This window comes from Neopelma chrysocephalum, unplaced genomic scaffold, assembly GCF_003984885.1.
Source record: "Neopelma chrysocephalum unplaced genomic scaffold, ASM398488v2 Primary Assembly neopelma1_67, whole genome shotgun sequence".
NCBI lineage: Eukaryota > Metazoa > Chordata > Aves > Passeriformes > Pipridae > Neopelma > Neopelma chrysocephalum.
Window position 1 is genome coordinate 10,165,290 of NW_020897726.1, and position 72,089 is coordinate 10,237,378.

Sequence of the window (72,089 nt, forward strand, 5' to 3'; positions counted from 1 at the left end):
AGATTCAGGTGCAACTAGAGTAAGCAACAAGATGTAACTGCACATTTAAGTACACAAAATAGCCATTAGAGGTTATTCCAAAACCCAAAGTTTCCGACCTTTAGGAACCATCAGAGGAAGTGTTCATCTATACCAGAATTAGCAGCTTGCTCTGCAAGACAAAATCTACTGAAAGTAGACAAACAAATTTCAGGAGCAGGTTGATAATACAGCTAACTTTACATGAAAACCCCTTGGAGGAGGCTTGTGAATTAGGAAAAAAGTAAATGGGAAAAATAGTCATTCAATCTATTTGGCACATATAAAAAATGCAGGAGAGGTAAGAGTTTTGGGAAACAAAGACAGCAAAGTTATATGAATTGGTTGAACATGTATGTGAGTCCAAACACCTGGAAAATTGCAAGATCAGTTAGAACTTGGATTTGAAGCCCTTGAAGTCATAGGAAAGATTATAATATTTATCATTGACTTTTAATTGCTTTTTAAAACCTTTGCTCAACTGAAAAGTACTGCAGCATTAAGTAGGAACTTCAGGATCCAACAGGTTGGGTACCTTTTAGCTGGACCATTGCAAGTACCTGTCATACACTGTGATATTTTTAAAACTGTTGAGATGCAGGATTTTTCACACTTTTTCAGGCATAAATGAGGTCTGGTCATGTGTAGGGGAAGATTTTTTTGTTATGGTTCTCTAGGAGAAAAAGATGAGCATTTTCTCAGTCAGCAATATTCAAACTGCAGTTCTGTTTCTGATAGCCACTGCATGCTAGATGTGCATGTGCAAAGGGCTATAGGAAGGTCTACTGATTATACCTTGATCGTAAGCGACCTTAAATGCAGTAAACAGACACTCAAGAAGCTGCAAAACCAAAAAATCTCTGTTATTCTGTGTAGGTGAGAAAAAAATCTTGGTTCAGTAAACATATAGATAGTCTAGACCAATACGTTATTATATTAATTTTTTTATGGCAAAATAGTAGCTTAAAAGAAACACTGGATATGTTAACCTGTCATCTTTAGTTGTAGGAACTAAGTAGAGTATATAATTGGTGGTTGATATGTATTGAAAATTAAGTAATAATAACCGTAATTATTCTTTGTACTTTGTACTACAGATCTTAGCAAGCCAAAGTCTTTGCTGTTTTAGCTAATTTCTTGAGAGGAATCATTCATGCCATATCAGGTTTTGGTCCTTCATCCCCGAAATTCATCTCAGTTTGGAGCAGACTTATGATAGGCAAGCCTTGACAATTGTCTGATTGTTTGAGAAGTAACAGCTTTCTGTGTTACTTTCTCTGTGATTTCAAACATAGCTTTGTTTACTATGGGTTGAGATAGTTACATCCTGAATTACATATAGAAAGCAAAGATTACAGAATTTAATTGCTAGAGTTAGTAAAAATTTCAATTCTCATTTAAATATCTAATTTAAATAGCATAATAATCCCAGATTTCTGAAAAATATAGAAGGAAGACAACTTTTCAGTCTTCAGAAGTGAAACTCAAAAGTTGAATAATCGAGCTATTTTCCAAGTTCTTTGTAGCGAATCAACAGGCAGAGGTGAAGAATTTAGAATGAAAAAGACCTGTTGAACAATTATTTCTTCTCCTGAAAGTAGACCTCTCCAGAAATGCAGCAAAGTGGTTTTTCCAGCTGAGATCCACATTGAGATGATGTGCAAAAATTACAGGTAAAGCTGGTACAGTTAAGAGCTCCAAGGATGTGTTGTATTTTCTGGGAACCATAGGTAGCTGTAGCATGACCCCTAGCATGAGTATGCAGCTGAACTATTTGGAGATGGTTGTGGAAGACCCATATGTTCTGCAATACGAACCTATTTTTTGCTAAAAATAACGTGTGCAATTTTTTACGCTCCATACTTGCTAATGCATTTCTGACTGGAAATACAGTAGGTCCTCCACATACTTCACTGCAGCAGAATACCAGTCCAGCAGAAATCACTCAGTCAGAATGATTCCAGAGTAAGTCACTGCAGATATTTGTCACAGTCAGCATTTGGTCAGAACATTGGGACCATTAGAACAATTCATGGATGTTTCCATGGTCAATGCCATGGTGTGAAAGAAGAGTCTCCTTTCAGATGCCTGGTGACACAAAACTTGAAGTCACATTGCACATTAATTATCTACTGAAGGTAAAAATGCTGTCCACTGAAGCAGCAGTATTTTTTTTAACTCATTCAAAGAAAACCAGAATAAGTTTAAAAATTATCTGATGTCATCTCTGACTGCCATATTGCACCGGTACTGATTTAAAATTACAGTCTCTCTCGGAAGAAATGAAGCATTGAGAGAGTATTTATCACAGCCCTGTTTTAATTAGTGCATCATTACATACATTGACCGGTACATCATTACATATAAACTTCTTTTGAAAGTTGTGTTTTTGTAGTTCAGTTTCTAATCAATTGGATATTAGGAGATAGGTAGTCCAGAGTCCTTTAAGATTTATGTGTGAAAAATCCTTGGAAATGAAGTTTGATTGATCAGATACCAGATACAAATTCAAATTCCTGAAAAAAACTTCTACTTGCATACATTTAGATGCCACAAAGCTATTATACATTTGGTTAAACAAGAGTAATAAAAAACCCTAAAAGGCTCTTGCAATAATTTCCATGTTTGCTGCACTGTTTAATACTGTCATAAACCTGTTACAGCTTTAATAGAAATACAATCTGCTGCAGCATATTTTATTTCCAATGTTAAAATAGCAAAGGCAAAACAGGCAGAGCGGAGTAAGTCTTCAATTTTTTTCTCATTAGATATTCTGAAATATCTGATCATTAATGCATTTCACATCTCCTTTTTTTACTGCAACTGTTTTGGCAGCCGAGACACCTCACATTTATTTCTTGGACTCTGGCTGTGGGAGCTAGAGCAGCAAACTGCCGACAGGACTCGTTGCTGTGTCTCTGAGCCAGTCTTTCCCACATCCTGATGTTCGGCTTTTTCCAAATGAGAATTTGTTTTTTAATTAACAGGCAAACAAACAAAGAAGGAGGCTATTTGTTCTAGAACAAGGAGTGCCTGTTGGTCAGCATCCTAGCACAGCTGGTGCAGGGTGGAGAAGAAAGAATTTAATACGGGATTGAGTTTGTTTTCAGATACTGATCTCAGTGAGTCCCTGGGCAGAATAGCCAGCCACGGCAGAGCCTGTGGTCTGGCCTGGGGGAGCCGCTTGTCTTTGTGTTACAGGCTTTGGGCAGCATTTCCCACAGTGACATGGAAACTGTGAGCTCTCCAGTGATCTGCTGCTCCGCAGGGTAGCATTCCTTCTGCTCTGCTACCGGGTGGCATCTTCCCATGATAAAGTGTCCACAGCAGGTGCTGTGTTAGCATGCTCTACAGCAGCCATTTGCGATCCAACTTGCTAGCAGCCGAACTTCTTGGAAGACTGTCAAGAGACACAACCCTGCAGGTGGTTACTGACCTCCACGAGACCCTTGCTTACCCTGCAGCATTGCGGCAATGTGGAGCCCCCCCCCAGGAACTGCAATAGCCAAATGATGCACAAAACAGCATAAACTACCTCTCCCATCAGCTGACTACAAAAATCCTCCAGGGGTGTGCCAATGGCAGGAATCTTCCCAGGAAGCAGAAAATTGTGGTTTACATCCAATTTAGAATTTCAGTATTCTGTACTCTATCAGTGGAAAGTTCACTCTAGGACCTTCACCTTCACTTCAGGATTTTTTCTCTGAAATATTTAAGTGTAGCTCAAGCTCTCCTCTGGAATGGGTTGTCTATGTGGAGTAAAACATCAGTTTACCTGAACAAATACCCCATGTTTAAATTACATTTGAACATGACTCACTACGCACAAATTTGAAACAGTTAAACTGACTAACAATTATCCTCAGTATTTATTCTTCAGTGCAATCTTGTGCTTCTGTTGTGTCTCTGAGAACATTATACTGCCCAGAGAACTGGGGCGTGATTTTCACCAATCTGTTTAATAACTACTATAGTTACCACACAGGTGATATAAGGGCCATGTGTCCTCCAGGAGCCCATTAGCTATGAAGCAGTACCTTACCAGTCCGCTGCAGTGACAAAACACGCACTGAGAATACAGTAGTTTGGTCTGGGAAGGACTATGTAGGGTTTTTCTCAGCGCTGACCACCTGTCTTACCTCTTCATGTTGCACTTGGTCACAACTGTGTCAGCAGAGGCGGACTGTTGTAAATATGACCTCAAGGTTTATAATGTTAAACACGGTATCACAGTCCTGCAGTGCTGAAGCACTTACATTGCCATAAAGACTGCTAGTCTAGAATAAATATTATCACAAGTCAAATAAGCTAAACCAATATAAAATGTCTTGACTCTAGCATAACTGCATCTGTACTCCTAGTCTTGATATAACACTTCCAAACAAATTATTTATGTTGGTATGAGGTCTGTATGCTCCCGTGCCTTATTTTTCTTGAATACATGACTTTGAGGGCAGGATTCTTCTTTGAAGAACTGCAATGCACTGAAAAAAAAGCAAACTCAAAAGAGGAGGTGGGAGACAAATAAACATAAAATGCATGTGTGGCTTCCATAAGTGGTAGAAGTCTGAAAAAACAATCTTTAGCAGACTTGTTATTAGCTGGTACACTATTGAATAGCATGCCCTTACACAAGCCATGTCAATGGCACTTTAAGAGAAAAACAAAAAAAAAACCCCAAACAAACAGTGAAGAAACCCTCATTTTACAAGACTTCGGAGGGTAGATGTTCACTTTACTAGTCATAATCATAAGTAACTGTAAAGGCAAGAAAATTTGTACAGGTAATCTTCCTTTGTGAAGATAGTGGTGGTGTGAGTAACAGCAATTTGAAAATGTTTTCCCTCACTTTGCTTCTATCCTGCATTCTATCCTGTTATAGGCAATACAGCATAAAATCTTGTCTAGTAGCATCATTTATTTTAAAATAATTCAGATCAAATAGAGTCTCTTTAATTTGAGAGACAAGTGACTGAATCCATTTTTATTTATTTGATGCATCCTGCTTTCGGTCCTACCTGCTGTTTTTCCTAGTTGTAAAAATTCATGCACAGCAGGGAATGCAGTGGCCTTACCTGTCTTTAATTTATGCAGCATTTCAAATTGTACCATCATTGCAGGTGTGGTCAGGCTTTTGTTGAGGCTTCTTAAAAAAAAACCAAAAAAACAAAAAACCAAAAAATTCTGATCTACCTGCTTGAATCTGTCAAGAGCCCATTTGTATGCATGCAGCTAATGTGCTAGAAATAAAAGCCACAACCTGTCAAATAAACTCCTGCACCTGTATGAAGCTGTTAAATTGTTCCATCTACCATTATTCTCAGAGATCAAAGGGCCCTCACTGTGAGGGGCTCTGAAGAAATAAAGAAAATGATAGACCTTCTTGTCCTTGAGCTAAAAAAGAAGGGGTGGGGGAAAGAAAGAAAAGTGGACCAGTTCAACTACCTGAAGGAGCTTTTGTTTGTCATGGGCACAACATGAACGCATTCTTTCACATTAAGACCCAAGAGGAAGAAATTCATTCACCCTTATTATAGTGACGTAGCTCTGGCATTGATGTGTTTTTAACCTTGAATAATTGTTGTCTCTAAAGCTCCAAACAAGTTTTATCCTGTCCACAGGTCAGTTTTGTTACAAAGGCCAATTAGTGGTGCTACCTTAGCCTGCAGCAAAAAGCCAAGTAATGGTGAGGCATGCCCCATCCAGAGGTGATGAATAGCCTGTAGAGCTATAATTTGAGAATGGGGGAGGGGGCCTTTGAAGCATTTACCTTACATGGAACTCCATTGTCACTGCAGGCTGTTTGATCTTTAAATAATTTACTTAATGATCTCACCATGGGAGCAATTGGCAGAGCAAGATTAGGTTGTAAGGGCCTAATGGACATGGGAAAACTTAAAATTATTAGAAGAGAGGTATGTACAGAACTGATTTTTTTTTTCTGTGTGGATTTATGATTTGTAAGGGGGGGGAAGCTATAAATTATAATATTTGCTTGACATGTTCTGGTGGAGGAAACAAGAAGAAATCCCATGTTTGGGGAATGTTTTGGAAAATTTTAATCCTTATTCTTTTAATCTTTGTGCGTTTGTTTTGCTTTTCTTTTAAAAAAAGCAACTCAGGGAAATTATTATTTTATAATAGATTAATAGGTCAGCAATAAAAACCTTTGGTCCCTGTGAATAGGCTGTTGTTAAAAGGTTAGCATAATATTTCATTTTTGATAAATAAAGGGTTGGAAAGTCTGGGTCTGGAGCTTGGGAATGCAAAAAGTGTAGCATGACCCCTTTTACCCAGTAAATATTGTAAAATATGAATTATTAACTCACTTTTTAGTCGCACATGAAAACTATGCACCATTTTGTGTGTACAGGATTTGGGATATTCTATAGTATCCTGAAAATATAACACTAGACACTAAGGCTGCCTTTAATTACATGCAGAAAACAATTGTTGCTTTCCTGTGGTATTACACTCATTTACACATGGAATACTACAAATATAAAAGAAAAGTTAATTAGACCTATGGAAGAACTATAGAAGTTTTAATAGAGATCACTGTCTAATCATTTAATATCTGCCTTTCTGGATGGATACCTTTATGTGAAACCAAAAGCCTTATGAAGCATTTGAGACATACCTGCCTATGATATGCAGTTTCTCTGTTATAGAAAATTAAGGATAAGCATTTAAAATGTCTATATAAATACAAGTAAAATGTCTATACAAATGCAAATTAAAGGAGCAATATTCTTATCTGCTTTGTAGGTATTAACAGTTTTTCAAAAAGTTCTTACAAGATGAGCAGTTTCTGACCCAGAATTAGTAAGCAAATGACACAGTATCTCTTACTGGCTTGGATTCATATGTGACTTTAGAACACTACCTTTATTACTAAAACTGATTCAACCTATTTTAAGAAATTTTGAAACCTTAATTTCTTCAAGGTTTCTGGAATTTCAGATGTTCTTTCCCTTTTTTTAAATCCTGTCTTTCCTCTTTCAGGCCATACACTGAAAACAGAAAGAGAGTTAGGGCTCAGTAAATTGCAGTAGACTACACAGAATAAAGGTAACCTGTGAGGAGGGTTGAAAATAGAAAAAAAAACACCACCCCTTCAGTTTTACAAAAATATTTCAAAGAAACCACACTGCTGCAATGAGTTCTGCAATAAAAAGTTTCTATTGGGACAGAGTAGGAGTGTTTTTAACAAAAAAAGCTGTTGCCTGATGCAACTCATTGGCATGTGCCTTCACTGCAGATCTAGTCCCTGCTCTTATCAGTGTTTGTGGTAGTAACTGTGGAAGCTTGCTATTGAAAAAATGTTAAAACTTCGAGGTGTAAGATGCCAATGATAACTCTGAAAATCCCCGTCCAAGACTTTATGGACTTCTTGGTTGATTTGTTGGTTGATCCTTCCTTTTTGTTGAATTATGGATAAACAGTCTGACAAAGAGTTTGGCATTGTTGAGAACACCTCGACAACAGTGAAAATATGGGAGCTGGAAGAGGTCCAGAAACATGTCTGTCAGCATAGTCCTGCCCCTGAACTTGACATATTTCCAGTGGGTTTGAAGGAAAAAAAAAAAATTGGAATTCGTGCTAGAGTTGGGTAAGTGAAAAAAGTACTGTTGATTACTTTTTTTTTAAAAAGTCACAGCATTGGTGGCAATGTATTCTAGACTGTTGACTTCAGTCACTGATATTGGAAAAAGTATGGTATTTAAGTTTGAAAGGTTTACCTTTTTTTCATTGTAGACTCAGTTGCTAATCTAAACTTGTCAGTTTTACAGTCTGCTCTTCTATTTAATTCATTATATATTTGTTAAAAGATATAATCCAGGTAAGGGGCAAAATCGCAGGGGAGGTTTAGTCTGGATATCAGGAAAAGGTTTTTCACCCGGAATGTGGTTGAGCACTGGAACAGGCTCCGTAGGGATGTGGTCACAGCACCAAACCTGTCTTGAGTTTAAGAAGCCTTTGGACAATGCTCTCAGGCACATGGTGTTATTGTTGGGGTGTCCTGTGCATGGCCAGAAGTTGGAATCAATGATCCTGGTGGGCCCCTATCAACTCAGGATTCTATAAAAAATAAAACTAGAATTAAAAAGTATTGTAAACTAATATTTACTGTTTAGTACTAATGAATTGTTCTAAAACTGGAATTATTAGTACAATCATGTATTTTTAGACTTTTTATATACATTTCTAAAGTGTTTAAATTATGTATGGTGTTATGTCCCCTCTCCCAAGTACACCGCCAAACGTTTTCCTGTCAAATGCAATGAATAAATGTTAAATAATTATGAAATTTTTTGAGCAGAAATGGGTAGGTGTCCTGAGTTGAAATCAGTAATTGTGAGGGAGAAAAAAAGATCTGTAACTTAAAAAAAGTTATGGTTTAAGAAACAATATTCCTGCCTCATATGAGGCCATGAGAATGGTTAGAATTTTTACTGGAAGGAAGTAGATAAAAACATTACCATTTAGTGCTTTATGCATAAACATAAAGTCATGAATACCAACCTAATATGCTTTTTCATTTTCAGAAGGAAAAGAAGAAAGAGAATAAAAGGGGGAGAGCAAGTGGGGTAAAGTGCCCAAAGCATATCCAAACACTGGGCAAGCATGAGCAAAGGGAGTAGAGGAGGATGTAGGCCAGCTGCTGTGTTTTTAAGACGGAGAAGAGTGCACAATGCAAAACAAATATGATCCCAAGGCCTTGGTGGTGGCACCATTTAGCTGCAGAATTATACCTTGGAAACAGCTGGAGGAAACAGAATTCTGCTCCATGTGGACTCTTTATTTGTTACCTGACTAATAAAAAGTAAGAGGTGCTTGGGAAGAACAGATACCTTCCAGCAGAGTGCACCACACAAGTCTTCATAGAGTATGTCAGCTTAGGGAAGACACCCAAAAGTATGATACATCTGACAACATGTGCTTCACTCTGTGCTTCACTGGGTGCATGACCGATTTCTGGTGGTGAATGTCTCCTGGAAATCTTCCTCAGTAAATACAAAAAAAGCCTGGTAGGCATGTCTTAAACAGGAGCTCAGATCTCTCCCTTCCACGTTATTTTGGTGCTTTTCTGTCTGGTCGTTTGCAGACAGTGCAAATGAAAGGTTTCAGATGACTGTCTTGTTTCAGTGCAGGTAGTCAGGAGAACAGAAGTTCTGTTTCACTGGCAGGTTTTGAACAGGGAAACACAAGACAAGATTATTCTTCAATTCATCTTCTTTCCTTCCCCATTTTGTGACATTTGATCCAGCCATGATGGAGAACTTGACTCTATATCCAACCTGAACATAAACTCAGAATACATATCCATGAAAGCTAGAAAGACCTAAGTTTCAGTTACTTTATGGTGTTAATGAAGAAAAAAAGAGATTAAAAGGATGAGAATCAAAAAGATGATTTTCAAAAATATGCTTTTTACCTGTGCATTCACTGACATACGAAGAATTTCCAATTAATGTATACAGAGACAGACTTTTGTTTTTCTCCTCCAAGAAGGAATATTGAATGTACTCATATTATATACCTACATACACACACACACACATATATATACATTCTAGAATGTACAAATAAAAGGCTGAAGTATTACAATGTAAGAGAATTCTGGGTAAACACAAACACTTGTCAATACAGAACTGGGACAGAAAATCTTCTTGAAGCAAGTAGGAGTTTTGCAAATATATGTAGACTCCAAGTTTTGCTAGAGGCAGGTGACATTTTATTCAGTTTAGCTAACTAAATGTTTGCCTATGTGGAAAAGATGTATTCATGGCAAACTGTGTCTTTAAATAGTTGTGTAGTTTTAGTAATAATGAAAGGCATCACCAGACGTCCTTCATGATTAATATCCTCTGGATTTTGAAAGAAGGCAGTCTGGTAAGCTTAAGAAACACTGACAAACCATGACAACATACCTGAGGTGGAATATTTCCTCCAGGGGCAAAAAGAGTAGATCAGACTCAATAGATCAGCCAACATTTGGCCTCTTCCCTGAATCTGCCAATTAGTGCAGAGCATTATGGCATGTTTGTGTTGTGGCAGCTAGAGAAAGCGACCTGCCAAACTCATTCTATACAGAACCCCAAACATCCATTAGATGCAAGATGCTTTTCATCCTGATGAGTTGGCTTCAGTTCAAACTAATGGCCAACTGATGAGAAAGTTCATTAACTCTGAAGCATTCAGTCCCTCAGGAGGTGTAAACTAAAAAGTGGGGTCCTACAGATATACACAACATGGCAAAAATTATGTTAAAATATTGAAATTACAAAGCCAAACACTTTAATGGTCAGGAATGGGAGAATTAAATTTACTCCTCAAATTTTCATGTTGTTTGCTTTTGCACATACACTAATGCAGTCTTTAATTACAGTCTGTCAATTCTATTTTTTTCCCATGTGTATTGGAAGGACACAAATCCTCAGAAACAACCTCTTCCATTGAATGTGAGAAGTGAATGAGATGCAGTAGCTCTTTCTTATTCAAAATCCATGTTTCTCCACTGCTGCATATCTGGTTTATGATATCATTGCAATGGACACTGTATGAAAGCTGAAGATATAGAGATATATAGACAGCAGTGTGACTTCTGTTAAAAATAAAGGCATTTACTGCAGACATGCACAAATAGAGAAAGAAAGCCTGTGAATCTGTAATGTTTTTCTCCTTCTCTTCACACATTCTGTTTATTATTAGATACTGAGGAACACTTGCTTAAGTCCACTTCCTTTTCGATTGTGTTTCTCCAGAGCTGCATGCCCATTTATTTTTTAGTATAACTGTTAGATATGTCTGAGAGAATATAGGGAAACCAGAATCCTGAAAATCATCCCTTTTAGAAATCCTCTTCTTTAACTGTTATGTGTCATAAGGCATTAGCAGCCATGAGTCTAAAAGTCAGGTATATTGCTTTCTTGCACATGGAGTCTAGTGGTGATGGAAGATCTCTGAAGTTGCTTCCACAGCCATCACATTTAAAGCAGTAAGGGTTGGAGCTTCTGGAAATTAACTCCTTGGGAGACTCAGAAGTACAGAAACAAATATTTGGCCTATCTGCAAAAAAGCTTGGGTTGTGCAAGAATTTATCATTGTTATTTAAACCTTTTCTTCACCCTACAAGTACCTTTGTGTGACCAAAGGTCTGTGCATACCAAGATGTGCAGAGTATAATGTAGAGCAAGACAGCACTATGTAAAATAACACAACTCTTGGGAATTCTTGGCAGCTGCAAGTGCAATGTGCTGTTCCTTCTTAAACCATGAGAAGTAACATGGCATACATGGAATTATCCATTCATAGCTGCTATGTATGATGTAACAGCAAGAAAAATTGTAAGTAAACCAGTCTTTACTGACAGCAGACTATGATTCTGCGCCTTGTCTCTGCTTTGACTTATTGGGGGTTCAAGGGCTTGAACAAAGCATCACAGAGGTAGGGAACTCTCTTTGGTCAGCAAATCTACCCAGCCTTAACGAACTGGTCCTTTAGTGCTAGATTCAAGACAAAATAAATCCTTTCTACTCTGATGCAGATGTAGGTGTCAAGTGCTACTCATCCATAATACAAAGAGGGTGTGCAAACTCTCAGGGCACAGGCAGCACAGCAGACAGCATCCATGCATTCAAGCCATAGGAAAAGACAGAAAAAAGGAAGATTGAGATAAAAAAAGGAGAATTAGGTCGTAAAGTTTCTTGACCACACCAGGCCACCCTATAGCTCTTGTGCCAGGTCGGATTCATCCCACCAGATCACTTCTGCCCCAAAAGATACAAACTCTGTGTAAGCATTTCTGAACTCCTAAACCTAACTAAAATACCGATTTCACTGCTCACTTCATAAGCCTTCTCTGCCATACAAATATGTTATTCCTTGGCCTTTTGTTTCTCTCCATCTCTATTTTCATAGGTATCCATTTTTTCTTATCAGTGAACCATATTTTCATGTTTGCTTGACCAAACACAAAGTACAGACCTGAAAGCCACCAGACACACAACAGCTTTGTCTATTCGCCTCAAGGGATGTTTGTAGACTTTATGAAAGAAAGCTGAAGTTTATTAAAAATCAGAGAAAAATGCCTCTTTCTGTTGTTAAGATCTAGAAAAACATAAGAATTTTTCTAAGTCTGATATACTGTAAGTTTTTAAAGTCAGGTTTATTTATGTTTGCCAGTTGTCTACCAAGGAGTTAGTAATTTCTGTGTTTAATATCTCTGAAATTATTTTTTTATATTTAAAAATAAATTCTAAATATATTTTTGTTAGATTAGATTAATAAGGCAGGTATTCTCTGATTTTTGTGTTTGTGGATGGGCACTATTAGGTACAATAAGGTCCTGATTTGCAGAAAGTATGATGATGCTGTTCTGTTTTCTTCTTTCCATCCTGATTTGATTTAAACTCATATAATTTTTTACAGCTCAGCATTTTTTACATCTTCCTGTTTTTTACTTGTCTCTAGAACTCCACACGATGATTTTTTTTCTTTTATCTCATTCAGTATAAGAGATAAAGCATCTGAAGTGTGACCAATTATGCATCACATTCATTGACTGTTTAAACTGAATTTTTATCCTGACCTAAGAAGTGCCACAGCGTGGGATGTACCCTCTTGTGGGCAAAGAGAATTTTACAGTTGTCCCTGTCTTGTGCAGACTCCAGCTTGGTTTCAGTTGGACTCTCTTCATGATAAAAAAATCACACCAATATTCATGGTTTAGGAGAGCATTTTCAAAGTTTGGTGTCTAAAATTGCTCCCACTGAGCATTGATGGAGGAATCCATACAAGATCATAAGAGCTGTGATGCACCACACTGCAATAGCTAAGACTTAATGAGGCTACTAGGCTACTGTCCAAAAGCTTTTAGAAAACCATTTTATGGGAAGGCACTTGTATAGTAAGGGACATTTGGTCATGCATTAGCCAGAGAGATGATGCTGCTAAGGGATCTTCAGCTCCTCTGTTATTCCTGTCTTCCAATTGCAGTTCCCAGTTTGGACTCTTTAGCTCCGTGTCGATCATGTCCCAGTGTCTTGCATGGAACCCCAGCCTCACTGTGTAGAGCCCCTACCCCATTTCATAGAGCTCCAATCCCATCAGGTAATACTGAGCAGAAAAGTGCTTTCTGTTTTGTGATGCAACACTGTGAGATGTTCCCCTGTCCCTCAATGGGTGAGAGTTGGCACAATTTCCATGTGGGTCCTTCTTGATCTCTCTTATCTCCTGGAGAGGGAAGAAGTAAGCAAGTCCTTCTGTATCACACTTGTTTTTTTAAGTGTCTTCCTTGAACTGCAGAATCTTCAAATGTTGTGCATTATGCTCCAACAGATACTTACTGTTTTATTGTATTAAAAAAATAGTTCACATTTTTCATTCGGTTATGTTACAAAAGAGATAATTTGAAATGATAGAAACATAGGGCATACATAGATAGTTAAGTATAATTATGTTTCCCAAATTCTAATAATCTGTTTTCCTAGATTAAATTATGCAATTAATATTATTTCCATAAATTTTCTTTAATTTGCACTGGAACTGCTTATCATTTTATTTTTCAGCTGCTAAATTCCATGATCTTAAACTAGTCATATCTCTTTCATTGAGGGTACCTTTTAACACATAAAAATATTTGGCTTCATTTCACAATCTTTGTACTAAATCTAAGAGAAATACATATGGAATATTTATCAGGTTTCATTAAACACGGCTATACATTTTTTCATTAATTTAAATTTATGCTGACACTATCTTGATTGAACTGAAGCATGAAGGATTTTAAAGAATTTGAGCTAACCACATGTAATATACAGTCTGTACTTTTCAGTTTCTTCTCTTTTATAATTTTTGCAGCTAACATAGCTGAAATCTCTCAGAAGCCCAGAATCACAGAGTGGATGAGGCTGGAAGGCACCTCTGGAGGATACCTAGTCCAATCTCCTGCTCAGAGCAGGATCAGCCAAAGAGCATTGCCAAGGACCTTGCTCAGCTGGGTTTTGGATACCACATTTAAAGGATGGAGAGCCCACAACCTCCCTGAGTAACCTGCTCCAGTGTTCAATCACACTCACAGTAAAAAAATTTTATCTTGTGCTCAAAAGTAATTCTAATTATTTTTTCCTAAATGATGCGAAAAACACCTTAACATCACTTTTAGAAAATATTGGCAATACTCAAATATTAACACGTTAGGAAATACATGCACTTAAATAACGCAGACTTGTTCAAAATTATAAATTAGGAAACTTTGTGAAAAATCAGACTATAGGGATCTCAGATCAGACTTTTAATATCACAGATTTTATTCTGCATAAATGCCTATTCCTCATTTGTAACACGGAAAAATCTCAACTTGCCTCACAGGAGCACTGTAAGACAAATTCAATGGCATTTGTGAGGTGGTCAAATATTGCAGTGAGGAGTACAATAAAAAAAGAAAAACAGGAGAATATTACAGTTTTGTATTCAGAGCAAGGAATACAATAAACATGTCATAAGGCCACGTGCTGAATAGAGATGAAATATAATGCTGAATAGTGCTTTGTTAAGTGGCCATTGTCCATCCTATGTCCTGAAAGAGGCAGAAGGCTGGTGGCAAATACAGTGTATGATCATATAATTAATGATTGGTTTTTTAGTGGAGAAATTAAAGTGGGCCAAATAAGGATTCCACAGGAATTGCCTAACTTCAAATGTTTAAGTTGACAATCTGAACATATAGACTACTATTTATTCTGTCTAGATTAACACATATAAATGTAACATCATTCTTAAAAAAACTTCCATTAATAAAAAAAAACCCAAAACACTACAGGGTCATGTTAATAAACTCTAATCTATGTGTCTGTGATTTTTTAGGAAATATTAGGTTTAGAGGTGTTTTATTTTCTGCTCTGCATTGTGAGTCTGATGTCATTTAAATACATAAGAGCCCTATTGTTCTGTCATTTATGCCCTGCGCATTTTTGCTTTTAGCATGATTAAACAAAAGAGACACATACCAAAGCTTTCTTGTTTGAATAATGCAACATCAATATTTTATATCTTGGGCTGCATTTCAATTTTTTCCTCAGCAAGGTGAACACTTGAAAAGGAAGCAACTATTGCTTGCAAAAGTGTCAATTAAGTTACATTCTCTTCTTTTCCAAAAGAGATATGTGTCTCAAAAAATACACATTATTGAGTAGTTGTCATTCTGTTGTAAACCAGTTCTCCAACTGATGTTTTTTATTCTCCAGTAGCATAAAGAAACCAATAATGTATTTACATAGCAATTCCATGCTTAACACTTTCAATATGTTTTTTTCAATGGGTGGATTGTGCTTTCACCTGCAGTTAGGAGAAGCAACACTTACAATAGATGCACCTCAGTGGACCCAGTGCTTGGAACACCATAGGGAGTGGAGGGATTCAGGTCCATCTTATGCAAATCACAGATGCTCATGTTAGGGTTGGATTCAATCTACAGGAATTAACACGCTTTGGATCTTCAATAACAGCAGCATTTGGGATTGGCTCCCCTGTATGTAGAAGTGTTGCTATTGTAAAGATACTTCCAACACCCATCTCACTAGTGACCCAAGCTCTACACTTTAGCAAGATGTATCTTCTGAGGTGCCCTTTTACTTACCTTTGGAGGAGCTGCTTCCGTGAATTTGCCTGGCTTTCCCACAGAAAGTATCTGCAACTGGGTCTGTAGCTGCAGCTCCACCATTCCGTGAGGTGTATTCTTCTGTGACGTTTCCTGTGCCTCCAGAAATAAAATTTTGAGAGTTGCATGTTGGTCTTTTGCCTTGCAATTAATGCATTCTTATATCAAACTCATGGGTTGGTAGATATTTAACAGTAAGTCAAAGGGGAGCTTCAGAAACATCAAACATGGTGAGATTAAAAAGATGATCTTCCCAAATACTGGGCCAATCTCAAGCATGCAATGAGACACACTCTGGTTTCCTTTTGAGAAATTCCATTAATTCCCATCAGGTGCATAATATTATGTACACATAATAGTACCTGACAGGACAAGCCATATAATATAACAACATTCGGCCACTGTTTTGCCTCAAAAGCCTGTAAATCCACAGATGAGATGCTTAGTGCCATCACATTAGGTGACACTTCTCATATTTTTGCAGTTTGACTTCAAAACAAGTATTCATATTGTTAAGCCTCCCCTCAATCAGCACAAAATTTTTACGCCTCTATTTTATAGTTCTTTTCCAGGATAATGCAATAATGTTATTTCTGTATGTTGGATCATTTCTTCAAATGACTCTAGTACTTTTTGTAGAAAGTTCATTGTGTTATTTAATACTCCCTGGAAAGTACAGACTATGACAAGCTACCAAAGTGATAAGTTGGTGCTTGTTTGTCAAAGCTTAAAAATAAGAAAGAAAAGCCACAAAATGCCAGTATAGTTTATAGGGACAAAAAGTTGATAGGATCTAACTTTGTAATAAGCAATTTAGTCCATTTCGTTAATAACATGGTATTTGCAATGACTCATTCTTACCTCTGTCATAAAGCAGATAAAATGTTGGAACTGAGCAGTTTTTAATATTAATCATTACGCAGTATTTAATATTTCATATTTAGCATTCAATCTTTAATATTTGATTTGGGGTTTATTATTCAGACTCATTTGTTCTTTGTGCTGGAGATAATAAGACTAATTTCTGGTATGTATGTGTGTATATATATATATAAACACATATACAAAACCATTCCAATTTACTTCAGCAGAATTCACTTTTACAAGAATCTGTGGGCATAATTTAGTACAAGTTATAAAACTTTTGAAAGTAAAATAAATTAAACTTCAGACTTCTAACACATTTAAAGTATGCATTTCACTTTAGCTCAGGACCATAATGCTGATGCTGTAGAATTATAGGACACATATGATGGCTTCTTAGAAAGGTTCACAGAATACCATAAGGACCTATGAAATTCCCTTTCATTGCCCAGGATCAACAGCTTTTTTTTTTCCTTTTTTCCTCCCCTCTTTTCATTGTATGCAATTAACAGTAAAATAGAGAAAAATACAAAATATGTAAGTATAACTTGTCAAATATGGCTGTCTCTTACTGCCTAGCTGTCACAAGACATTATCTTGATAAATATGTATATATATACGAGAATATATTTTTTTACAGTTGGTTCTATTGTCAGTCTTTTACATTACACAGCCAGAAATTCTTGAAGTTAAATGTCCAGTCTTTTGAAACATAAAATAAAAGATGTTTAAATACTTTTCCTTTTATTGAAGTGTTGTAACACCTCTCATATTACTCAGAGCAGTGAATTGCTTGGGAATGAAGTTAATGCTCTACAAAAACCCTGCTTTTTAAAATCCTATAAGAGGGGTCAAAGACCAGGAAATGCTCTCACTATAATTCTCATTTTCAGCTGAATTGGCCATGGCAACTGCACTAAGAATGCAAGTTTGAATTTCATTATGTTCCAGAAACCTGTAACTTTGCATTAGAATGACTCATGCGATAACAGAAGAAAATCGTGACCATTTTTGTGTAACATACTTTCATTTATAATTTAATAAAGTAGCATTTTAAGTTAAGTAGTTACTTTTAACTACAACAAAAAATGTTCATTTGATAGCTACTAAATGCATCTCTTTACGTTTTACCTGTAAAATGGTCTGAGTTTGGTGACAGGTTAAATGTATACTATACACAGGGAGCCAACATGTGTCTTTGTAATACCGCAGCAGCCATAGCAATTTTAGCAGCATTCTTATTATTTTAAGCCGTCTCCATTGTCTTCTAAAGACCATAATTAGAAGCTGAAAACTTAAGGCAACCAAACTCAATAAGCTCTCATTATGAACAAAATATTCTATTGTTGCTCAACAAGTGATCATATGTAGCCCAACACGATAATGCTTTTTTCCTTAATTGTGTCTCTATAGATTCAATATTAAGTCATTTCTCAAACAAAACTTTCATTAATTGCAATGGAAGTTTCCCTGAATGATGCTGCAGTACTGGCCTTTTAGGTATTTCCTTTTTTTTAGCCATAACTGTTCTCTAAATCAGTAAGTATTTTTTCTTGGGAACTTTCAAGAATACATTTGATTTCCTGGGGAAATGATGAGGGAGCACCTCTTTAGTTAACACTGTTGCCCTACAAGCAGCTTAAGCAACTCGCTGAAAAGTAGGAAGCTCAGGAGTGGGAGGATGAGAAGGAGATGATACGTTACAATTTTGGGGAGCCAAATTACATAGTTCTGCAATGCTTTGAGATGCTGGTACTTCTCAAATACATTCATAGTATTGGTAGTGTTATGGGTGGATCCATGTGCACAACCACTTTTAGCAAAATTGTGATTTAATATACTTATAAATGTCTAAGTACACTGCAGGGAATTTCAAAGGCTGAGGTTTTATCCCAAGAAGGCTATGCAACCATTGCCACACAGCTGCTCCTCTGCCTGCAAACTCAGAATAGCCTTCTGCTGTTTCCAGCTCAGTGCAATGTTCAGAAGACTTCCTCTGGCTGGAACATGCCCAGGTTCTTGCAGTTGGTCTGCAGCAACCTATTATCTCAGGAAGACAAATGACAGTGAGAGGAACAGAACTTAATTTCACCTGGAAATTCTGCAAACAACCTATGTGTTTTCTAAGATTAATAGGTATTTGTAGCAGTTGTATTGTGATACAAAACAGCTTGGGTTGGATCTGCAGAGGTCAGATGGGATGGAGAGACATGTCAAACCATACCCTCCATCCCACATGCCTGGGAGTGATTTTAGCCTCCAGTCACATCACCACCACTCACATGCTTTGCTAGGAACATGTATCCTATTAACTCTTGTCCCCCCAGTATTCTGTTCCAAGCCTAATGGTTATACCAACTGTTTGCCCATCCAGAGCTGAAGGAGGCAAATATAATTGATTTCCCTGTCAAAGGTAGCCTTCATCAGGGACACACCTGGTGAAAGTGGCAAATTTGGATAGATCTAACACACCTGACCAAGTGCTCCCTTCTAGGTACTCATGACCCCCTCTTGGAGATGTGGGCTCAGAGAACTTCCTGATGCTAAGTAGCAAAAAGGGCCCATTTCAACTTGACACGCGCAGCCTGTTCTCCTGGTGAGACCTGGTGAGATTTATAGGCAAAAGGCAGATCAGAGAGTAACCCTTATCTCCTAGGTCCAAATCGCATATACTACCTGATAATAATGAAGAGCCAATCATGCTGCTCTTTTTTGAAGATGTTAAAATAGCCTGGAGCACATGATTTTAGCCACTGAACCTCCTCCAAAAGCAGCTACAAGTAAAGAGAAATATGGAACATGGGGGAAATATTTTCTTTCAGGGAGTCTGAGGTTTATACAATGTATGGCTGTTTAGCAGAAACGATTATATCTAGGGAATCAAGTAGTCTGCAATCAGCCTTCTCTGTCCCCAAGGGGCAGAGCAGTCCAAGAGAGGTTTTCTTCTTGGGGAGAGATGATTTCATGCTAGATGCTCTTCAGAAGAGCCTTTCCTCACTGGAATAGGTTTCTGCTGTAACACAGCACTTCCTCTCCTGTGTTCAAGGTACAATGTCAGCAGCATTGATTTGTTAACCTCTGAGGAGATTAGTCTAATGGCCAATGCAGTGGCAAACTTATTTGTATACAGAATAGCGTAGGTATTATGAGAATTCTCTGGGAGGGAGAATTAGCTAAAATTTCTATGTGGTCTGCTAATGTTGAAAATGAGTTAGTGCTTTAGAGATTTTGAATGGTATTTTTATTAGGATAAATTAAAGTTATAAATATCAATTTCACTTAAAATTACATTAACAGAGTGTAACAATTCTTGGAGATTTGTAGGAAAAAAAAGCAAATTTGAGCAACTCTAGGACAATCTGGTTCTCGTTTATGAAGGCATGTTCAACTCCTATGCTTTAAATTTTCATTGTGATGATTTTGCACAAGATCGAACAATATCTTCCATTCAATTTTTCTTTCAAACTGTCTCATTCCTTGGAAACAGAACAGAAGGGGAAGCAGCAGTAACGCTGATGGTAGTGCTTTTCTCTTTGACTTGATCTCTGCAAATGTCAGCAAGAACAATAAAGAATTACGAATGGACATGAAACTGTGAAAGAGAGGCCTCAAGCACAGTGTCTTAGCATTTTCCGTGCAAACTCTAAGCAGGTGTATCTAGTGGATTTCTGACTTGCAGCCATCCTCTTCTCTTTTTGTTTTTGATAAGTACTAGGGGAAAAAAAGAGCTGGAAAATCAAAGGCAAAAAGATATTCTGTAAAGTGGCAATATCTAGAAGTCTGGTGTAAACGTTCAGAGTTTGGAGTTCCCTTTGAAGTGACATGGAATGCACATGATACCTGCTTATTCATTTAGCCACTGATAAGATCCTAATTAGCACAGCTCTCAGACACCTCTCATATAATGAAGTATAGAAATAACCATGGGTTTTACTTCCTTCCTTCGCGGCTGTAAGAGAAACAGCTTTCAAGGGTTTTGCTTTTTACCAATGTGTGCATTTGGTGTACTTGTAAATTCCTCACTAAGTAAAAAAAAAATAAATCAACAGTCACAGAAAGAAAACCTGATTTTATTCCTGGGAAGTGGTGGATTCAGCAGTCATCTGAGTCATGCAATGGAATGTCTGTGGTTTTAGGTCAAGCTCCACTTACAAACTCTGGCCTGCAGGTTAACACTCTCCTTGGTTCAGTGCAACATAACTGGCAGAGTGAGTCATGATTGCTTCTCCTTCCAGGATCGGGCCATAAGATCCTTAAATCCTAAAAATTACTCCAGTGGAAATGTTTCAGCACACAGGAGAAGTGCCTCTTGAAAGAAAAAATGCAGGATCAGGCCCTTCAATTTTAAAAAATGACATTTAATATGGACAGACAAAGACACTAGAGAAGAACACAGTGACTCTCTGTACACCTGGAGGAGGGGTAGTAGTACAAAACAAGCTTTTCTTTAACCACAACGGCAATCTTCTAACAGCAGTACCCACTCAAAAGCATAGAACTCAGAGGCTGATAATCATCTTTCAGTTCAGGTTATTGCATGCAATTTTTCACATTCATTCAGTTTTCTTCATACAGCTCTTAGTAAAGTAACTCCCTTAACAATAAAAGCTTTTATGGGAGCCCATTACACAGGAGAACTAACCACTCCTCGTTTTTTTATTGGCTTCTTGGAATATTTATAGCAGTCTTTGTTCTCTTTGCAAGCTTATGCATTTGGGTGTGTATGGAGAATTTTTATTTTTTTTACTTTGCCAATTGGGTATGACAGCAAAGTACATATATTCTTACATCTGTAAGGTTTTACAATTTTATATTTTTTTTCTTCTATATATTATTATTATTGGCATCAAAGCCAACATTCAGCCTGGTCCTCATTGTTTAACACTTTCATATTCAATGCTGGAGAACTTTCATTTCAAGTTGCCTGACATAAAACTTTATTTGCCACCATGCTACCACTTCTTGATAAACTGGTTACACTGTGTACACAGAGAAATTATGATATTTGACTCCATGCTAACAAATCAAAGAATTTGCTTGGTAAGTAAAGAAACAGATTAAATTTCTACTTCAATAACTTGACAGAAAAATCTCACATTAATGCAATAGATTGGCATTCTTGTAGGAATCACCTCAGAAGTAACTGAAACTACCACAATGACTAATTTCTGCGTAGCATTTTGAACCCAAAATGATCCTAAAACTTTTGATACAGCTTACATACAAGAAAAAAATGGTCCCGAACAAGAATCTGTCTTTGAATACTTCTGTCCTGGTTTTCAAAGTTCTTCACTTAATTTTGTATTCTATCTTTCTTAAACAACAACCTTTTGTTGTTTACACCATCTTCATGAAACTCGAATATTGGAATCAATGAAGAAATTAAAGATATACAGATGAATTTTCTTTATTTTCCAGTATAATTAAAGAAAAAATTGTACAAACAAATCTGATGGAACTGTTGACATTTAAAAGGAGAATTCGTTCCTCATTTCTCATTTACAGTTTGAAAAATAATCATTGTACTAAGACTTAAAGCAATGCAAATAATAAATAACAACAGTAATCATCTAGTAAACACTTTCTTGAGTTATACACATACTTACCAAATAAATAATAAATAATTTAAAGGATACCTTTCTTTTTGAAAGATTGGAAAGTTATGCATTATTAAAGAAAAATAAAGATAGAAATTGCTGATATGAAGTGAGATTTTTATAGTATCCTTAATAAATACGAGAATAAAATAATAAACATATTTTCCATGGTATGTTTCACACAGACATATTTCCCTGGAGAGTTGCTGCTGCTGCTGCTACTAGGTAGGTAGAATCTTAATTTTCAGTAATAATACCAAGCAAGTTATTTGAACCTTGATAACATACAAGCTACATTTTACTGTGTTGACCTGGGGAAGCTTCTTTTAATGGCTTTATTAGGTGGGTATATCCTCCCTACTCTGGGGCTATAAAAATGCCTCATTCCACTGTAGAGCCTGGTGGGATTTTTATAGGTGAATAGTGATTGTGTTGCTATCACTAAATTCAGATGTGGGAAGGCCCCACAGGGGCAGTCCTCGTCCCACCTACAGATGAAGGTTTCAGGTCATTTTTTGAGCCCCTCCTCTCCCTCATGTCTCCTATTTCCTGGGAAGGAACCCTTTAAGTGACAGTCTTTATCTTCTACAACACCAGGGATGGCCACACTCTGTGGTGGCTCTGCGGACTTGTGGGTCAGGTCCAGTGGCTTCTTCCTGGCATGGGGCTCAGTCTGGGGAAAGACCTCGTGTGACACCCTGAGCTAGTCCCACTATTTGCAAAGAGATGGAGTACAAAGTAAATGGAGTCAGCAAGGACCAAGCACCTTCACTGGCCTGCTCCACCTTCCAGAAGGTCATAGCTCCTGTGGAAAGCTTTTCGTCCCTGTTTCGAGACACAAGTCACTTATGCTTCAAACAAGCTCCATCGTCACAAGACAGTGGCTGCCACTCAGCTGTATGAAACGGTGCAGAGTAGAAGTAGCTTTGGTGATGTAAGTCACCTCTGTGGTGACTTACCTCCTCACCTCATGTTTTGCTTGCAAACCACTATTGACTTCTGTCTTCAAGACCATTGGAGTACCTGACATACTGCATCTGTTTCATCATGTCTAATGGGAGAGAAAAAGTGAAGTGCGTGAAAAAAAAGCACTGACAATCCCCCAGTAACCTCTCCCATAGGCTTGAATCTTGTCCCTGCTCTCCTCCAGCGAACACTGGAGACCACACACCATTGTAGAGAGAGATGACAGACCTTGCTGACAGCAATCTGCCAATTATGTCTTACAGGAGCCTGTTAATGAGACACACTGCATATGAGGAGTCAGCACCCATGTGAAGTAATAAGGTATCAGCAAGATGTAGCTGATACTGGGGAAAACAGAAAGTAGAGAGCATGGCCAGTTGTTTCTTCTTTGGACAGAATACGATGTCAGATCCTTCGTCTTTTTTTTTAAGGTCTTTAACAAGTCAGTCTCCAGCTGTGCTTGCCCAGGACAATGCAGATCAGAGCACAAGATGAAACACTTTTGCAAGACTGCAAGACAAAGTGTTGATAAGTTACAGCGTGACTTTCAGTAAAGATGAGACAGTGGAGACTTACCACTACAATTTAAATGGGGAATGATGGTGAAAAATCAGACAAATTTGCTTTGGGAGGAACAATCAGCCACCCTTAACCCAACAACATACCTTTTCACCAGTCTGAAATAACCGTATAAACAATACCTTAGTTTAGATTTCAGTATACAGATTAACTACAGGCATTTTCATGCTGCCATGGCACTACTCTTTATGTGTTCAGCCAAACATTTCTAAAAGGATTGTAACTCCTCCTTGTTTGAATTCAAATTCCTAGAAGTTCAGACTGCTAATGCAGAATAAAATTCAATAAGCTTTGCAAACTGCTTAAAATTATACTTTAAATATTATTTAGACATATTTGTAGTCTTATGCATAAATCAATGAAAACAATAGCAAAACACTATTTTGTTCCTTCAAACATTTTTTATTTTCATCATGCCATTGCATTTTTTTGATTGAAGTGAAACACAGAGACATGTTTAAAGGGAGCATAATTGGACTTGTTTGAAATTATTTCTCTGAGACTTGAAAGAAAGAAAAGCCAAAGAATGCATCAGAAGTCAGAGTTAGAAAGAAGACAGGGAACACATAATCTTTCAAGATTTTAAAATGCAAGACATAAATAATGTTTTTTTCCTGGTAAATAGCAATCATATGCATAAAATGGAAATGAGCTGTAGAAATAAATAAATAAGAGAAAGTCTATTCAACTGAAATCCTAGGAACTTTAATGTCGTGGAACACTGTTGGACTGCTTCAGTTTTGCAAGTGCTTTATCTGGGCTGAAAGGTGAAATTAGCAGCTTTCTCAAAACCCTGGGAAGCTATTGTGTCAATGCTACATGCTGGAGACCACTGATGCCAGTGCCACTGGTTTAGATGAGCACTGCAATCAGGAGTATTAAAAGTGAGTTGGTGAATTGTGTTGCATGAAGCGCTTACAGACAAAAGAGCTGAATGGGATTTTATAGACATCTATAGGAATATAACTAAGTCAAACACGCCAAATGAAGCAACTGAATTCAACAACATTAAAGTAACCAAGCTAGAAAATAAACTGGGGAGAGAGGCAAGATGAGTGGAATACATCTGAATAAAAGAATTAATTAATAAAATTAATTGTAAAATTCAGGCACAGCTGGACTACTCCCTGAAGTATTAATACTCTGAGGAATAATGTTACTGAGCATGTCTCTCAGATGGAACTGCTCATAGTTTTCTCTACTTTAACATGGCACACAGCTTGGTTTTTAATTTGTCAAGATATTACTTTAATTTGTGGAGGACATTACCTCATTTTATCAGTAATTTACCCCCTAAATTCCTTCTTTCCTTCCTTCCTTCCTTCCTTCCTTTCTTTTCTCAGCAAAATGTCTTCAGAAAATTTACAATTTTTTGAATTATAATTGAACCAGCCTGTGGTCTTTGTTACATTTATGTCAGTCTAAAGTAACTTTACTTGAAGGTAGTTCTGTTTTTCATATAATCTAAAACTTTTTTTTCTGTCTCAGCAGAAAAGCTGAAAGCATTCTGTAAAGAGAGTTGAAAAACCTGCGCTGGAATAATTATATTTTTACTCCTATGCATATGCATACAGCTATCATATTCTAAAGATCATTATCAGAAATGATGAGAAATAAAATAATCTTCCTGCTAGGTGATGAAGTTTGTGAGAATATCCCCAGACAATTCATTAGTTTTAAACTGACAAGAAAATCAATTAATTTTAATAGGGAATAACAGATTACGTGTTTAATAATTCATCTAATTTCATGAGGCAAAGTGAATTAGACAATGCAATGTAAATCTAATAGCAGTTGTAACCACATAATTTGACTGTTTGTCAAGAGCAAAGCATAGTGAAACGATCAAGAATTACACAGAGAGAAAAACATTAATTGTGTGTAAACTGAGTGACAGATTCTTGTAACCCTAGAAGCCTGTGAGTTCAGTGTAATTATTTCTATTAGATCTTTCCCTAAAGTCGTTCTGTATCATTAATTATGTATTCATATTAAGCAGATAAATTAATAAATAATACAAAATAACTTTTCTGTGATTTTTTTCAAATCAGAGATGCTATTGAATTGCCAGAGATTTTATAGAGTGAAACTATGTAAAAAGTGTTTTATAGTCTGCATTAATTAATCAATAATGGCCCTGAGAGCTGGCATTTCTGCCTATTAATGACCAGCTGAAAGAGTTGAGGACCCGACGTTGAGCAGAGGTCCCTTAACCTGTGCGGTCATTGACATTGGAGAAATGCTCTACCCCCAGGTCACTGTTGCTGTTAATCAAACCATGATAATTGTTATGGTTATTTTTCCATGCACACAGAGCAGACATGCTTTCCATCTGAGTAGTATTTATTTCAGATTAAGGAAGGAAGCAAACCAGGAAAAAACAAAAGTGAGGTCTTGCCAAGCAAAGTGGCTGCTATGGGTGGCTGTGCCCTATAGATGTAGCGTGCAGCACCAGCAAGGAGGTCATGGCCATCTCAGCTGATGTATCACAGGCCACATGATCATGTTAAAGCACAAATAATATATAAGGAGATTGCCCTTTTGTATGTTTGAAGATATAGACATTGAAATATGAGTTGCCATGGATACAGGTCCATCTTTAAAGCAATGGCCTCTTTTACTTAGTAATGACACTGCAGTAACCTATAGAATCAAGGAATCCTCTGTGCACTAATATGAAAAAAATATAAACACACGTCATAAAGTCTCAAAGTGCTTTTTTTTTACAACAAAATACAGAGGAATCAAGGCCAGGTTGAATGGGGCTTTGAGTAAAATATTCTGGTGAATGATGTCCCTGTCTGTGGCAGGGGAGTTGGCAATAGATGATCTTTAACCTCCCTTCCAACCCAAACCATCCTATGATTCTATGAATCACAACTTTGCAGGTGATTTTTCTTGTTTATAGTCTGAAGAAAAAGCCTTGTTAGTGCAATTAAAGTCAGATATTTTGGTCTGGCCTATAGCACATGTGCTCCCATCCCTCTCTCCTTTAGCAGCATTTGGGATTTGAGGTGCACAAGCTAGGCCAGGAGATAAAGAAGATGCCAGAGCAGAGTGTGAAAATTAATCAGCCATCTATGTCAAAGAGATGGAAGAGATCAATTCTCCACGTGGCAAAGGCAATTCTACCAAAGGCAGCAAAAAACATCACCTCATCTTTGAGGAGCAACAGTAGTTTTGGCACACTGAAGAGAAATATGGAAGAAGCAGGTTCTGGACATCATCCTGGAATTGTAGATCTGGACAGGAGAGAACAATATTCCCATCCAGGGCTAAGAGGGCTTCCTAGAAGTTTCCTAGCAAGGCTAGATACCATCTCTTGTGAGTCCTCTCTTCTATACTTTTCTCGTCCCAGCAGCACTGCCTACTGCCTGTGTAGAAAAGAGAGACATCTACACTGTAGTTGGTTCTTGAGAGACATACACTGCCACGAAACCTTACTTTTATACCTTGAATTAGGATAAGAAAGAAAGCTGGTTGTTGGTTGACTTGGATCTGGAGAAAGGAGAGAAAAAGAAACAAAACAGGAGCCTCCTTGGCTGCACATGCCCCAGAGAATGCTCTTTTTGGGATCTCAATCCTACTAGTTGTAAAGGAAGAAGCCCAACACAAAGTTGAAATAGGAAAGAGATACATACACAGGCTGAACAAAGAAAGGAAAAAAGGATGTCACAAAGAGAAAACAGATCATCGTCAAACTGGATAATGTATTGCTCTTCTCTAGCAGACCTGCCTTTTCTCAAGCCATCTGCCAAAGAGCCTAGGGGAACTGAGTGCTTCTGAACTTCACTCAAAGGCTCATCAATATGTGTGTGCAGATTCAGTGCAATTTCTTGTGTGACACTGCTTAAAAGTGCACCCAGGTGCAGTAACCCAAGGCTGGCCAGAGAATTTCCATGGTAGTTGTAATGAAATATAAGTTTCACCAAAACTTTAATATCTGGCTCTGAAATTTATTTTGATATTCCTGGCACACCCATTGACTCTATTATGCTTACCAACCAACTGATGTTTTTGTTCAAGAAAGTTCCTTCACTCAGTGACCACAGCTATGAAAACTTTCAGAATTTGTAAGACCTTCAGCACTGGTCTGCTGTATTTGAAGAGTATCCTGTTTGATATAAAGAACTAATTTTCTATTCACATAACTAGGAATTCTGGGAGACTTCAATAAAAACTAGCATTAGCAAAAAAAAATACAGGAATACAAATGTGTTCTTAAAAAGTTTCTCTCTCTAATCACTCCTACTGTTTTTGAAAGTAAATGCTATTTACTGATCTGTCAAGTAACGCAGTGAGCTAACAAAAAATATATGTGTTCAGACTATGTCTGGCACCATCTCAGAAACAATTTGTCTTAGCTAACTGAATGCACCTAAGCAACTTGGTTATTAAGTGTTTGGCATTTGCATGCATAAGGTATGCTTTCCCATGTCTGGTAGTAAAACACAAATTTGCTAGAAAGAAAATTGTTAATATTTAGGCTGACAGTGTTAAAAGGAGACATAAGAAATATGGAAAATAGAAATACTTTACATTTCAAGAAACCATAAATTCAAGCACAAATATTGTGATTAAAAAGGAAAAAAAAAAAGAAATAATTAGTGTTTTGATTCAGCCCTTGCAGCTCTGATGCCTTTAATCATTGTACAACCTGGAACTACGGTACATACAGAAAATCTGAACAAATTTTCTGAAAGTCCTTAAGGAATTTAAAATAAATGCTTAAACAAACTTCTCACTACTGGCATGCAACAAATGCCCAGATGTATTCCTAGTGATGCGCCTAATTAAGTTTAGAAGAATTGCATGAGTTCGGCTTCAGCAGATTCCTATTGATTCTCCTAGTTAATAAACAGTTAAAGGATGAAGTGAGTTTTTAAAAAATATAAGTGCTTTAAAGGTGCTAGAGAGGAAAAGCATAGTACTAAGTGGTCATGTGGCTAGTGCCATTCATCTTGGTAGTGACTATCTGTCAAAAGTGGCAAGAGTCTCTGTTAACAGCCATGACCTGTGCTGTAATGAAGGGAAAGTGCACAGCAAAGTGTCCATTATGAGGCAGTTGGGAGCAGTAAATTGGTGCAGTTTGCCTCAATCTTGCAGCAAGTTGAGATGTAAGATAGGTGGGGATCAGCAAGCAGCAATTTTATCCTATGATCATTTTTGTCAGATCACATCAGAGTAGGAACTTACTCAGATTCATAATTTCAATTAAATAAGTCCCCTCATTAAGTGACTGCTGCCATGAATGTTTTCTGCGGTCCTGTATTTATAATTGTGTAAACACACCTGTTAATATTTGGACAGGGAGCAGTGATGGAGAAGCAGTAAGGTAAACTACACATTAAGGTGATAGTCAGGTACAATCAAATGAATCTTGCACCCTTGCAACAGGGCTAACAGCTTGCAATAAAATAGGCCACGTCTGATACCTATACACTAACCTACAGTGCTTACATCCTAGTTCTAACTAGGAAAATTCATTTCAGACTGTTTATGAAAAAACAAAATACACATGCACCTCTGTTCAATTCCATTTAAACGAATTGATGCTATTACCATTTTCCTGGGTAATAACCTCAAAAATCCAGATGACGCCGAATGTCTGCTCTTGGGTGCACTGAGACTAAAAAATTCTGGATGAACTCTGAAACTATTAGGCGGACTTAGCCCTTAGGGATCCTCCAGTATACTAGACAAGCAAACAGAAGAAAAATTTCACTTGTCACTTCTTCATAGCAGCAAAAGCCCTTCAGATCAGCCCATCTGCTTTCCAGGCACTGGATGTATTTCCCTAATCACATGTTGTTCCTATTCCTATTCCTGTAACCTAAATAAGGAATACTAAAACTTCTGTAATTCCTGTAATTCTGTACAAGAATCTGCCAAATTCTTCCTCTATTGTGAAATGTCTGCTTTTGCTGCCAGCTCCCAGCCACACAGGTAGGTTGGATGATGGACAGAGATGTAAAGCTCGTGTGTGAATAGCATTATATTGCAAACGGCCACAGCTTTACCCTGAGTAGTACCGTTCCACAAAGAGTCACCCCATCACCTTCCACATGTGGGTCAGTCCTATATAACTGAATAGAAAATAGTTTTGGGGTTTTTTTTCCTAAGTGCATTAAACTAACTGATGGGTGCCTTTTCCTCTCTCTTAGTCTGCTCCAGCAGTGCAGTATCCAGCTCTAAAGGAAGGACACAGCTTCTGTTGTATGTTGATAGAGACCAAAGGCAAATATGACCTTCCATATTAGAAAAAGATTTTGCAACTTTTAAGAGGTTGCACTTATACTTTGCCTACTTCGGCAGGTTTTTGAAATTTGATAGGGGATCAGGGAATATGTGCCTTGACTGTCCTTTTGTTGTCAGTTTGATGCAGTGTTACAGGGTTTACATCCTGCTGAAATGTTTAGTGCAGAATATGCTTATATTATGTGCATATTCTGCACATATATGCACACATAGAGAAAAAAACAATTCTTGAAATGTCAAATTCACATACATGATCCATGTGATCTGTCTATAAACTATGACACCCTCAATAAATAAATGTCTGGTAAAGAAATTCAGCTTTGTGGTGGTGCTTTTCACAGGATGGATCTAGAAGAGTATAGGATTGGGTTGTTTTGTAAAATCTTGGCATTTTCAGCTTAAGAAACCTTGATCTCAGCAGCCCAAATAATGTTCTAACATAGTCAGCAGGGATGTGTGCAAAGGTGTGTTGTATGTCTGCACCAGGGGGTTACTTTAACTCCTACAAAATCACCATTCCTGTGTAAGCAGAGGCAAAGCTGTCTCCCTTTCAGCTTGTGAACAGGCACAGAGCACAGAATGGAATCAGGACAGAACCTGATTTGATAACTTTTTATCACCTTGGACATATTTGGAGAGAAGCGTCAGAGGGTGATTTCAGAGCTGAAGAGAAGGAACATATTTTGGCCCTTTGAAGTCCCCGCTAGCAAATGAGCTGTGAGGACAAGCTACAAGGATCTGTAAGCTGCACCCATCCTGAGCTGGGAAATGTAGAGAGGAATCTGGGGGATGATAGCAAATAGAGATGATGAAAGTAGATTCAAGATGTGCTGCTGAGATAACATAGAAATTGGAGGATGTTGAGAAATGTGGATCTCTCCCATAGCCCTCGCAGTGCTCCCCCGTGCTCAAGGCACAAATTTAAAAGACTGCTGATATCCCTAAAAGCAACTAGGGGATATGCAGCAATGAAGTCAGAAGACACTTAATAATATTAACAGTTTTCTGGATAGTTTGATACGTTCTTGAATACCTTATAGGAATAGGGTCTCTTTATCCATTTTAAACTTTAACTGGAGTTAAGGGAAAAAGAAAAAATAAAGATGGTCAGTGACAGCTATAAACTATCCCAGGGTACAATATAGGCTTAATCAGGTAATCACAGGACAAAAAATACAGACTGAAATGCAGATCTAATCTATCCAAAAGCAGGATGAGAATTAATTTCCCTTGTTATATTAGCATAAACATAGCTCTGTGCACTGAGCTTATGTTGATACTGGGATTCCCACCTGCAGGCACAATGAGATTGCTGTTTCACTTTTACTTTACTGCAAAGCTATTAGCGTTTCTTGACATCTTACACAACTTGTATGTGCTAAGCATCAGGACTACCGAAGCAATAACCAGGATTTTTATGTCATAACCATTTGGGTTGCAAAACATGTGCAGAAGAAGAGTTTTAGCACGTAAAGTGGGGCTGGTCTTTTTCATAGTCTGCAGTGTACTACCAGAAACACAGATCTAGAGACACAACAGTGAAACACAAGTGATGAAGTCACCACTGTTCACATAGCCGGTAAAAATTCATTTTGGAGGGGTTGGAACCATCTGTTACTACCTGTATAACAGCACTTCTTACAACTTGGCAGCTAAAACAAGGCTGTAAAGGGGGATAGAAGCTGCAACTTTCTCTCTGTGTCTTTGTGGGATGGTGGGCAATGTAGGGAAATAAAATTGTCCACATTAGTTGATACACAGGCAAAACTGTAATTTTGGAGGGGGGGGGTGTTTACCTTAAAAGCTGCGTAAATCAGCTTGAAACTGAATTAAACAGGTGGCTGACCACCTGTACATAATGATTAACTGTGCTTACACAATAATTTATGTGAAAATGCTGTCAAATCCTGATAACACCACATCTGCTACTACTGTAGTATTGTGCAGTATATTTGTATGTATTATTTCTTTGAAAAAACAGTTAGGTATTGCTGACTTCTCTGTCCTGTGTATTGCATTGTAGTAAATTTTTTGCACTGGGAAGTTTAGTATTCTGCCCACTGGTGTAAATTTTGAAGTATCTTATTTGTGCATATTTGGTCATTTGAACCAAAAATTATGTAACTTTAAATACTGTGAAGTACTTTAATTAGCTTGATAAACCATTATTTTTGTAGCAATGAAATTGTTACTGAAACACCTTACTACTTATAAGGTATTAAAAATTGCTGCTCTGCATACATTTAGTCGTACTGGAGTTTTCTTTACCTTTGAGAATATTATAAACAAAATGCTTTAGTCTTTATTGAAATTCTAATTTATGCATATAGAACCAAAGGCAAGTTCTTGCCCAACACTATTTGAAACAAGGAGTACCTCCAAGTCTCTGAATTTACATTATCATAAACAGAAGTAAAATCAGATTCATAGTACCTGGCAGGTGTTCCCATCCTGTCAATGTAGTTAAATCTGCACTTAAAAGTGGAGTGTTAACCCAACACTCATTAATTTTGGCTGATGTGACCACCACATCCCTCATCCAACAACTCAAGTGAAAGGCTATGAAAGAGCTCCAGAGTTCATACAGGGTTACAAAGAAGGTGAAATTCAGATCAGTTTCTTTTCATACATAGGGCCAAAGATAAATAGTTTAGGACCTGTTTCATGAGCTTTTCATCCAGCCCTCTTGTGAAAGGCTGCAGGTTCCCCCAGTGGGATGTGGCAGTCCCCAGCTTATTGTCACTCCGATCATTCACTGGCAGTCTCCAGTTGTATCCAACCTCCATCACAGTGGGAGAATTCTCATTTCGTGGCACTCTTACACCATTTGCACAATTGGCAGGTAATATAAAATGCTTGGAAATGGCAAATCAGATTCACTGGAATAGAAAAAATATTAACAACCATACATTTTAATGAACTGTAGATGTTACCCATTTACATCATAACAGCCTGTTCAATTCATTGTACATTTTCATAGGTGTAAATGACAAGGCCAGGTGTAGAGAACAATAAAATATTTTAATATTTGAAGTAACTAACCCAGAGACTTCCAGGTGACTGCCTCTTTGACGAGCTTTTTTAAAGCACCATCTATGCATGTTTTCTTATTAAATAAATTTAAATTACTGTAATGTTATTTAAAGGCCTAACAGAGACGTGTATTTCCCTCATAAACCAGTTACTAAACATACTGGTATATCTAACCAGGGAAACCAAAACAGAAATTTGTGTAACAGGGGAAGTCATATTATAAGCCAATATGTTATTAGTCTTTTTTAATTACATAACTGTAAGCCTAGAATTACCTTTTTCATATATTTGCATATTCTCAGTCATCTTGAAGTGAAACTGTTGGCGAATGCAGGTCAAACTAAGAAATACCATAGGAATCTCTTTCATACAATATAAAGAACCTACTTTTTTGCATTCAGATCTGCAGGGAATCTTACTAGTGAACACTGGAACCAACTATGGATAATTTTTTTTAATGTATGTATCAGGCATCTGTGAATGCCTGACTAATAGCATACCTTTATGTATCTTTGGTTTAATATGTGTAAATGGCATATCTATAGTAGGAAACAGTACAGTTGCACTACTCACCACATAGGTTCTGTAATAATTGCATTTTCCCATAGTTAGTCTCCATGGGCAACATAAATCTTGGGCAGGATTATCCCGGCCATGGAATAGCTTTGACTCTGTGTCATGACATTAGAGCTGAAAGGCCTGGTGCCTAATGTCCACAAAGCTGCCTGCCCTGAAGAGCTGGGGTCACTGACCAACAGGGCTCTTCCCAGTACCCTGCTCTGAGCAAACCAAGGACAGACAGCTGCTGGAATAGAAATATCTGCAAATACCATAATTCTTCCCACTTTGGTTTTTCTTACTTGTTTTGTAGGCATGAGCAACTCCAGTGTACATGAAATTCAGTGTTTAGTTTGGATAAAAAATTAAGCTCAATTCACACAATTGTTTGGCTTTCCTTTACTGAAAAAGAAAAAAGTACTGAAATGTATTACAACAAGAAAATGTTCCTGTATCAAACTGGATGTTTTATACATTTTCTGGAAATTCTGTTTCATTGTAGAAATCCTGAAGTCTTATCAAAGCTTTATGTCAAGGACTTCCACAGAGGACCTAGCACAAGCATTTGTAGAAAGCTGAAGCTCAGCCTTCATGAGCGTGCAACTCATAGGTTCTCACTTTTTTCTTGAAGCTATTCCTTTTAATCTTACAATGGATCTATAAAAATTTATTCTTGTGGAGTCAAAACTGCTTTATTTAAAAAATTTATTTTTCCCTATGATACAGAACGTAAACATACGATCTTGAAACTTCCAGTACAACACTGATTAAAGTTTTCTGATAGTCTGCAAGCCTACAAACAGAGCTATAACTGATAATAAGAGTATCAGTTACAACTGATAATAAGAGCATCAGTTCCTTCATATCTGAAGTTCAACCTCAACCCAGGAGTTTTCAAAGTCTTATCTTGAAATTGAACCCTGAAGCTGAATATAAAACTATGCTTTTTGTTGTAGCAGTAAACCTGCATTATATGGGAAAACTGTGGTTTAAGCATGTTTTAAAATGGCTTTTTTGTGGTCTCTGCTAACTCATGTTTCTTCTTCCCAAAATCCCCCATGGCCAGTTCTTATCTCTGTCTCAGGAATGTCCTGAGAAGATATCAAGAAGTCTTCTCATTGGACCTTGTTAACCCCTTCCTTATTTGGCTGTTCCCTCCCTGATTGGTGTTTTGTAAGACCCCTTACCTTACATGGTTCCCTTTGACCCTCCCAAGAGCTTTATAAACCCCTAACCACAATAAACTCTCTCTCGCCTCCTCTCCACGTGCTGTGTGCTGTCTGTCTCCGGCTGCCATGGGAACACGTGGATGGGGGGAGGGGTGAGCACCTAACCCCTCCATGCGTCCAGGACCCTGAAGAAACCCCTGGAGCTGGAGTAACCCTTCCCTATCCACCTCAAGCCTTCGGAAATGGAACCCCACAATGGGAGGAATGCACCCAGATTTTGTCTCTCTCATGTCTTCATTGTAAAAAAATTATACATCTCCAATAGCAGCCACATTTCTTTTCTTCAAAAACATGAAAGAAGGAGTAATTAAAGCTCTTCTGCTATACCATAAAAATTATGCAATTTTTCTATATTGGTCTCAGTCATTAATATTAGAATGGCAAAAGACAGATTCTTATCAGAGTTCTTTGAGCAATGACAAAGAAAATTTAAGGTTTATGAGAATGCTGCTGTAAACTCTAGGTTATCAGAACAGGTCCAGGTGTTCCCTTGACACCAGCATCCATGAAGGAAGGGCACATATGTATTCACTTCATTAGAAGCAATACACTTCTCATGTAGTCGCCTGAGTGTCGCTGTGCCTGTCCTGTTATCCACAGCTCCTGTTTCTGTGTTGCTGGTTCTCTGCATTCACAGTAGAACAAATAGCATAACTATCAGTTAGGGGAGCTTCAAATACCAATTGCAGAAGCAACGTTTCCAGTATGATTAAAATTCTAGCCTAACTCACATTTGATTTGGGGAGTCACTACTTCTTAACAGGATAAATGGAAAAATCCATTGAAAAAATAAATAACATGTATTTTCTGTCTCCAGCTGAGCCTATATAGTCAGTTGGCCTCTGGACCCTTGGATTTTATATCTATCCCATCACTTTCCAAGCTATAATTCACTTCTTGTCTTTCAGCACTATGCTAACATGAACAGGCTTTTTTTTTTACCACACAAAATCCACTGACAAATACATTTGATGACTCATAATTGTTCTGCTTTGTCTATTGCAGGGATGCCAAGAGCGTTTTGTCCTTTGCACAGGAGTTGACTGAATTTATTAGTGCTTATCATTAATACTAACCATATCTTTTCATATTAAAAAAAAAATCACCATCTCCACTGTGAAGTATTTCTTTTTTATAAAAATATAGAACAGATGTAAATCTAAAATAATCCACTCAATAAAGTGTTCAGAAAGACTAGAGGGAGAGGCCTGTCATCCCTAATAAAACACTGGTTTGGAAGCTATGGTTGCTCAAAATCATGGCTCTGTCCCTTCCTTCTCTGTTTGGATACCTCCACATATTCAGATTTTGGGACGGAGGTTCCCTGAGCCTGGATTTCAGATTGGGTTTCTTCTGAGGTTATTTCTTTCTGTTATGCAAAGGGTAGAAAAGGTCCTGCTACTCTGGCACTCCATTACATCCTCTAACTCATCCATGTAGTGTGAACTTTGCTCTTTTCCCCAATTTAAGAGAAGAGGTTAGTGTCTTGAGGAATGTTTCTAGCACCCAGCAAATGTGTCATACTCATGTCATGTTCTCCCATAGAGATCCCCCTTTTCTCTTGAAACTAACATGGCAAATTATTCATGGGCTGCAATGCAAAAAGCATGGCCAAAAAATGTGTTGATAGAGTAGCAGCTCTTCTTAGATAGAAAATTATTCCCTTCATTTAAATCTCCTCAACTCTATTGCACTGCCTTTTCTTAAGGAAAAGTTCTTTTTATTTCCTCTATTTCTGTGTTGTTTTTGCCCCATTTGATGTTAGAAGTCATGCCAACAAGGAATATTAGCAATTCTGCTTTTTGGTAATATAGCTATGTTGTTTTTTTTTAATACAAAGAGGAAATTACAGTGTTTGTTTTGATAATGTCCGCAGTAACAAACACTTATAGGCTGCAGGTTTTGAAGGAGGAAAGAGCCCAGGACACCAACATAAGAATCAGGTTACTTTAATCCCTCTTCCCAGTTTGAAAAGCTGTCTGTACCTGCAAATCTGTATGCTTTGGTGAGGCATTCATCCCACCATCTCTGGCCTGGCCATGATCTGCAGAAACATAAATACATTCAGAGTTTAGTTCATATTTTGACCAGGGTTCCTTTTCTAAATAGTTTTGTGGCTTCTGTTTGTGTTTTGATTTTTTTAAACAGTATCTTGGCTCATCCCCTACCTCATCTTCTGGTTGCCATAAGGGCTGATGCAGAGAAAACAAACACAGGCTGGTGTAGCTGCTCTTTGTGCAATCCCTTTCCCGACTATATCTGGTGGACAGATAGTCTGCGTCAAAGTACTCAATGATACCCATCAATTCACTGTTAGAACAAAAATAGTAAAAACATTTGAAATGCTTTTTGTTCTTGTATGTGTTTCTTGAGCTTTATTACTATGTAGTGGTAATAAATGCATGCAGCAAGGTATTACACATTGATAAAAGATTATCTCTCTTGGTGCTTGGGATATGAAGGTTAAAAAAAATGTAGCAGCTACAGACTACATTGGACCTCTTAAAATAAATGTCAAAATAGAGATGTTGGTCAAAAGTAACCATCAGGAAATGATGGAATTAACAATCCAAATAGCAGCAGTCAGGTTTTATGATCTGGTTCATTGCTAATTTTTTCCAGACACCACCAGGTCCCCAAAGCAGCACATGGTTCAGTAACCTCAGCTGGCACTGGAACAAACATTTCTCTTACGAACTCAGATTCATCTCACTTGACTGTAGTTGTCCCACACACAGATGCTAAAGTCTACACCGGTTTTTCCTGGTTTCATCTAAAGCTAGAGAAGATAAAGAAGAGCAGTCTCCACACAGGGAATTTATTTGGCACAACTTAGACACTTTTCTTAAGTTGGAGGAAATCCCCTCTGGAAGTGCCTTTTACTCCTCCTGGACTTATAAAGAAAGCTGAGGATGACAAGGGCAGACTTGGATACCCAGCTTTAGAGATGCCAAAGAGAGAAAAATAAATCCCCAAACCAAAATCCTAGCCCTAAAGATTACAAAGAAATTCTGAGAAACCTTTGATGGACACATTAAAAGTTCTGCATTTTAAAAAAATATTTTTATTTAAGTTTTCTGTATGGAATAGGTCTTGCTATCGAATGGTAAAGCTGACAGACTGGAGAACAAACTACCATGACATAATTTGTTTCTGATAGTCTTACCAGAGTCACTCAGTTATTCTGTTTTTTGTGCATATTATTTCTGATTTCTCTCCCACTGCACAAGGTTACACTGAGAAACAAGGAGATGGTCCTGAGGATCTTTTCCGTTGCTCTCTACTTCAATTGCAATAAATAGGTGTGTACATACTGAATACATCAGCTTCAGACCACCTTCAGTCACTCAAAACAGCAGTTTATTGCCCCACACTCCTTTGCCGTGAATATTAGACTTCAACTAATGCCACTTGAATCTACCAATATTGCCACAAAGAGACACCTTCAAAGAAATGATTTGATACAGAAATCATGCCTCCCTTTACAAATTGTTTCCTTTACATCCTCATACCATTATATGCTACATAGTCTTTTAAGCAGAAGTTCATTACTTTCTATGCAAAGTGGGGCTGATTTTTGCAACCACATTTCTTGCTCTAAGCAGGAACACCTCATTTGTACTTTCGTCCTTCCTTTGTCCCAGATCTGACAACAAATTAGCACCATGTTTTACTCACCTATACTTCTACACCTATATCTACAAAAGGGTGCTCACTAACGTAATAAAATCCCTAAAAGTTAGAGACAAGTTTAATGTGCATGGTCTATGTGTTTTCTTCTTTGTTGTCTCATATAATTTTGCCTTATGGGAGGTTTCAGTAATATTAGGGTTATTGAGGTCCCATACATTCAAACATTTCTTTGGAGGCTAGCTTTAGGATTCCCATTTTGAACACCAAGCTCTACAAAAAGGTCTTTTGGGGGCTTGTGGTTGAAAATGCATGGCTCTGGAGTATCAGGGAAGGTCTGCCCTATGCAACGACGTGTGGTGCACAAATCCCCATGAAAGCTGGCCAGACTACATCGACACTAGGATGGTCTGTTGGTGGAGACCTGTGTCCTGCTGCAGGCAGGCTTTAGTAAATCAGGTGATAAGGTGCAGACAAGTCAAGCAGTTCCTTAGTGCATTGAGAGTTACTCTGTTGCCTACCTTTCTTATGCCAAAGAACAAAAAGCCCTGAGTACGCTTATGCTTCTGAGAAAGACATCAAAGATGTGCTTCATTCTTGCAGCATCTCTCACCACTGCCAGGCCTCCACTCCTCAAGCAGCAACATCAAGGCTCCGCTGCCGGGAGCCATTATCCAAAGCTCTCCCCTTCACAGGCCAGGAGCAGTCTGGCTTCCAGTCCCTGGGTTGCAGGCTTTGCCCGTGCTGGTGAAATGATCTGAGCCAGTCTTTCTAGAGTGAGTACCTCCACACAGTGTTACTCTGTGCCGTATACGTGGTACACAGCTGTCTGGAAGAAGCTTTACTATGCAATGCAGAGACATGCCCTTAAAGACACAAAGAGTTAACATAGTGTAATTTTCCTAATAAAACTAAAGGCAGTGCATCATTTTTTTTTAAGCTATGGCAGGGTATGTGACACCATGTAATTTTTGAGGAATTTTATACTTTGCAAGAAAGCAACAAAACCCTCTGTCTTTTTAAGGTTGTGTTCTTTTTCCTGCCAAAAACACCCATTATCTTTGTTCTGATTACAGTAGTAAATATTGTGGTGAAGATATTTAATGATGGTTACAAAGATTCTTTTATTTTACCTTGTGAAAGGACATTTCAGAAGTTTACCAAACAAATTCATCTGCATCTCAAGTGAATGAAAAATACCATGCACTGTATATTTGTTGAAGTAAACCTTACCGGAATAAATGCAACAGGAAAGCAGAAGGCAGCATTAACACATGCAAAGCATCCCAAACCCTTCTGTGGCCTATTTGGTATATAAGTAACTCTGTGTGGCACAGTTAGATAAAGATAGGTAAAGACAGGTAAAGGCAAAACTACCATCATACTTGTTAGTGCCATCATTCTATCAATGAGAGATAGTATAAGCAGCCCAACCCCCAGACCTCCCCAGCTGCCTGGCTGCCTATGTTGAGAACCACAAGTAGCATTCCCAAGGCTGGTACAGGAGAGGCACCCACCTTGCAAACACTCACAAAAGGGTTCCTAAGAAAGTCAGGACTGAATGCACAGTGATCATCAAAAACCAGTTCTCTCGAGATTCTCTCTCGCAAATGTAACATAACTCAGTACATGATGCTTAACTCAGGAAAGTTGAAACAAATTATCTTTTCAGTAAGTCAGTTTTCCTCATTTGGTTTAAATGAGAAAACTCTGCTCTTAGCTGTAGGGTCCACTTCAGCAGTGAGAGGACTGGGAATAATACTGGGTATTGATTTATACGAGAGTGCTGACTTTAGTCTGAGCAATGAACGGTTTTGAGAGCCGTTGCCCTGTGCTCTGCTCTGGCAAGTTTGGAGGCAGAAGTTTATTGCTGCTGACCTGACTGCTTCCTAGAAACTGAAGGGTTCTGGGAACTTCAAACTGCTCTTCCCAGCCAGGCGTAATTACAGAAACTTGCTGGCACCTCTAGCTTTAGCTCCCTGCCTGTGAGCAAGAGCAGGAGCTTTAGCTCCCTGCCTGTTAGCAGGAGCTCACAGACTTTGAGAGCAGCAGTCATTCAGGTGGTAGGAGATCAACATTCACCACCGATGGATACCAGGCAGGGTGTGAAACAACTTACAGTTGGTCATCAGTCCCCAGAGTTGGCTCAGACCCTGGCCCCAGGAGCTATGGCCTTGTAATTGCTTTAGACCAAATGCTGCAGCTTATTCTCCAGCCATGGCTTTACCACCTGCTAGGAATTACTTGTTTACAGACTCATTCCATGGTCACCTCTCCTGTTGAAGGACCACCACAGCTTTACTGCTCTGCAGTCCTCACATAACCTTCCTATGAGGGGAGAACATCTTACTCTGACTTATTTTCAGCCCACCATCTCATTAATTATTCTGAATCATTCTTCTATCAAACTTATTTATTTTTTCTGCTACCGTTTCAGAAGCGTAAACCTATTTTCTGTCTCTGTGTAACTGATTTAAATGCTTGCTTTTCTGAAGCACTATACAATTTAGTGAAATCCTTGACTACTGCATCTGCTACTTATTGTTACTGCTACATTGTGCTTAACTACGTTTTTAAACTATTTTCTTATTGATGGATATTTCAGTCCATTCTTTCATAGCTGTAAAGGAGATAGTCAATTGTAATAGAAGTAATGTAAGATATGCTCCATCTTTTTGAAAAACAAGACAAGAAAGCACACTGAATTATACACTCAGACTCTGAAATGGTAAAATATAAGAATTGAAGTCTCATGAACCTAAATATTACTAACAGAAAGACTACTTGGTTTTTAATGTCATATTTTTCAAGCAGTATGTATAGCCAGTGCTAGACACTTGGGAGTAATGTGTAAGTGTATATAAAGCTGTTTTGATGGTTTAACAGGGATATATGTTGCATGTGATTAAAAAAAAATATAAAGTAGATTAAACATGTTAGTCCTTTGCATTTTGGTGACACTGAGACATGTCTATAGATCCCAGTGGGTACCTAATAGCATCTTTAAACATCTAAAGACATTTTGAAAATGTTGCTTATTGTGTCAATCCTGAAGAGCAAGTTATGATGGAAAAGTCCTGCTAAATGGCAACAGGGAACTTTCAAGCCCCTGGTCACCCTTTGCTAGGAGATACCAAAGGTCCGAACCAATAATGGAGAGTTTGAGATGGCATAGAAACAAAAATAGGGAATACAATATAAGATGAAGAATACAGGCGCACATGTGTGTATATATATACATATATATGTACGTATGTGTACGTATAATGTGCGCACACACACGTTCAGGCCTAAAGTCAGGGCAGACTTTAAGTTCATATGAAAACCAGAATAAGAATAGGATGTGTTTCATCTGACTGCATGCTTGATTACAGGAATTCTTATAAATGAACCCACAGGAGCTCACAGCAGAAATGATGATCCATTTGCTACTTACCATGATATCTCTGCAAAGCATTGTAAATGAATATGAAATTCACTTCTGCATGACTCCTGAAAATGACAAAACATTTCTTATCTAGCCATGGAATAAGAAAGACAATCCATAGTTACTAATGGTACTGACATGTAATCTTGTCTGACATTCTTCCTACAAGCATTTATTAGTAACTTGCTAAAGAGAGGACATATGACTAACAGGGGTCAGTTAGTCACTGGGTTTAGCTGAATTTCATGTTTGGATCCTGTGAAAGGATGATCTCTGATATCTTTGAAACATTTAAATGTAAAGTAATCACCAATGGCAACATATAAAAAGAATCAGCTTTTGTTTGTTTTCCACATGTATTTCGTAATGTGCATAAGCACTGCTTAGCCCAAGCCTCAGAATGATGAATTTGTTTTCAAAACTTCATCTCAAACATGTCCTATAGGGCCAGGGGCAGGGGGAGAAGGGGGAGGAAGGTAGTGAGTGATGGGGCAGTTTACCATCCATTTCTCTTTCGCCTTTTTTAATTTTGTATTAATTTTCAGGAAAAATCTACATTTCCCTCTTGGTCGTTTAAAAGCATAAATACTAAGCATTTTTCAATAACAAATCCTCAGAATAAATGGCATCTGGGACACTGTGCTAACTATAAGCTTTCTCATCCACTGGAGTCACAGCTGAAGTGATGGGGAAAGTAGAAGGACTACCTACAAGTACTTTAACTCAATTCCTGTTCTGATTTTATGCAGTAACTCGAGGGGGAGATGGAAGAAATCATAAAGCATAAAGCAACTAAACTCATTCCCTCTTGGAAACATCATTAATGGAGATAGACCCTGGTAGGCTGTACCTACAACAAGGAGTGGTGGGGCCAAGAAGAGTGGCTACATGGAGTGGAACAGTTGGTGCAGAGGACATGAAAATCTCCTTATTTACAGTTCAGGGTTTTTTCTGCCTCTGACATGCTCTAGTCTGGTCCTGTGGTCTGCGTGCCCACTCTAAAGGAATTTGCTACACAGAGATTGTACCCCAAGGCAGGTAAAGGCCCACTGAATGAGAACAGTGAGGACATCTGTTATACAAGCACAACTCCAAACCCCAACCGAAGTGCTGGTGTAACACACCCTGACCTATTGTACAGCCTTGAAAAGTCCTCCTGCTTATAACCTCAATTCTTAGAGCTTTTATTGTGGATGGTACTTGAAATATCAGAATTTAACCTGGGTGTTGACCTTGCATTCCTGGGGAACTGAAACTTAAACAGTGACGTTACATGTATGAGGTCTTTTCTGAACTGGATATATGGAACCTTAAATGTTTTGGGATTTTGGGGTTTTTTTTAGGGTTTGAATTGAGTTTCGGGGATTTTTTTCTTTGAGTTTCTGTGTACATTGAGGAATATGCTTCTAGGACAGAGGGCATGCTGGAAGTGTTCAATGGGAATTATCATCTTCCGTTACTCTTTGCATGGTACTTAAGTGGGTAATTACTGTGGGTTCATAATGAATGTTGGCTGAAAGCACTGCATTTGAAGTGTTGCTCACAACAACCATCAAAAAAGTTCCATTTTTTGCAGATTATCTGTTTCACCGTGCTCAACACCGCAACTAGTTGCAGGGAGTCAGCAGGACGTGTTCAAGTCTCCTTCAACGGTGATGGATGAATGAACTTATACTGACAAACTGTGTGAAGATAGGAGTTACAACAGTGTTGAGGCGTGTCATGCAATTGCTTTAAGCAGTTTTAAAGTCTTTAAGCAGACTTTTAATAATTCTAAAAGAATCTCCCACTGCTATGGGAAAGGAGTTTTTCTGGAACGTATGGTAAAGTTTAGGAATTGTGCTAGAATTTCACATCTTTTTGTCACAGATGGGAACTCTGAGACAGAGAGTAGTTAGTGAGTAGCCTGATGTCATAAAGCAGCTGAAGGGATGTTCATGAAAACCTACCCTTATACCCAGAAATGCTGATTCGTCTTCCTAAACAACCTGCTGGAGCTGACCCTGCTCTGAACAGGAGACTGGACTAGTTGATCTTCAGAGACCTCTTCCAACCTCAACTACTTGGTGATTCTCTGACAGTTCCACACTTTTTGTCTATTCTGTGTTTCACTCACAGGCTTTACAATTTTGGAAGAAAATGTGATAAAGATCTAGCAATCCTTTATTTTGTGTTCTTAAAAGCTAAAAATACCATGCATCACTTCCCAGTGATGTGCTGAGGCTATAGCCTTAGGCTCTTGAAAGTTACATGCATACAAATATCAAAGATTTCATCTTCATGTGGGTTCTTATGGAGCCCAAATTCACTACCTAATAGGAAATGCATGTGCTTATGCATACAAAGTGACACACTTAAATGCTGCAATGTCAAGAAAACCTTTCTAATCTGCCAAGATCTGAGTTCCAGGACCTGCTTCACCTGACATGGATGAGCAGATCAGATGCTAATTCAGGCAGGAGCACTCTCCTGAACTCAGATATGTAGTTAAGTCAAAAGGAATTGAGAAAGCCTTATGACTGCTAAAGGATATCCATGAGATAGAGACCATACTGTACATTCAGTTACTGGTTTGGTTTCTTCAGAGATTATATTTATTTTAAATAATATTTTCCACTTGATTTAGAGAGCAATCTATTTAAATTGTGCACAGAACCATGGTATGCAAAAGCAATTTTTTTGGTCTGCATCTTATTATTTTATAATCTGATTTAAGTCTATCATGACTTATTAATATCTGATTACATCCTATATGCCACTGACAATTGGTATAATCTAACTGATGTAACTTCTCAACAATTTAGAAAACTTCCGAGATACCACTTACATGATGTGGCAGCTCATGCTCTGAATAAGTTTGAGCTCTAGTCTGTATTCTGGCATCATTTTTTTATTATTATCATTATTTTAATTAATATTACAATAAAAAACAATTATACCTACTTTGAAGAAAAATGAGTTCTTTCTGCTAGTGAAGAGAAACTAAACAAATCTGAAATTAAGCAAAAGCATATGACAATGTTGTATTCATGTTCCTTCTATTTAATGTGAAAGAATGACCCTTTTGTGTTGATACTGAGGTTGCAAGCAGTATAATTAAATGTTTCATTAACATGGGACTAAACCACTATTGAACATTACCTTAGTAGAAGATTTTTGCAAGGTTTGTCAGTTCTGTGGTATTCACTCTATTTCTCATTTTCATACCAACTTTAAAATTATTGTATACTTTCACTTATTAATCTATTTCAGAGTATTAAGAGAAAATATTGTTTTCTAATTGCATTATCTAATTCTATCTCAACTACAGGTTTCTTTTATTGGCACCAGTACTCTTCCATGTTTTCTAGAATACACAGTCTAACTGATTCTTATTGCATCTTACTTTTCATAAGCAAGGAGTAGAAGGAGAGGTACCTAATGTCTCTCTGTTATTTTTTGCTGTGCCACTACATAACAGAAAACACCTGGACAAGGAGCATCTGGATCACTGTCATATATTTAAAGTGTTTCTTGGAATCTTTTTGAGACCTACAAAATATTCATATTTTTTCATTGAGAGAAAGGAAATGGACTTGCTCATCTAAATAATAAGACAACCAAATACACGAATACAGAAACTGCACCTGGAGTATTTGCAAGGAGGTGGCTAGATGGAGTTCAGTATGATGAAACTACAAATGGCCCTTGTGAAAATAAAACTGTGAGATGAGCTGTGTGATTCAGGATCTACCTCTCCTTCCCCCTAAGAAACACTACAGAAATTCAAGACTAAATGAAATAACTGCAGTAGTGTCTAAATCAAATGGGTTTTGAAAGTTCTTGCTCTGGAAATAATTAAGAGGTGACAATCACTAGACAAGCTAAAAAAGGAGTAAGGCTCTCAAAGTGAATTTCCCTCTTAGGGATTCTTGTTCCACTTTTAGTACATAACACCTGTTGTTGCTAATAAGCATATAGTTACTTATAAAAGAACAGCAGATCACTATTCTAGCTGCATTTTGCTGTGCAGTGGGTTAGAAAATAAAGCACAGTCTCAATCTTAAATTTCATAGATGATATGCTGGCTCTGTGGAAGTCAATTAAAATTTTGTCATTGATTTCCAATGGTGAGAGTGTTTCACAATACAGGCTTGGAATGTAAAAGAAATCAATATTATTTTAAGACATTTACTGGCTGAATTCTGTTTATTTTTAATTCCCTTGGTTCCTTCATGTAGACCAAGAGAAATTCATTCAGAGGACTTTGTGGACTGATAGTTTAATGAATATGATTTAGACAAGAGGCAACAGCCTAAGTTATATGACATTGCTTTCAGTTTTCAAACTTACCTTTTATAAACAAGCTGGTTTTTAGCATAATGAAATGAAAGATTGACATACACTGTCCCACAAGCCTAGAAATATCAAACGACAGAACACACACCTCAAATACTTTGTTGATAATGATCTGGTTTTGTGTAAGCACTATATATATACATATATACATATATATATATATATACTTTACATATATCTGCCCTATCCATAATTTGAAAATGAGCAAAAGTGGGTAATTTCGAAAGAATGTCCAAGAAACTGTAGCAGAGAAAATCAGCTTGCAGGCTGAGCCCCTACCTGCACAGTTTTTGCCTAGAATAATTCTCCCCAACAAAGTTAATCATCCCTGAAAATACTAGTTAAAGGGATGCATTGGCATCATGTAGCTGTATCTGTTCTTTACTAGGTTGCTATGAAATGGAGCCCGTATTTTTACTTTACAGTGTACTAATTTTCAGATTTACAACATACTTTAAAAAAAGCATAACAATTTTATGCCTATTTTCAATTAAAGGAGATTATTTAGTTCACAATGTATTTTCAGCAAGCAGCTTGGTTAAACTACTACATGGCATTTGATATGACAAGATTGCTTCAAGATTAGTATGTGTATGTGGACTAGAGTTTTATAAAATTAAAATAAAGGGTTTTTTAAAATTTAAAGATATTTCTTGTATAGCTTTTAAGTTCTTGAAAAGCAGCCTAGCTATTTTCATATTTTTTACAGTCGAAATATGTTTATTAGTATTAAATGCAGTACAGTACACTTCACACAATGACATACAGAATAGGCATGTGTGTATTACGTTTTAGATTATATTGTTCCTGTATAATTTGTCTGTACAATATACAGAGCTTTCCTCAGAGAGGGAATATATCCAACATATTCACAAACCCATATACTCCAAATATTTGGACCGGGCTGACATGTTAAGGGGGTTACCTCATGAGGCAGATCATACGTTCTTGCTTCTCTGCGAAAATTAGGTGGTACCTTAATTAACGCTGAATTGCAGTGGAATTCCATGTGACTACTTAAAACACTCACAAGACTACAGAATGAGTTAATTATGATCGGTGTTATTACAGTGAATACAAAATGAATCAATAATGCTGGCATACTTAAAATGAAGTGTTACCCAGGACTGTGGTAGAACGCGTAAGGTTAAACATTATGTGATAAAAGGCATTATGTGCTCAATGGAAAGAAGCAAAACTCGGTCTCTGTAGCTCCACATTCACAAGCACAGTGTCTGACAACATCACACACACTTCCTATTTGAACAAGTCGAATGTGCATTTTTCTTGCAGGAACAAGCATTCAGCAACACCAGTCACAGTTTAACTTTTGGAGGGGAGAAAACATATCCAGTTCTGAAGTAGCATTTTGTCGCAGCACCCTGAAGGTCTCCTTCTCCTACAGACAGGATTTTTCTGGGTATCCGTAACATTAAAACAGTTCACTGACAGGAATCTGGAGACAGAAAGAACACCTGAATCTCCTACAGCATGCTGCCCCTAGTCATGCTGTCACTTACCAGTTGCTGTGGACTCTAGCTGGAACGAAGCTATGAAATACAGTGACCTGACTGTACCTAATAAATTACTGTTTCGTAACCTTCTGAAGATAACCTGCCTCGAACTCATCATGAAATTTTTGTTTAGATATAATATATTGCAACAATTCATATCTACTATACATTTAAAAGATGTGAAAGCATAAATGGATTTAATCAGACGTAATTATTTTTATGCTTACTACTCAAAAATACGCAGAAATGAATTTATGGTAATTTGGCAGCCAGTGGGAATTGTGTTTATAAATGTTGAAACAGCTGTTGGCAAATGTAAGTGTTAGAGCAAGGAAAATAGCTTTTAACTTCTACACATCAGGTTTGCAATAAAGGAAACCGTGTTCCTTGTGAGAGCGAGGCTCTAATCGACGTACACATTCAGACGCTTCACTCAATTCATTCCACACTCATAGGCATGGCAAAGAGATAAGAATTTGCCCTCTAAGCTTTGACTAGTTCCTCACTGGCTCTTGTACTGTCTGTAATTACAACCACCTATTATACAGTAATTCTCTGGGGTATTACTATAGAGGAATGTATAAAATGAGGACTCACTGCACTTCTCTCTGCCTAAGCCCTTAGCATCTTCTCTCTAGTTAGAGATGCCTGTACTGCCTAATGCACGTGCCCCATTTTTACACGCGGATTGCATGCTTGCAGGTTTTGTTAAAGGCAATCATGCACGTACTCAAAACTCTGTCGATGCTTAACTCCCATGTTCTCCAGGACAGGCATGTAGCATTGCTTTCCCAGTTTGAGTTTTAGTTTTTTAAGCAGGATCAGTCTACCTTATAGAAACACATGCATGATGTATAATAGTTCTACATGCAGTATTCCTGTCAAGTTCTCATAGTTTGGCTTCTGTATGAAAATCTCAGTTTGAGTAATTTGGGAAGTTTTACATTATATCGACGAACTACTTTGTGCTACATCTTTATTACTTTATTTCCATGTATTCTAGGCAGACAGGTAAAAAATACAGAATTTGTTCTAAGAAAATTCCCCTTCAAGTTCTAGTTTTAAATGCAATTATTTTGATTTGAAAATAAGAGAAAAATCGAATGAAAAATTGTCAGTAAAGTCAATAGCACAAGTTAGGCTGGTGTCAAGAAACTAACCTATTTATCAACCAGAAGAAATATCCTGTGTGTAACAGCAGCAGTGCCTGACCTGTCAGCACTTACAATATTCAAAATCATCATTTTCAAACAAACAGCAAGGGTAAAACACATCATTACTGCATTACTGAGTAAGTACACTTTTGACTCAGAGTACGTTACAACTTTTACACATAATTTCCAATTTTGAAGATGTAACTAAGAGTTGACTGTGTACATCACAGCCTTAATCCTAGTATCTGACTTTATCAAATGATGGGGTTCCTTTTCATTCCTGTACTCTATGTTATTGTGGAAATCAGTAGCATTTCCAATAAATTATAGATTGACCAGTACTAAAGGTTCTTCAAAACTCAGTCATCTCCTACTCAAGCATTTTAGGCTTCTATTAGGCTCCTTTGAAAACCATAGAGTGCCCTCTGTTGATCAAAACATATTCCTTTAGCATATTAAATATTTCACACAGAAGATGTTACAGTTTCATCTTTTCCAATGCTTCAGTTAAAAAAAAAAAGTGCTAATTTTGCAAAAGTAAACGTATTTGCCTAAAGGCTGGTATTGGAATTCAGAAGTATAAAAACCCTTAAACCACAACCTACTGCACTACTAAATATTTACATATAATAGTGATGATTGAGAAGATACAACCTGGCAATGCTAGTTGAAAGCAACTTCTTTCCCTGTGTGTGCATAGGTATGCATGTCTGCTCATTGCTACCTACTGCTCTGGACATGCACATTTCTATTAATACAATAAAAAAAATAGAATTTTTAAAAACTTGGTGCAAACACAGATGGTACATGCTACAGAATACGGTGACCAACAGAAAATGAGTGGTAAATGGTGATTTCTTAATCCTACCATGTTCTCCCAAGAAGCAAAACAGCTGAGCGCAGCTTTCAGCTCCCGTGTTGTCTCTGCATGACACAAAAAAATTGATGGCTTGTCTTGCTAGTGACTCTTTGAAAATAAGTTCCAGCAAGCCTTGATAAAACAGTAAATTTTATTGCAATTTTTGAGTAGGAATTCATAGGAGGATGAGAATAGTTCTTTTTTTTCCCTATAATTTCTCCTTTCTCGTCTGTTAGCTGAATGAAAACATTGTTATACTTAGGTCTGTTTCACATGTTAATTGATTGAGGATGTCAACACTGAAAGAGATTGATTTGCATTAAAACATCTTACAAAATAACATACCCTGATATACTTTATTGAAATGCTGAGAAAAGACTCACACTTCATGATGAATGTTGAGATAAATAATAGTGTATATTTAATATGTTAGTTAATGAAATAGTTCAATTTATCTTGTCTGTGTCATTGTACAGATAACGATTCATTAGTAGAAGTAATTGTTCTATGATATTTTGTAATAAAGGAAGACCAATTTCCATTATTATGTAGCCATTTGAAGATGTAGGAGGAAAAAAAAGGGTTGCGTAATTTAATTTCTTTTACTGTATTAGGACTTTGGTACCAATTGTTGAAGAAATGGGTTCTAATGCTGAATGTCTGTGTATTCAGAAATCTGGTGGCAAATATAAAAGCACACAGACAATTCACCTGTTGAATCAGGTTAAATCACTAGTAAATGCAGTAAATTAACATCTATTTCGTAATATAAAACATGCAGACTTAAACCAGAAGTCTGGAAATTAAAGAAGAAAAACACAGAGACACTATTTTTCAATGATCTTGTCTCTTTCTTGCATTTCTTGCATTTCTTGCCTCATTTCTTGTATCTCTAAATGTGATTTTTTTTCTAATCATATAAATAAACCATATATTCATGAAACTGAGAATTTATTAATTTGGGGATATAGTAATATAATTTTTTAGAGTACATTAATCAATAGCATTTTTGCATATAATCTTCTTTTTGTCAGGTCCATAGATTAAGCTCGTTTCAATTGTGAAATGAAATATGTCAAATATATTTTTGTGAAGAGAAGAAAAAAAAAGACAGGATAAATGTCGAAAAGACAAAAAGGAAAACACAAGAGTGTTTTGGTAAATTAAAAATATAGTGAATTAAATTTATAAAATAATATTTAATACCATGCAGAAAGAAAGAGGGAGAAAAAGAGTAACTGGACTAATACTCTTTGCATTTTTTTAAAGGAAGTTCTCACAGTCATGAAAAATAATATAGTATATTGCCAAACAGGAAGAAAGAAAAATGTTTTGGAGTGCATGCATTTAAAGTTAGCTTCCTTTGGCTTACACGAACAGTTTTTACAAATTCCCTCAAAAATAATGGCATTAATAAACCGAAATCGTTTCCAGTATAGAAGACCCTAATCGCAGAATATTCCCATGACAACACAAAATATTTGTTCTATCCGTTTCCCACTCGTCCCAGAAGCCACAAGAGGGCGCTCTGCTTTTGTTGAACTTGCTTCTACCCCTGAGTAGTTCAGGGATGTCGCTTTACGGTACTATTTTTTTTTCCTTTTTCGCCCCATTTCAAAGATGGTATATTTTACCGCTTTATATAACACGCAAATGAAATGATAGGATCAAAAATCCTTCATGTGTCACTATACTTCCACAACTTGACTCACTCGATGTCTCCCTGTTGCAATTGTGCTACTCAAGCATTCACAAACGCATTTTGCTGTGTTGGGTATATGTGATACACCCAAATCCACCACTGATGAGATTCGTTTTATGGCCAGATTGAGCTCCTGGGCAGCATTAAACAGAAGCAGAACTGACTCTTCTGAGTCACATCAAAAGTTGATGCAGACCTCTCGTACTATCTGAGAAGAGGGACTGCACCAAAGGGAGATAGTGTGGGTGCAATCACACCTCCATGAAATCTGTTTTGCTGACTGACTATGCCTTGACTCCAACATATTATACAGTCAACAGCTAATTGTAGGTTGTAATCCTTGTACCTGCCCCTAAAATGTCTATTCTATTAGTTATTTTTGAAGTGATACATAACGGCACAAACTTAAATATTTTTTCAATATGTATTTTCTATTGTAATAAATAATATTTTCTGCTGTACACAATAAGTAAGGAACACTAACAAAAGTTAAAGTAGGTATATTTCTAAGCTAGAAACAGAAGGCTGTCTTGGTTTTTTTCGATATCCTGGACCCTATATATATATATTTAGATCATGTAAGACTAATCTTCTAACTAGATTTCCAAGGAGGCTTTCCAAGAAGAAAGCTGTCCAGGAAAGGCACAGGGCAGTCCTTTTTGTACCTATGCATCACTCCTTTTTAGAAGCGGAGTGTGCATTTCCCTGAGAGCTGCATCATAGGAAGGGGAGGAATACTGGTGTTTTCCACTTTTTCAGACTTGAGACAATCTGTCTTCATCTGGAAGACCTTTCTCTGCATTTTGTCATGACAAAATCACAAGTAAGCTTTCTTCCCTTAGCTGTGCCTTTACCAGACCCATACTGGGTACTGGTACACTGTAGCAATGGATGTATGGAAAAAGTCCTGCCAAAGATGGACTGGTGAATCAGAAGTTTTTAATGTTGTTTAAACATGTGTTAAGATGGCTCTTTGCAGAGTCACTGCTTTTCCCCGATACCTTCTCTGTAACCCCTTATCTCTCAGGCAGGAGTGTCCTGGGAAGATGTCCCAAGGTGCTCCCATTGGTCTTTTGTTAAGCCCTTCCTTATTGGCTGTAAACTCCATACCTGATTGCAAAACCCCTCACCTGTGATTGGTCCCCTTTGACCCTCCCAAGGGCTATATAAGCCCCCATCCCACAATAAACTTCCTCTTTCGTCCGTCTCTCCCCTGGTGGTCTGGTGAGTGCTCCATTGTGGGGTCTCAGGGCTACGTGGTGGGGGGAAGGGTGGAAGGGCATACACCTTCCAGGTATGGACTGAAGCCAAACCTGAAGGATCTCCCCCTCCCAACTCATCTACCGTAGTACACAGTGTCACAGAGAAAGATGAATAACATTCATTCTGTAGTTGTGGTTTATTGGTGGTGTGTTTTAGACATTAACCATCTTTCCACCAAATTTCAGTTTACATGCTCAAGAAAGTGCATGGGATTTCCCCTACAGAAACCTTCCCTCTGTAAGCCTTCAAATATATTTCCTTCTCCACGCTGATTGAAAAACTCAGGCACTGTTTCTTTAACCTCAAGTTGCTTGAATTTCTGCTTAAATTTTAGTCTCAAGTTATGTGTCTGAGCTAGATGGATTCTGCATGCAAAAATTTCTAGCACAAACTGCTAGAATAGTACCCTATGGAGATCTAGATGTGTAGGAAAGGTTTTGTAAAACAAATACAAGCAACCAAGAAACACAAATTTTACAACGTAACTAGTGTTTTCTGCTTGACAACATCCCTGGTGGTATGTTAGAATGACATTGGAGACCTAAAATGTTCATAGATTATTAAAATATGACACTTTCACAGCTCTCACAGGAGTTCTACAGTTCATTGCACAAATGGAGTAAAAGGTGCTAAGTTGGAGATAATATAGTAATATCATAGTATTATACCTGTAATCAACCTAGTCGTATGACATTAAGAGCTAAAATCTTAGTCACTCAAATTGGAATGTAAAGAGATAGATTGTATTGCACTGATTCTTTTTTTCTCTGCTTAATAACTTCAGTTTCTTGAAGAAAGTGAGACATAATCAAGGCAAGAAGATATGCTTAATATAGCTAAGTGCAGAAACAGGTATGTTTTTCTGTATGGCTTGGGCAGGTATCACTTGATTACCTCCATCCTCTGACTCTACTGCCAGTCTTTGCATCAGGCCCCTATTGTGTAAAGCATTTCACAGTTAGAGGTTGATCACATAATTGGCAAAATAAACTGTGGCACTCTTATCCCTCTGGAAGGGGAGGAGAAAATGGATTATGGATTTGATTTGGTTTGAGGATGATTTAGAGGGGTAAGCCTCTTTATAACATCATTGCTGCTAGAAAGTCAAATCATGTCAGTGGCTGCTGGGTGCAACTAGATCCATCCAGATGTTCCTCTCTATTTTGCTGTAATTATTTGTGGTCACTCTCTACCCAGCAAATCAGCCATGACAGGAGATGACATGAGTCAAACGCCTCCATTGGCAGTAGCTGCAGAGATGGAGACCTTCCACCCTCCGTGCAAGTCAGCAACTGTGTGTAGATTGACGACATTTCTTCAACCAGCTGCTGTCCTGGTCTGGTATCTGTCTTCCTCTCATTTTCAAAACTGACTCTACTCTGAGTCATGGACAAAAAAGAAAGAGGAACCTTCTTATGTGTATTGAAATGGGAACAGCTGTGGAAATAAACAGAAACCAGTGCTCGGAGAGGGAATGGGGGATAATCTGATCTGTCAAATGGCCACATTCAAGCTTCAGTCTTTTTTCCTTCACCCTGATCATAGAAAATACAACAACTAGAGGTTTGATTTCCTTCACTGCAATGCTCATCATCTGCGTTCTTTGAACAGAGAGGAATTTCCCCTACTCTACTACCACTTCATGTTTTTGTATAATCGTGTATTGTTTGATAACAAAATTATCAGGAAAGGGCACACTTTCAACGGCAGCCACTGCAGTGGTGGCAACTGCTGGAAGTACACTGAATTAAATGGGCTGATCTGTTACTCTGGCAGATAAATCTTCTCTCTTGTTTGAAACTAGAAAACACACAGTTGAAAATTGCTCCTGGCTCTAAGTAATGAAAACACAACATATTCTCTTCATGCTGAATCCATCAAAAGGTAAAAGTATATTAAGTCTCAAGTCAAATGACTTCCCAATTAGCCAGCCAGGTTTGTATCCATGAAAAATGCAAATTACAGATGAATGATAAGATCTTGTATGTGTTACTATTTTGCAGTCTCAGACTTTTTAGCTGGAACAGTAGTAATAAATAATGTTTCTGAGTGTTCATGCTGTGAAATTGCTTGCTGTTGTGAATACATCTCTTCACTACCTGCAGGTGCAGCAGCAAAAGTACAAGCACTGTTAATCACCCTTAAAGCAGTGAAAAGGAAAAAAAGGAAAGATCCTTCCTGGCAATGTCTTTCATGTAAATTCAATGAATCTAGACATTATGTTATGGTCAGGAACTCAGCAGTGCACCTGAGGTGTCAGATATTCTTTCCCCTGCTCTGATCCCCTGACTCGCCTCCTGCATCTTAGAAAGGTCCATATTTCATACAGGAAAGAGCTCTGACCATTTTTAGAGTGAGCAGGTAGACACGTTATCGCACAGCTACCAATGATGGGACCAGCTCTGCAAGTTCTGGGAGGACCTTCCCAGCAGGCAGCTGGTGGTGGTTGCTACATGGCTCAACAGTAACTCCTCTCCTCAAGGGTGCTGAAATGGCAGCCCTGAAACCTAAGTCTGCCTCCTATCTATACACATCACTTCTAAGGGTAAAACCTTTGTTTTAGTTCTTGTATCCACCTGATGCTTTGGTCTCACACTGACACTCACCCAGAGGTTCAGCTAGTGCCTGCAGAACTTAAACTCTGTAACACATATCGTGAACACAATATATATTGTGTTCTTTTAAATTCCAGACACCCCAAGGTTGGTCACTGCCCGCACTACTGTGTGCTGAATTGTGAGACACTGATTGTATAATTGCATTTTAACACCATTACTAGCAAATCCCTTAGAAATCCACTGACTCCCTGGGGAGCTGCTGGCCCCCCAGACAACATCAACATCTGTTGCTATTCTGTTTACTCTCCCCTTCAGTGTGAGGGTATAATGCAGAAGTTAGAGTCAATATACTTTATGATGCAGGTATTTCTTGTGACACATAAAATAATGCAAGTAGATCTAATGTGTTATGGAAAACAGTTTTACCTAAAAAAATTCTGTCTTTAATCCCTTCAGTTGATGATCTCTCTCTGATTCTTCAGCTAATTTCATACCATTGTCTAACCCATATCCTCTTACCTTGTGCCTGCTCTTAAAGGTGTCAAAAGCAATGTTGTATTTATGTCAGAAAAATGTGGGCAAAAATGTTTGACAAAAAAGTCTGACATTTTTGTAAAGGGACAATACAATTTCAAAAACATCTGTGAGTAGCAACAATCTATGATTGTTACACAATAAAAAATCATTTAATTTATCTTGCATGTAATTACTGTTCTTCATTTAAAACACTTCTGTCAGCTGTATGTGATGACATCTCATGTCTATGTATATTTTGATAGAAGAAAAGCTAAACTAGAGCATCTACATTTCTATTACCTCAAGATCTGTTTGTTTCAGCTCTTCTGTTAAACAGAACAGGTCTGTTTTAGCTGTGGAATTAGTGCAGTAACACTTGTTACTGCAGTAGCAGATATTCTGCAGTATACTGCATGCTTTTTCCTCTCACTACTTACTGGTTTCAACTGCCTCTAGCTGCAGTTTTCAACCTTATGTCTGAGGAAATGTAAGCGTGGACAGACTATTTCTGATACATTCAGGAAAGCTAAATAACAAAAGCAAAGTCATTGTCATTAAATTAGTATTCATTTTGCAGACATCTGCCTCTTTAGAGGAAAATACAGGTGTAAAGTGAAAAGAGTTGAAAATCATTTCAGTATATTGGGTCTAATTTAACTAACTATTGGATCCAATCTGACTGACATCTTTTAAAGAACATCTTCACTACTCCCAGAGGCAAACAATGGAATGGGAGAGTACCTCAGAAAAAAGTCCTGTAGGTCCACCTGATTAAACAAGCACCATAATCAACATATGGCAATTGCTCTTCAATAATGTCCTCATTTATTTAAGTGAGCTTCATGCAAGTCTAGATCACAGCTTCAAGATTAAGGTGGCATTTACAGCAAGAGTGTGATTTTACCATCTAACAATATTAAAATGGTGTTTGGCCTTAATATTTATATGCTAATTCTACTTATGAAAACTGTATTTTCTATGCTGTTTGCAATGAAACTCGGTCATATCTGCTGGGAATTGTAGAATCACTATTGGTCTGATTTGGAAGAGACCTTAAACATCATCTAGTTTCAACTGCCTGCCATAGGCAGGAACATCTCCCACTAGACCAGGTTGTTCAATGCCCCATCCAACTTGACCTTGAACACTGTCGGTGATGAGACATCTACAGCTTCTCTGGGCAACCTTATCCAGTGCCTCATCACCCTTACAAAAAATTGTTTCCACACTTACAAAAAGCTTTTTGGAACAATAGGTATAGAGGACAGAAAATCAGTAGATACTGTCAAAAATCTGTTCTAAAGACGTGAAGAAATGAATAGGAAATAATGATGTCTCCTGTCAGATAAGACTGGTTTTAATATTAATTAAAAGTTTCACCACCTGAAGAAGGTGGTGTAGCTGATTAGCTACATTTCAAGGGTATCAGAAGTCTTAGGAGGACATGCAAAAGACTGGGGTTTGCCAGTTTTGTAAGGAAGAAGTGGAGGCTGGAAAAGATGTGTGTTGCAGGTGAGACTCTGCTCCTTTTGATACATGAATCAAAGATATGTCTTTTACTCAGAGCTTTCAGAATTTCTCTTCTTCACCTGTGGGTGAGGATATATTCGTAGGAGAAACAGCAGGGGAAGGAGGAACGCTGGTAAAGACTGGTAATATCAGCTGAACTCGCTCTTTTCTCATAGGCTGTGTAGGGCACATGTGTGTATCACTAGGGGAAAAGCAAATCCCTACAAAGTGTTGTCCTCATGAAAGGAGAACAACCTCAACTTTCCACTACCATATATGTAGCTGTATGAACACAGACAGATGGCGGGAAGCAGCTGACAGTAGGGTTTATACTTCTTCAGATGGCTGTCTTCTGGATCTCACCTAGTGCCTCACTACAACTGCTAAGAAAATAAGTCTCAATCACCATTTGAATCAATTTTCTTTAAAAAAAAATTAATCTTGCTTAAGACCTGTCTGCATGGCAAAGCTAAAAAGAAATATACATGGGTTTGTTTTCAAACTGGAAGATATAGTCTGTTTAGAGCAGCTCTCATTTGACTTCGATATTGTCTTTTTCACAGCATTAAAAGTATATTTATTGGAATTAGGTTGTGCAGAACTTTAAAAAATCAATGAAGCTATATCAAAATTTTATCAAATACAAGACACAAACCCTCACTGCTCACTCTAAACTGACCAAAAATCAGCTGACTGTGACGAAGCAATGTCAACTCAAAAAAAAAATAGCCTGTTACTCAGCTCCAAGCAGGGGTAAAATAGTAGGATTTTACATTTAGACTCTGTATGATGTGAATGAAGTCAGTCAGTCTCATTATTTGAAGGCTATTTGAAGGTTGTGAGTGGCAGTTGGACTAGATGATCATTGTAGGTCACTCCCAACTGAAACATTGCATTCTATCCTATTCTACTCTATTCTGTTCTAGTCTATTCTATTCTGTTCTTTGTTGTCTGTAGGTAGATTACCTACAGAGTACACCACACAACATATTCCTCCTTATCTTTAGATCACTCATTTCTAAGATAGCAAGCTTCTTCAAAATTATTGTTAACTCTTTAAATATATAAAACCATGAAAAAGCATTAATTTTTCAGAAACTGAGGATACAAATTCAGGTGTACAGCAGAACCAATGGTGCCTTTTCAGATTTTTGCATTTTAGTATTTCTCTCAATGTGCTAAATAACTAAATGAACTGCAGTTCTTAATAAGGAAGTTTCATTTCACTGAAATACCAGTTAATATTTTCTACATGATTTAAAATACATGTTCAGTACCTTTCATGAAAGGTTAAGCATGAGGAACTATTATGTCTTCTAAGTTCTTGCTTTCTGGAGAGAAATAAATTCAAAATGTCTGGAGGTGAGAAACATGCAGGAAGCTTAAAACGTGCACCAATCCTGATTAATCTTGATACAGAGCAAAGTTTACCATCCAGATGCTGAAAAAAAAAAAAGAGACATCCTTTTGTATTCTGAAAATTGAAACATGAACTCATTAATCACTCATTGGAAAATCAAATAGTGGAGTTTGAATCTTCAACTGTCTTGCATCAATATCTTCAGTTAACACCTTTCCCCCTTAAGTCTAATCCGTGAACATCAGCCAAAATAAATGGATTCTTTTCAAAGTCACTTACATCACCAGTATTGCTCATGATATTAACTGTCAAGAACATGAAAAACTCCTGCTTAAACAATCTGATCTTTTATGACAAGGTGACCCACTTAGTGGACGAGTGAAAGGTTGTAGGTATGTCTACCTGGACTTCAGTAACACCTTTGCCACCGTTTCCCACATTATTCTTCTGGAGAAACTGGCTGCTCATGGCTTGGATGAGCATATGCTTCACAGTAAAAAACTGGCTGAATGTCCGAGTCCAGAGAGTGATGGTGAATGGAGTTACATCCAGATGGTGTCTGGTCACAAATGGTGTTCCCCAGGGTTCAATATTGGGGCTGATCCTGTTCAGTATCTTTTTCAATGATCTGGATGAAGGGAACAAGAGCCCTCTTAGTCTGTTTGCAAACGACACTGTTTTGGGTGGGAGTGTTGATATGCTGGAGGGTAGGAAGGCTCTGCAGAGGCATCTGGAGAGACTGGATCAATGGGCTGAGAACAATTATATGAGGTTTAAGCAGGCCAAGGCCTGAGCCCTGCACCTGGGTCACAACAACCCCAAGCAGTGTTGCAGACTGGGGAAGGAGCGGCTGGAAAGCTGCCTGGTGGAAAATGACCTGGGGGTGCCTGTGGACAGCAGCTGAACATGAGCCAGGAGTGTTCCCAGGTGGCCAAGAGAGCCAATGGCATCCTGACTTGTATCAGCAATAGTGCGGCCAGCAGGACCAGGGCAGTGATTGTCCCCCTGTACTTGGTACTGGTGAGGTCACACCTTGAATCTTGTGTTCTGTTTTGGGCCCCTCACTACAAGAAAGACATTGAGGTGCTGGAGTGAGTCCAGAGAAGGGCAAATGGAGCTGGTGAAGGGTCTGGAGCACAAGTCTTATGGGGGGCAGCTGAGGGAGCTGGGATTGTTTAGCCTGGAGAAAAGGAGGTTCAGGGGGAACCTTCTTGCTCTCTGTCTGATAGGATGTTGTAACCAGGTCGGAGTTGCTCTCATCTCACAAGTCACAAGTGATAGGACAACAGGAAACATCCACACATTGTGCCAGGGGATGTTTAGATTAGATATTAGGAAAATTTCTTCATCAAAAGGGTCAACAAGCACTTGAACAGGCTGCCCAGGGAAGTGGTTGAGTGACCATCCCTGGAGGTGTTTAAAAGATGTGGAAGTGGCACTAAGGAACACAGTTTATTGGTGGACTTGGCAGTGCTGGGTTAACAGTTGGACTATACAGCCTTAGAAGTATTTTTCAATCTTAACAATATTATGATCCTATGAATAACCAACAAAATTTCAACTTGTTTCCCTTACAGAATGTGGTTTTTTGGTAGACAATGATATCAGGTAATGTATATACATGAACATTTATTAAAATTTTCATAAATATAACATTTTAATTCATATTCCTAATTTTTATATTTTTACCTCTTTACAGAATAAAGGATAACATAATTTTTAATATGGCTTGGACTAACTATGCTTGAATAAAAATTAGGTTCCCCATTAGGGGTTATGAGATATTTAACTGAAGGCATGCAGTACACAAAAGGAGAGGAGAAAAAGTTCAGCACAACACAGCATATTGTTCTCTGATTTGTCAAATCAAGCATCATGTAATCTAAAAGTCCCTTTTTCAGCATGTCCTTCAGGATTTCAAAATTAGTAAATTCTTTTTTTTTACTTTCTGTAGGTAGAAAGAGGACGATTACTTTATCATTGCTCGCTCTGTCGGATTTTCAGTTTTGCATGATCTAGTCATTAAATTGACCCAGTATAATATTCCTTGTTTCCTTGGGAGAGGCTATGGCTGTTCAAGGCTAGCTTGGTGTCTCAGCAAAGATGCAGGTCCATGCACTCACCCAGGGTTGTTACCAGTTCTGCACTTTGGATGATTTAGATACTATGGCACCAAATGCTCGCTGCTCTCAGCTACTCAATGGCAGGTGAGAAGGACTCCAACCAGACTTCAGACATGAGGTTTGCTAAGCTTGGCCACACCACAGCCGGCACACTGCTCCCATGGTCTGCTCCAGCATGGCACACTGGGGGCTGGCAGCTCTGCTGGACCAAGAGACTGAGCTCCTCCACCTGCATCCAACACCAGAGCCAGCCCAAACACCTCAACACAGGAGCCTGGCTGAAGGCATATGCACTGAATGCAGTACTGTGAGCACACGCATGGAGCCACTGCTCACCCTTAAGAAACATGCCAGCAGAATGCACAGGCACCGACCAGCAGCTGTGTCAGGTCTGGACAAGCGTACAACTTTTGTCTTGCCATTGGTCTTGCTGGATCTGAGCTGCCATAAGCAGCCTCGTCATTGCTACCTGGCATATCCTTACCTCCCTGGATCTCTCAGAGATTGTAAATCTTTGAAGTTTAATTTAGAATACTTCTACAGACAGTACCAAAAAAGTCATCCTGATTTGGAATTTAAGCAACTGCATAAGTTTTTTATTTTATATATTTTTTACATCATCACTTGTTACGAATGGTTATTTAGCGAAAGGTTACTCGAACTATTCAGGTTTCTTCACCTTTCTCCTCATTCTGACTACTGTGTGCATCATTAAGATACAGAAGAAAAAGTTTCTGTGGGGGGCTCTTGTCGTATAACTCTGGGCTTCTACCGTCAACCATGAAATGAATGACCCGAGAGACAAATGGAGTTGTCACATACATACCTACCTTTTCCCATTAGGAAAGATTTTCCAGGACAGCAAATGTACATTATCTTTAAGTTATTTCTGCAATAATCCCTGGAAGTGACCGACAACCAGATCTTCCAGTAAATCTGAAAGGGATCCCAATGGTCTTTTTCAGGCTGGGGATAGATTAAACACAAAGGATTCCAGAGGACCCAAATGAGATTTTATGATTTCAAAATCTCCCATACCTGTATTTCTAGAGTCAAATATTTGACTTGTGATCTGTACAAGACATAAAATACTTAATACATGCTCTGTTCAATTTCTTTTTAATTTTTTTTTTTAAAGCAGCTCATAAATTTTTTGCGGTCTTATGGCATACCATTCAGATTGATTTATGGGGCACAGCTCAGACTTCTTATAGTTGAATTACCAAGTACAAACCAGGTACACCATCCCATTAAAAATGAATTTACTACAGGAACTGCACATTGAAATTTAAATAATGGCTTTATTTTCAAGCTGAAACTGAAATATTTGCTTTTCTGCCAACTAATCCAAAACAGTCTATGAATAATTGCATTACCTTTGCTTTCAAAATGTTGTTTATTTTCACTGAAGGTCATAGTCTTTGGGGGAAAATTTCAGAATAATGAGCACTATTTTACATACTCTGACCTGTAGTGTCACAACTGTCACACCTTTGCGCCGAAGAGTATGTTTATTTTGGCAAAAGAACTTAGTTATGTTGCAGGAGTTTTTTTACAGATATGTTTATTTTATTTTAAGGGAAATTTTACATATGTATACATATGCACGAATAGCTGAAATTCATGTGAACTGCAAAGTCATAAATGAGTTCCAGATCAATAAAATCTAGAACAAAAAAAGTTCTTAATCATAGAGAGTATATCATCACAAGTTATGCCTACCTCACATTTCATAGGAAGTCCTATTTAAGCAAATGTCCTAAAGAATAAGGGGAAAAAAAGCAGTGTAAGGTTTTCTTTTTCATATTTTTTCTTCCACCAGTCTGATCATAACAGAATGCACAATGTCATAAGAATGACCCAGTGTAGGTATTTCCCAATGTTTCCATTCTGCAGTCTATAAGGACAAAAGTAAGTTCCCCAGAACAGTGAAAATACAGGGTCCCAGCCTGAGCTGCAGACACACTCGTCACTTTTATTTCTAAAATTTTCTGAATATTAACTTTATATTTGCTTAGGATTGACAAGAAGAGTCACTTTGAAAAGAAGTCTTCTATAGAATCTTTCATCGGATGGTATGGAAACCTTGCCTAACATATCAGAAGTGATAAAATAAGAAACCATCAGATTTTTATGTATAATGGCTCCTAAAACAAAATACCATTAAAAAAAAAGAGATAGCAAAGATAAATAATTTCCGGTCCTTCCCATTTGCACTTTCATTTTTCACTTGAACTTGTAAGCAAGTTATGCCAATAACTGAGCATTTGAACTGCTGTCCATGCTGCTAGGTGGGGTAACCAGTTTACCCAGGTCAGCTGGGTTGAATCTCTCCCAACATACATATTCATAATGGTTTCTTTTGAACTGAAAAGGTATTCCCAGTCTCCATCTAGAACCTCACTTTGTTCATGGTCATGACGTCTTGGGAGACCAGAGGAATTCATTACATGGTTATACTTAAACACATAAGTAGTACATATTTAGTACATATTTGCCTTCCCAGTCAAGTGCAATAGAGCTGAACTAAAACTATGCAGTACCCATAACCAGGTGAGGGACATTCTTACTCTTGCTGTGTACTGCTGGTCTTTGGAGCAAGTGCTTGCATATCACAGTACTTGTTTGATCCCACTTCTTCCCTATCTGATATACATTCATGCAAAACCTAAGTCAACTGTCTGGTTTAAGGGTATGCTTTGTGTAAAGAATAATCAGCATTTTATATGCAGAAAGAACAATATGCAGTTTATGTGGGTTTTGCCTCATTTATAAGAATCATAGTGAAAAATTGCAGAGTCAGCATTGCCTGATCAAGACTCTCTTTCATCCAGGTTTTCCTTGCTTTAGTGTGTGGAGTGGTCCTGCTCAGCTGTGCATTTGGAAAGCATTCTGGATTACCCCATGTCTATGGCAAATGCTCTACAGTCCCACAGCCAGGCACTGTATTGCCAGAAAGGAATTCAGTCCCAACTTCCTAAGGCAGGGCATGGAATATAATTTATATTAGGCAACCTGTATATTATACTGAAAGGAGACCATAAGAACAGGGGCAAAAAGCTGAAAGATTTTTGTGATAAAAGACAAGGACCAAGGGAGCTACTAGAAAATGAACTGCATAAAGAGGCATATCTGTATTTATGTACAAGTGCTACAGTGTGCAAAAGAACATTAATGAAAAGTACAAGTGTGATGTGCATGCAGAGTACTATGTGCTTCTAACATGTTGATTTATTACACCTTTTGACAATAGTTTCCCAGTAATGGATCATAGCTGTTAATGATGATTTTAAAATGCAATTGGAATGAAAACATGACTTCCTCTCTTTAATCTCTTATGTGTGACACATTATGGAGAAGATATCCACTACTTGTGTTGTGGTATACTATGATTGGCCAGTGGCACAACATGCTATACAAAGCTGGTACAGAGCAAAGTTATTTCATACTCCCCTTTCCAGCTTTCCAGTTGTCTTGGCAAGTCTTACATTTATGTGTACATACTCTGTTTAGAGTTACTAATTGCTTGATTTTTATTTCCTGGGAGACCAATGACATTAAATAAATGCCAAAAAAAATACTTTACACGACACAGGGTATGTCAACGTTTATAATTTGTGACAGTTTAGGCTTTAAAAATATTGCCTCACATTTTCCTCTAGTTACAAAACACTTCACATAGACAGGAATTGTAAATGACTCTTTTATAATGCTTAAAAATAGGCATCTGAATCATCTATTTAGTGAACCTGATGCAATTCTTGGGAAATTTGGGACTCTCAGAATCATGTGGACTGAAGAGACTGTCAGTCATTGGGCTCAAGCAAGTGATGTCAGATAATCAGTGAAAAAGGTTGGAAACCACACCAACTGCCATGCAAACAGAGAGTTAGTTCATACTCTATTTTCTCAACTTCCATCTCCAAGTCTTACACAAATGCTGAGGAGGAAATCACAGAGTCAAAGACTCACTAGGGTTGGAAAAGATCTTTAAGATCCTTGAGTCCAGCCATTAACCACTGTTAACTGCCAAACTCACCACTAAATTACACCCCTAAGCACCACATCCACGCATTTTTTAAATACCTTCAGGGATGGTGACTCCACCACTTCCCTGGGCAGCCTATTCCAGTGCTTGACAGTCCTTTCAGTCAAGAAGTTTTTCCTAATATCGAATCTAAACCACCCCTGGTGCAACTTCTCTCATCCTGTCTCTTGTTACCTGACAGAAGAGGCTGATCCCCGCCCGGCTACAACCTCCTTTCAGGTAATTGTAGGGAGTGATAAGGTCTCCCTTGAGCCTCCTTTTCTCCAGGCTGAACACCCCCAGCTCTCTTATAAGGCTTGTGCTCCAGACCCTTCACCAGCTCTGTTGCCCTTCTCTGGACATGTTCCAGCACCTAAATGTCTTTCTTGTTAGTTAAGGGCCCAAAACTGAACACAGGATTCCAGGTACAACCTCGAATGTGCTAAGCACAGGACAATCACTTCCCTGGTCCTACTGGCCACATTATTGCTGATACAGGATGCCATTGACCTTCTTGCCCACATGGGAACACTGAGACTTCATATTCCTCAAAGGACTGCTGGTGGGAGAGAATAGAGGATAATGTCTTCAAGAAAACTGGATTTCAGGTTTGCTTTTCCTTGGAATAGCATTTTTTTGTATGTCCAAAGCTAGAAAGGGCTTTCAGGTATTTGATTTTATCTTTCTACCATCGTTCTCACAAACATTAGCCTAGAAGAAGCTGGAGAACTCATCTTGTATAGTCAAAAAAGGTAGTAATGTCATTTCAGAATTATATATATAAATATTCACCCCAAAAGTCAGTTTCACATTTTGCCTTCCATCACAAATTTATTACATTCATAATTTTTTAATTTTCCTTACCGTGAAAACAAAAGGTTAGCTTAAGCAAAGTTGATGGCAGCAGAAATCAGTAAAACGGACACAGAATTTTTATTCTGAAAATGAAAAAAGAGACTCCCTTTGGAGAACTAATATTGCACACAACCAAATTGCATAAGAAAGAGAATATTTCGTCTGCTCACTTTCTTTCCTGGTATGATTTTGGTAGCTATTTTCCTAAATGGCTCCAACTTTTTTTTTTCCAGGTTTCAGCTCATTTGCAGAGAAGCAGCCAGTTATTTCTCCAGAACTAAATTTTACATCCACAGGCACCAGTCACATGAGAAAGAGCTCATCTGCCTTGAGATATGCAAAGTATTAGTTCTTCTAGTTATATTATTTTGTTAAATAAAGAAGAAATACAGTGACAGTCTCCCATATGATGGGCAGGGGAGAACATTAGCACCTTACTACCCAAATCTCTGCTCACTTTCTCAATCAGACAGGGTGATCTTGTTTTATTTACTAAATTGTCCAATTGTAGTTTGAACTCCCGTTTCACACATTTGCAGAGCAGGTCCACTGCTTTGTCTTTTCTCATTTCTTACTGTCTAGTTTTTCCTTATGTGCAACTCATGTCTCATAAAGCATTTTTTGTGGGGAGAGAACCTGTTTACAAGTGCTAATGTTCAACTGATTTGAAATCAGCCATATGTTCCCCTAAATTACTAATTCTGCTTACTCATGAGAAGAGCAGAAACCGTATTGAGAACACTAGGGGTGAAAGCCTCTTACTTTCTGGTACCGTCTATGTAGAAGTCAGAGAATGGTCTTGTCACACGGTGCTGGCCCAGCCCGCGGCGCGGCATGTGCTTTCTGTCCAGGACCCTGGAGAGTGCCTTCCCCCGCTCCGCGGGGCCGCCCGCTGCTCTCAGCTCTTGGTGAAACAGATTTCAAGAAAAGACGTATTTTCAGGGCGGCAAAAAATGTGTATGGGTACTGCTACCCATTCTGTCAAACGGGAGACAAGGCAGATATGTGTGTGCTGGTGATTTATGTGAGAAATTTCCCTCAGGGCATGTTTTCTTTGTTCGCTATAAATTCTACACTTCCTGCCTGTTATTCCTCCCCTGCAATGAGAAAAATAGTTTGTTTAATGAGATTTTGATAGACAGTACTTTTTTTTTTCCAATTAGTATCCTGAAATAGAACTTTTAAATCTTTTTAATAGCATAGAAAAGTCTCTGAGTCCTCCCTTCTTCCCACTGAGAGCTGCATAGAGACACTTTACCTGTCATTTACCTTTGCTTGCATTGCTTACATCCCTTGATCACAATAACATAACCTTCTTGTGACAACAATAGCAACTACAGACATGGGCAGAGTTGGGACGATGTAATTTTACCTAGCAACTACATTGGAGAACTCTCCTCTCTGAGGATTGTTTGAAACACTCTGCAAATCACAGGGTGAAAACTTTTAAGCAGCAGTGAGTATAATTGTCTCTGAAGATGGACTCTAGATTCTATTCTGATTTTGGAGTTTCTTCCTGCAAACAATTTTCCTGGTAATGATTTTGTTAAAAATCTTGGTATTGGAATGACCGGATAGAGTCCTAAAATTAGTTTAGTGAGTGTATATTAGCATACATGTTCAGAAATGTGTATTCAGTTTTAAATTGAAAATTATAATTCAGATAATTTTTTATCTCACAGTTTCATTGTGATTATCAGCTGGTAGAACTGACATGTCTCCTGCTATTTAATGTCTTACAAGAATAAACTATGCAGAGCCAAGAATGCACAATGGGATTCCTTTTAATACTTAATCAGCAAACAAACCCACACTATACCTTATCTGTCAGACAATTTATATTCCAGCAGGTAAGATTCCTAAAGAAAAAGAACTCAAAGCAGAATATAACCAGTTTACTAATTAGATGTCAAATGGCTGACTACTTATTCTTGCACATGGATAACATACATCAATACAGTGCACATGAGAACACATATTATACATATCAATAAGCATGTGGGTGGAGGACAGACCAGATGATCACTTTACATCAGTTCCAACATTCCTTCTCAGTGATTCTCTCTCTGTGAGAGTGCACACAACCATGCATAAAACTTCCTTGTCAATGAAGGATAGGTCATGACAGGCATTTAGTTACCTGTTAATAGTGATTTGAAAGAGTAGGTGTAAAATGCGACTTTAAGGACAGCTGCAGAAAAGATTTTTTATTTTTGTAGAGAAAAAAGAGAACACTTCAGAGTACTAGAAAACAACAGATTTGGAAGGATTCCAAAAGAATATGTGAAATTCCAGATCAATTTCTAAGATCTTGAGCATAAACCTCTTTGTGGTTGCTGGCATTAAAGAAATGCTATTCAGCTTGAGTGAACCTAATACTTCTATTCAAGACTGTCTCAAAGGAATGAAACTAACTAAAAGATTAGATGGAATCTGAGTTTTAGTCCAGAGATTCATTTGTAGCAGGATTCCCTTTAATAGTAAATGCTATTTGATATTATTGATGTGGGCGTTACGGTACTCAAAAGCATGTCATCTCCTCGAAGGGCTCTATAATTCCTATGGTAAAATGACTGTACAGAAGTCCCTTTCCCCTTTGATAACTGACCCACAGGGCATTCACTGAGTTCAAAGAGAAGGCACAGATAAAATTTTTTCCCTTGTAAAGGCAATCTACATAGAAGAGAGAGCACAAAGAATCACACTTTTTTCCCTCCTATAGACACTTGTTTTATTAGGTATATTCATGAATAATGTTTCCTTTTCCAAATGTTGACTCATCTTTACTTAGGTTCATATTGTCATATATCATTCTGAGCAAGTGACAGCACAACCTTTTATGTTATATAGATTTATCCCAAATAACATTCTTTTTGAGTCAACTGCCCCAGAGAACAAACATAATTACATATTAAAAGCTGCAGAAGACGTTGGTGCTGACTTGTAGGGGTAAAAATAACTGTACAACTCAATACAACAATGCATTGAACTCAGTATAGACATGTATTGTCAGTATAGATATTTGTTTATAGCCACATTTTATTCTGTTGTTTTAGCCCTAATAAAAACACAGGACTAAGCCCTTAAAAAATCAGAATGAATCTGTGATTTTTTTTTTCTTGATTCCTAAATATTATTAAAGTCTGTGACATGTTCAGATGTCTTGGTTTCCACTGGGATAATTTTCTTTCTAGTAGTTGGTACAGTGCTGTGTTTTGGATTTAATATAAGAATAATGTTGATAACACACTGATGTTTAGCTGTTTCTCAGCTGTGCTTACACTAAGTCAAGGACTTCTCAGTTTCCCATGCTCTGCCAGTGAGGAGGTGCACAAAAAGCTGGGAGGCAGCATAGCCAGGACAGCTGACCCAAAATGGTGAAAGGGATATTCCACTCCATGCCCATTATATAAACTCAGAGGACCTGGGCTGGAGGGCCTGATCAATGTTTAGGGCTGGGCTGGGCATCGGTCAGCAAAGTGGTGAGCAGTTGCATTGTGCATCACTTGTCTTGAGTTTTACCTCTGTCTCTTGGATTTTTGTCTTCTTTTTTTAAATTATAATAATAATTGTTATTATTATATTTTACTTTATTTCCACTATTGAAGCATTTAACTTTATTTAATTTTTTTAAATAATTTTAAAATTAATTAAAGAATATGTTGTTATTATTTCTTTTTAAAGGAAATCTAAGCTTTATCCCTTAATTGGAATCCCCCTATATCTAAAGTTTTACAGCAAAACTAATACTGTGTGTCTAGAACTGCAGCATGTGTTTATCCATTTATTTTTTCTTAATACTGTCCTATGGCACATTCATCATATATGTATGCGGAATTTGAATTAAATGAATTACATTTAAAGATACAAAATTTCTGCTTACAATTCAACAGCAGTACACAATTTCAGGTTATTAACTTTATATTTCAGGTTTTCATGTTGAAATTTCCATGGATCTCATTCCAGATTTATGACAGAGATTAATTGCAAAAAGACAGCATAAGTAATTTTCATTTCCTTATTAATATATCTCAGTTCCTATCCTCATTGTCAATACTATATTCAACATATGTAACTCATGAAGGTACGCAGCCAGTAAATTTTCCTATGGCCAAGTCCATTAAAACTGTTTCTCTATACCTTTCTTTTACAGGTATATTAATAAGACTTTTTACTGCTAGACTGTCAAATAGTGCCACAAGGATTACAACCATTTCAGGAAAGAAGACATTATTTCAAAAGGTCATATTTGCAGTTTTTCTAAGTACTACAGATTATATGAACATTATGTTCCAATTTACTGTTCATCTACTTTAAGAGGGACAGTTCTCAACTGAGTGATCTCAGCTGCCACTGTGGTTGTATTGGATTTGATGGGAACTGGTGGTGCTTCTCACCGTACTGGGGTAAGATTTGAAGGGAACAAAACACAAAACACTGTATTTTACTATAAAGTCTGTAATCTGGCTGGGTTTTGGATCAGATCCCATATAATTTAAGGTATATAATATCTCAATTACCTTTAAAAAATAACTTCTAAACAAACAAACAAGCAAGCAAAAAGCCCAAAAAGCCCACAATGGTCTCTTTTTGCTAAAAGAGTCCAGTGCCCAGTTCCTGATTTGTGCTTCAACACCTCCTGAAATGGATCGGGATGCTCTGAGTGTAGAATTTCCTGGAGTAAAATAACTGCCTTCTAGAGCTGTCAAATTACTCTGTATAAGTGTATAGCTGTACTTTCCCTAGTGCATAAAGGGACATCAAGTAAGAGAGTGTTTAAGGCCAGAGAGCTACATTGTTAACGTAGTTATTTATCACCTGCCTATCCATAGGTGGAGATAGGTCTTCAAGGGACCTGTATGAGTTTTGTGCTCCAACTTGGTTTTTGAAAAACAGAGGTAACACTTCTCCCCTGCTGCTCGTTTCCCTGTATCAATGAGAGATCACATAAAATGGGTACCATTTGACCAACTCTCTGTTTCTTCAAAGAATTCACTCCAGGGGCTGCTGAGGAAAGTGCCAGTTTTGCACTTTCATGCATAACTGCTCAGACATGTCTACCACTATCCTGGTTCTATTTCCCAACCACCCTGTGAATTTTCTGAAAAAAAATTAGGTAACAGTTTTTCATCTTATCCCTTTCATGTTGTCTTCATCTTTTCAAGCCTTTCTATGGTTTTCCCAGCATTAATTCATTCTCCCACCTCTTTTCTGCTGCCCTGCACAGTCAGAGGTTCATAGGCCACCTTGACATCAGGGGATTATTTTTCAGCAAGATGACAATATTTACATCAAAATTGGAAGCAAATGTTTTAATAACAAATTAAGCAATCAGAGTAAAGTTAAAGTCTAAGATGCATGCTAAAGACCCAGAGTAATTCAGATGACTAAACTGAAGCTAATGCATATGGGCTGTAAATCAGTAATTTGACCTCCGTCTGTGAGGGACAGTTGTTAGAAAGAGCTCCTGCTAGAGCCTGAAGGAAGCAGGCTCATTCATTTCCCTTTAGAGCTTGATATAGACTGATAAGTTACAGAAAAAGGAAAGAGTCTGGGGATCAGTGAAGAAACTAATAGTTTTTATTTGCTTCCTACAATCTGGAACACTTAATTCAACATCCTTATACTAACATTCCACTATTATCAGTCCTTCTTCATGCACAGTTGAACTGCTTCATGATCTCACTACACTAACTCTGACTAACTGGTTAGTTTGCATAATACAACATCTGAAAAGGTCAATTACCATAATTTGAGAAGGTAAATGGTTAAAAAGTATTCATGTCCTCACCACAGATCCAACATAATAACTGCACATACTTGTAGCTCCCAAACTAGAATAGTAATTCAAAGATGGAGAACCACAGAGGGAACAAATGGAAATGCTTTTAGTAGAAAATTGAGGAATTTTTTCCATGCTAGGTAAGACATATCCTTCCACTATTTGTGCTGGAATGGTGGTCTGCTGTGACTACCTTAGTAGGTGGGATGTCTGCTTGTGGGTATATGTTAGAGCAAGTACAATCTATGTTTAGAACCAAGGTTAGGAAATAAATCCAGAAGCCATAAGTTATGTTTACTGCTCATTCTCTTCTACCAAGTCACTGCTGCAGATGTGCTAGAAAAGGATTTCTAGACACTACAATACCATCTTTTTTGCAGAACTGCCTTCCTTTCTCCCTGAATTTTCATCTCCAAACTGACTCACTTTCCTCACTTAGTGTCTGTACACAGAAGATATTTTCACTGTAGCTTTGGCTGGTCTCCATTTTTGCAATTTTTTGCCAGGAGCTATTTTTGCCAGAAGTCACGTGTGTGGAGGGTTCTGCCACAAAACCAACCTATGCGAAACCAATAGTACCAATAATAAACACTAAAATTAGAATGGGGAGGAGGACTAGATCTAAAAATGTGGTTCATTTTAGGTAGTGGATCAATGTTTCTATTTTGAAGTAAATTAACTCCCAAATGGGATTCTGTTTGTCACC